The sequence below is a fragment of the Chlorocebus sabaeus genome, chromosome 24 (genome assembly GCF_047675955.1).
Source record: "Chlorocebus sabaeus isolate Y175 chromosome 24, mChlSab1.0.hap1, whole genome shotgun sequence".
Taxonomy (NCBI): domain Eukaryota; kingdom Metazoa; phylum Chordata; class Mammalia; order Primates; family Cercopithecidae; genus Chlorocebus; species Chlorocebus sabaeus.
Window position 1 is genome coordinate 58,564,053 of NC_132927.1, and position 72,089 is coordinate 58,636,141.

The window sequence follows — 72,089 nt, forward strand, 5'->3', positions numbered from 1 at the left end:
AAATTTTAAATAAAATATTTTAAAGTATCTATTAAAATTAAAGATAAAATTCTGTAACTTAGAATTTTAAGATATGACATAGCTACATAACCTTAATCAGCATAAGTTTTATTATGGCTATAGCTATAATTTCATTAAGAAACCCATTTGGTCTCTAATGAATCAAACTCAGTAAACTTCAATTTTCCAACTTCAACCAATCTGAGGGTGTATTATCTCCATTTTCTTAGGTAGTGACTTGATATTTTAACAGAGCTTTGAACTGTTTAAATGTTTTTGTCATATACCTCAGAGAGATCTAGTCCCTGACTGGTTGTCAGTACAGATTGTGATTCTTAAGTTGTCTTTATTATGGCCTGAATCAAACAAATCCTGAGTTCCCTTCCCCACCATGAAATAATTGCCCTTTCCAAACAGTCTCAATGTTTATACATGTGTCACCTAAATGCACTTTTCTTAAAACTTCTCCGGATAGCAGTTGTTTCCATTAAGATGTGGAAATAGCAAATTAGCGAGCATGCAGCTCTTGCCTATGATGCGGGGAGCACCACCAAATAAAGATGAAAGTGCAAACCTTTTCTTGCTCACTTGTCTAAATTCTACTGAGTCATTGTAAGGAGAAGACAGAAGACAGTAGTCTCTTTGAATGGAGAAGATATCTGGTTAAACGTAAAATATATGGATCGTGTAATAAAGAAAGAATTATAAACATATCAAGAATATACATTGAGAATTGCTGAATTTGCGGGGCAAAATTTGAAATTGACATCCTGGAGAACAGTGAATACACCTTGATTGGCTATCACTTTTATAGCGTTTCCTCTACTTTGTGGTGATTTACTAGGACAGTTTCCTAGTCCCCATATTTTTGTTCTCCTAAACTGCACATGGCACGCATTCCAACTTGCACCTCCACAGGCTGTTGTAAGCCTTCACCTTCTGGTCACAACATTCCTACAGATAACTCCTAAGAGTACTCCTAAGAGAGTGCTTGCATGTAATAAATGACATGTGATTTCTATTAAACAGTCTTAGAAGACTGTGGATCAGTGTGTGCGTAATCCTTCATTAGTCTTTTCCTTACATGATTGTAGTGGCTCTTGAGAAAAATGAAGACTTCTTTTTTTCTTTTCCTGTTTCAGAATATAAGGCAGGATAAAGCACAAAATTCCAGGACTAGGGAAAGAATGCTTTAGAATTTCGTTTTTTTGGTTTTCACGTGAAGACTTATCTTGGATTTAATAGTGTCCATGTACGGATTTAGTTCTTAATTTATAGCTGCATCATGAGTGGTTTCTCAAACCTTTAAAGGTCTGTCTTCATTTCCTGTGGGCAGAGTATTTCTTTTTCGTTCTCTCCATAAAGCATATCTGTGTCGTATTTGTTTGTCAGTCAGGCAGGATCCTAGCAGGAACAGATGCTTATACCTCAAATTGAGTCTTTGGAGGAAAGTGTATTAGAAAGACCATCCACAAAGGTGTGGACAGACTATAAAAAGGCAACACAGGATGAAGTGTGCTTACGGAAAAGTGACAGAGGCAGCATTTCCACCCCTGCAAACGGAGAGTCACTGGAGGTAGGGAGAGGACAGAGAGAGCACTCTGTATCACTATTCCAAATAGTACTGATGCAGAAAAGAGAGAGAAGCCAGGGCAATTAATGTATTCTCTGAATTTCCTCTCTTCCTTTCCTCTCTCAAAACTGCTGCAGTTGCCTCCCATCAGAAGAATTAATCAGATAAAAGAAAATGGGACCTGGGCCAGGAGCGGTGGCTCATGCCTGTAATCCTAGCACTTTGGGAGACCGAGGTAGGCGGATTGCCTGAGTTCAGGAGTCCGAGACTAGCCTGGGCAACATGGTGAAACCCCGTCTCTACTGAAATACAAAAAATTATACAGGCATGGCGGCATGCTCCTGTAGTTCCAGCTACTCGGGAGGCTGAGGCAGGAAAATTGCTTGAACCCAGGAGGAGGAGGTTGCAGTGAACCCAGATGGTGCCGCTGCACTCCAGCCTGGAAGACAAGGGACCTGTTGTTTCTGTTGATACAGTTTTTGTAGATCAGCTCTCTAGAGTAAAGCAGGATGGAAAAATGCAAAGAGTAAAGCTGAAGGAGCAAATGGAAGATAATCAATGCACAGGGTGAGTGTATTTTGGTCTCTGCTGCCACTACCAACAAGGCTGAGTGCACAGCAAATGTCTTGATTACTGGACTGAAAAGATCTGTAATTAGGAGCTCATTACACATCCACTGGAACTTCAAAAGTCCATAGTTTGATTTGGGTAAGTTATTCTCTGGAGCCCAAAAGAAAAGGCTTGAACAAGAGATCTTTAGTCATTGCCTGGTGAACATTTGTGGTAGTACACTGGTTATTCTTGGATACTCCAGATTCATTCTCAGCACTCCTCTGGCTTGCTTTGTCTCCTGGGAGGCTGACCACTTCTGATTACATCTCAATTCTCCTTAGACCTTTAGCTTCTGGTTGGGGTTTCAAAATGAGAAGCTCTGGCTAAGCAAATAGGTGTTTTTGTTTGTTTGTTTGTTTCTTTAAATAAACTAATAAAACCAAAGAGGTTAGGGATTGTGTTTCTTTTTCTTTATTTCTTTCACAAACCCAGAAGAATAAGCCTATATATATTACAATAAATATGTAGTACATTATTGATTGGCTGGAGGTTCATAAAACGTGTCTCAGCCTGCATCCCAAAACAAATTCCAACGTCCATTATGAATGCTGCTACAGGGAGAGATTTATTTCCCATCGTGATTTACTCATTCAGCAAATATTAATTGACACTCCCGTCCACTCTATGCCATGTTGAGCTCTAGGAATTACAGGTGCAGTGGAGGGTGATGCAGATGGAGCACTTGCCTTGATGGCACTTAGAGAATGACATGGTGAGAGGGGCTTGAGCTTCGGAGCCCAGAAGATGTGGGGCCCTGGTTCCAGGACTGGTTTTGTGAAATGCTGGCAAGTTTACATTATTTTTTACAAATCAGTTTTTCTCATTTGTAAAAATGGCGATGTTAATATTTTGTAAGTTTATTTTTGAGAATTAAATAAAATAAGCATAACAGATCACTTATCATAGTACTGGGTACAGAGCCAGAGGTCTACACATATTAGCTACTGTAATTAGTGAACTGCATGGGGACAGGAAAGAGCATGAAAGGGCATTGACGATGCCAAGGTAGGAGCACTGGCCTTAGAGGGGGACAATTCCAAGCATTGAACAAGCCATTTAAAAGAGGCCTATACCAAGAGAAGGGCCAAAAATTCCTTTCTTGGTGCAATGAGAAAATCTTGCTTCTCAGAGTGGCAAGGCAAGATTCAGTGTGTCAGGATGCTTGGTACTGGGATTTGCCTGTCAGCCCAACTTTCATGGCGCCATGTCTTGAATCCTCTGGTGTGTATGGTTGAATTGGGGAGGAGAATAGCAGAACACTTGCTACCTCTCTAACAGAATTAAACTCAGAGGAAGAAGAGGTGCTGTTTTCAACTCCCCTAGTCCCCAGTTTTGATACTTTAGAGCCTCCCTGGGGCTCAAAGAAAGAAGATGGGATGCAGCAAATTGTGGAGACAGCTGTGATTTCAGTGAAAATTTTAGTGAAGGCATTAGTCAGTAGTGGTTTGGAAGAGACAATAGGCATGCCCTGAGGACCTGACAACCAAAGGGTGTCGAGATTTAGGATAGATAAAGCAGGAGATGAGGAAATAAAAACCAGTCCTCATATAGTAGCTGTAGTGGACTAGCCCATAAATGCAGAACAGGGATGCACGGAGACATCCAGGGGGATAAATTACCCTAGGGTTGCATAGAAATACCCGTGGGGATGAAATTACCAAAGGATTGGGGTTAGGGCCTCTCTGAGAGACACATTTTACCTCTCTTTTGGTGATTCCTAGTCATCTACATATTTCTAATGATGAAACATAGTTTCAAAAGTTAGGAAATACAAATAATACTTTTAGAATATTAATAATAATGCAAGAAAATTCTACTATGAAATATACAAAAAGCAATAATGTATAGTGTACAATGATGATGGAGTCCAGTGCTAGGATAAAATTTTAAAGTACAGGTAGACAGACCTCTTTTTATTACACTTCACTTACTTGCACCTCACAGATACTACATTTTTTACAAAGTGAAGGTTTGTGGCAACTTTGCATCAAGCAAGTTTATTGGCACCATTTTTCCAACAGCTTGTGCTCACTTCATGTCTGTGCATCAATTTTGGTAATTTGTGCAATATTTCAACTTTTAATTATTATTATTATATTTGTTACAAGTGATCTATGATTAGTGATCTTTGATGTTATTGTTGTAATTGTTTTAGGACTCCACAAACTATGCCCATATAAAACAGGGAACTTAATCAATAAATGATGTGAGTTCTTACTGCTCCACCTGCTGTCCATTCCCCCATCTCTCTCCCTCTCCTTGCCCCACCCTATTCCCTGAGATACAGCCATATTGATATTAGGCCTATTAATAATCTTACAATGGCCTGTAAGTGGTCAAGTTAAAGGGAGAGTTGCACATCTCTCACTCTAAATTGAAAGTTAGAAATGATTAAGCTTCGTGAGAAAGGCATGTCAAAAGCTGACTTAGGCCAAAAGTTATGCTTCTTGAGCCAAACAATTAGCTAACTTCTGAATGTAAGAGAAAAGTTCTTGGAGGAAATTAAAGGTGCTACTTCAATTGAGACACAGATGATGGGAAACCAAATGAGCCTTATTGCTGATATGGAGAAAGTGTTAGAGGTCTAGATAGAAGATCAAACTAGCCACAACATTTCCTTAAGCTAACACCAAACCCAGAGCAAGGCCCTAATTATCTTCAATTTTGTAAAGCTTGAGAGAGGTGTGGAAGCTACAAGTGTCTTTGAAGCTAGCAGAGGTTAGTTCATGAGGTTTAAGTAAAGAAGCCATCTTCATAACCTAAAAGTTCAAGGTGAAGCAGCAAGTTCTGATGTAGAAGCTGCAGCAAGTTATCCAGAAGATCTAGGTAAGATAATTGATGAAGGTGGCTACACTAAATAGGTTTAGATGTAGATGGAACAGCCTTATATTGCAATAAGATGCCATCTTGGATTTTCGTAGTTACAGAGGGGAAGACAACCCCTGGCGTCAAAGTTTCAAAGGACAGTCCGGCTCTTGTGATGGAGACTATTGCAGTGCAGCTGGTGATTTTAATTTAAAGTCAATGCTCATTCACAGAAATCCTATGGCCTTTAAAATTTACGCTAAATCTACTCTGCCTGCACTCTATAAGTGGAACAACAAAACCTGAATGACAGTACATCTGTTTACAGCATGGTTTACTGAATATTATACGCCCTTTTTTTTTTTTTTGAGATGGAGTCTCGCTCTGTCATCCAGGCTGGAGTGCAGTGGCACAATCTCGGCTCACTGCAAGCTCTGCCTCCCGGGTTTACGCCATTCTCCTGCCTCAGCCTCCTGAGTAGCTAGGACTACAGGCGCTCGACACCACGCCAGGCTAATTTTTTTTTTTTTGCATTTTTAGTAGAGACGGGGTTTCACCATGTTAGCCAGGATGGTCTCAATCTCCTGATCTCGTGATGTACCTGCCTCAGCCTCCCAAAGTGCTGGGATTACAGGTGTGAGCCACTGTGCCCGGTCTAGAAGCCCACTTTTAAGACCTACCACTCAGAAAAAACATTCCTTTCAAAATATTGTTATTCATTCACAATGTACCTGGTCACCAAGAACTCTGAAGAAGATATACAAGAAAATGAATGTTCGCTTCACACTGATAACATAACATTCATTCTGCAACCCATGAACCAAGGAGTAATTTCACCTTTCTTTTATTTAAGAATACATTTAATAAGGCAATAGCTGCTGGAGATAGTGATTTTCTGACAGATCTGAGAAAAGCACATTGAAAACTTGCTGGAATGGATTTTCCATTCTGTATGCTATTAAGAACACTCGGGATTCATGGGAGGAGGTCGAAATAGCAACATTAATAGGAATTTGAAAGAAGTTGATTCCAACCTCACGGATGACTATGAAGAATTCAAGACTTCAGTGGACGAACTAACTGTATGTGGTGGAAATAACAGGATAATTGGAATGAGAAGTGGAGCCTGAAGATGAATTACTGCAATCTCATGATAAAACTTGAACAGATGAGGAGTTGCTTCTTAAAAATAAACACAGAAAGTGTTTTCTTTCTTTCTTTTATTTTTTGAAGAAATCCACTCCTAGAGAAGATGATATATGAACAGTGTTGAAATGACTACAAAGGTTTTAGAATATTATAAAAACTTAGCTGATAAAGCAACTGCAGCATTTGAGAAGTCTGAATCTAATTCTGTGTGTAAATGTTGTCGAACAGCATCACAGGCTACAGAGAATTCTTTCATGGAAAGAAGAGTCAGTCAATATGGCAGACTTTAATATTGCCTTATTTTAACTAATTCTCACAGCTACCTTAGCCTTTAGCATCCACCACCCTGATCAATCAGCAGCCATCAACATCTAGGCAAAGTCTTCCACCAGCAAAAAGATTACATCTCTCTGAAGGCTCAGATAATCCTTAGTATTTTTTACCAATAAAGTATTTGCTAATGAAGATATGTACATGACTTTTTATACATAATGTTATTGCACACTTAATATACTACAGTATGGTATAATCATAACTTTTATAGGCACTGGGAAACCAAAAATTTTGTGTGACTTGCTTCACTGAGATACTATTTTTATTGTTGTGACCTGGAACCAAACCCATAATATTTTCGAAGCATGCCTGTATTATTTTCTTTTAGTCCTGTCAGTGTGTCTCTGTGATTGCCCTGTAACTTTTGAGATAATTTGGAAATCTTTTGTGAAACTGAAATACACATGAAATAATCCTCCTTCTATTCTCTCTTCTCTTTATTCCCCATACCAAGAATGAGCCTGAATTGTGGTGCTATGATAGATGATGGGAGCAAGAACAGCCACAGACACAGTTGAGAACTTTTTTTTTTTAACCCACAGACTAGATCAGCCTGGGTTATCTCATGTCCCACTTGTGGTAGCCTGTAATATGGTAAGTGTTTGCTGTCTCTGCTCTCTTGATTCCAATTTACTTCTCAGCCTAGCCTTAGCTTCTTTTCCCATCACTCTAGTGGAATACTTTTCGTTAATGTCATAAGTGATCTATTAACTGACAAGCCAATGGTATATACTACTTGACCACTTTAGTCTACTCTCTGATCATCTTCTTTCCTTTGTCTTCCTGTGTGATCTTCTGTAATCATAACCACTGATCTTGCTATTTAATTTGCCCAACTTGCTGGGCACGGTGGCTCACGTCTGTAATCCCAGCACTTTGGGAGGCCGAGGCGGGCAGCTCACGAGGTAAGAGATCGAGACCATTCTGGTCAACACGGTGAAACCCCGTGTCTACTAAAACTACAAAAATTAGTCAGGGGTGTTGGCACGTGCCCTGGGAGGCTGAGGCGGGAGAATTACTTGAACCCAGGAGGCGGAGGTTGCAGTGAGCTGAGATCATGCCACTGCACTCAAGCCTGGGCAACAGAACCAGACTCTCTCTCTCAAAAAAAAAAAAATTGTCCAATTTCCTCCTCTGCCCTCTCCTTATAGTGCTGCATTCTAAAGAAGTCCCTCCTAGGTCCTATATTATTCCAAATCTCGGCTATTCCCCTAAGGCACATCATATAATCAGTGGTTACTACTTTTTTACATAAGACTCACAATTCTATATTACATCTCCAAACCCAAATTTCCTCCTGGGTCTCATATTCACATATCTAACTATTTTTGTCTATTGTGTGTGTGTGTGTGTGTGTGTGTGTTTTTACTGGAGTGTAGCATACTCAACAAATATTTGACATAAAAAAAGGAACTCTCTGTATTTTCGCTGTTTTACAACATGCAAAATGCTCTAGCTTTTTGTTTATTATAAGTTAATAGCGTCCTAGTCACACATGGAGCCACTTTTGAGTCTTCACGCTCATGCTCCACAGTAAGTTGCAATCACAGTAACTATTTCATAATACCTTTCAAATATGGCATTCTCATTGTTATTGTATAACTTTTGAAAATCGTACAGGCTTCTTTTTGGTTCCTCCTAACATGAACCATACTATCACCAGAATTATTTTCTAATAAATAAAGATGATCATGCAAATTTCCAGCTTCCAAAACCATGTGGACTCCCAGTTGCCTTCAAAATTACATCTTAACTCATTACACTAGACTGTAAGAATCTTGCTATATCATTTCCTATAATGCCCTTACTTTTTTTAATCTAAGAAAATACCCAATTATTCTGCAAGAGGCAGATCAACTGGCAAATTGATTGAAATTGGTTGAAAACTTTCAAGACTACCCAGCAAGTGTGATTTTCATTTCTTTTCTGTTCTCCCACACAGTTTGTTGTTGTTGTTGTTGTTTAGGTAGCATCACTTTAAAATTTCCCAGAATAACATTTGTTAGTTTTCATTTTTTAATCTCCTATTTCTCAGCCCGGTGCATGCATTACAGGGGCTCAGGGTACAGTTGAATCATGCATGCATGCATGAATGAAAAATACTGAAAAGCAGGGACTGATAGTAATATTTTGCTGCATCTATGCCAGTTTTGTGGGCTAACAGGCTTGGTATGTGACATCCATAGCTTCATTTTTTCCTGAAAGAAAATGTAGAAATCAAGGATTTATAAGAAAACAGAACCCTCCTTTGCAGAGGCAAGAGGCAGAAAGAGCAATGGCATTTATCAGAGAGTTAGCATGGGGTAGTAAATTCATGTGACAAAGTTGAAGTCTTCCAGCCAGGCAGTCAACAATGGTTTAGTTGATAACCTCAGAATTTAGGGTCAATTTCTACTGATACCCTCACTCCCCTTTGACCAGAGAACTACTCCTTATCTTTATCATATTTCTAATTTTGTTAAAATATTTTTAAAAAGCTATTGATTTAGCAGTCACTTTACTATTCCGTCTATTTATGGTAACAAACTCAATGGGTTGACCTGAACTATAATTTGTCATCTCTTTGCTATTTTCTGTTTTGTTTTCCAAAAACAATATGCTGTTAAGAATAAAGGCATCGCTATGTACATACAGGCTCTCTGGGCTAACTAGGTTTTTGTGGATGGAAGACAAATGATTGTAAACAAAGGGAGTTTCCTCTGTTGTAACCTTGACCCATGAAGGCCAAGGAATGTACTGTTCATTTAGATGAAATTCATTTCGCTGTCATATTAGTTATGCTTGAAAGTTTTATATCCAGCAGAGATTTTCAGGGACATGCTGTTCCTGGAACAGTGAACATGCTAATGCAGACGGATAGAACCGTAGAACACACTTCAACAAGCGTAGAAAATATAACGCAATAGGGGAAGAAGGAGGAAGGAAGGAAGGGAGAAAGGGTGGAAGAGAGAGAAAAACAGTGAGAGGAGAGAGCGAGAGAGCATGAGAACAAGTGAGCACATTTTCATCCTGATTTTTTTTTTTTTATAATAGTGTTATTGCATCAAGCTTTACAGCAAATTACATTATTTTCTTTATTTATTTTGGGAAAATATCCATTCCCTTTTCGAAAAATGATAATACATTCATGTGCTGTCAAGAACTGTGAAGGGTCTGATATCTTACCCTGCTTACAAGCCAACAATTTAGCCTGTACAGCTTCATGGATGCTGGCAGAAGATAGAAGATTCCTGGGTCGGAGATAGAGGACTTTATTACTCAGAGAACACCAGGCAGTGTAAACTTCATGTTTACAACAACTTTGCTTCCCGCCTCCTCTGAGTTCCACAGAGGAAACATGGAAAAGGGCCCAGGTCGACGCTGCACACACAGCGGGTTCATATGTTAGCTGAAAAATCCTGAGCTTAGTTAACCCTCAATTTTATAAGCGACTGTTAGCAAACATGCCTGATTTTTGCCCTGCAGGGAGACATTATCTATATTATCCTCAACAGCAAGCAAATCTGTTTCTTACCCTGAAGGGAGACACTCTGTTTTCTAAAGCTATTTGCTGTACAAACATCCTTAAAACCATAGTTCTTACCTACACCAACGGATCTTGAGAATTATTTTTCCAAAGTTTAAAAACTGAAAAATTATAAAACTCTGCTCAAGTAATAAAGTTTTAATGCACAGTAATTAAAGATAATAGTAGTGTATATCATGTAATGCTTGCCACTTTACATAATGCCATCCTATACATTTTTGCATTCAATCATATGTAAAATCAGTGATAAAAAAGCTAAATGCTTTCCTGGTTTGTAGCTAATGAGCCATGTTGGTAGGAAGGGGTTCTAGAATTATCATGACAGTCACATACATTAGGGTGGTACAGCTGGAAATGGAGGTTATGAGAGCTATAATAAATCATGTGTTTGTGTGTGCTAGTGTTTCTTACCAGGTTATTGTAAAACAAATGTTATAAATTATCTATATGCATGTACTATTGACTTTCTGGCATTTTCCTTAATCAGCATCATTAAAACTGCATCACAACAGAATGAGAATGTGAGTGTAACTTAGAAATTAAAAATAGAGATACTATGGCCAGATGCAGTGGCTCACGCCTGTAATCCTAGCACTTTGGGAGGCCGAGGTGGGTGGCTCACTTGAGATCAGGAGTTCAAGACCAGCCAGGTCAATATGGTGAAACCCTGTTTCTACCAAAAATACAAAAATTAGCTGGGCGTGATGGTGCGCGCCTGTAGTTCCAGCTACTTGGGAGGCTGAGGCAGGAGAATTGCTTGAATCCTGTGGGGAAGCGAAGGTTGCAGTGAGCTGAGATTGCACCAGTGCACTCCAGCCTGAGCATCACGGTGAGACTCCGTCTCAAAGAAAAAAAATACTAGAGGTGCTGGGTTTAGAAACAATTTTCTCAAGGAAATGTAAAATAAGATTTAAAAGATATCAAAATCCTATCTCCACAAATTGAGTACCAGAGAGACAAGCTGCGATTGCCTGCAAGCTGGAGAGATTTCACAGATATGCTACTGAGTAGCTCATGTTACCTTTGAGATTTTCTTTTCCTTTCCTTGTTAGAGAATTAAAATCAATCTTGAATCAAAGGCACATTGGCCATTAGTGTTGAAGGGCCCCAAAAGAAACCTGCAGCACAGAGAACTTTAAGCGTTAGTTTATGCCCATTGAAATTAATTGAGAATAACAGAATTAACAAAAATACAAGTTGTGGTAACTCATGCCTATAATCCCAGCATTTTGGGAGGCCTAGGTAGGAGGATCACTTGAGTCCAGGAGTTTGAGGCTGCAGTGAGCTCTGCTCGCACCACTGTTCTCCAACCTGAGGAAAACAGTGAGATCTTATCTCTATAAAATGAAACAAAACAAAACAAAACAAAACAAGTCCAGGGCCTCCTTGCTCAAGGAGCTGATTTTCTTAGCTATAGCAATTCTGATGGAAAGCAGTTCTGACATGATTTTACAGATGAAGCAAACCTTCACTTGTAAAATCTTATTTGTTCCTCTTCATTTCTATCACCACCACCCTAATTTCAATTCTTGTTACTTCTGTATCTAGAATAGTGCACAGCAGTACCAGAAGTTGAATGAATATTTGTTAATTTCATAAATGTTTATGTTTTGCTTTGAGATTATTTTGGATTCTGGTAATTATTCTACTTCCAACCAATCTATGCTTTCCTTCTGATCAATATTGCTTTAAAAAGAAGAGCAATCTTAAGTAAGGAGGGAATTATTTATCCATCCACTTAGCGATTGAGAAAACTGAAGCAAGGAGAGATGAGGGACCTTCTTTTCTTGCGCAAAGCATAATGAAAGAGATATCACTTGAATTAAGAAACAGCATAATTATGAAGACATGATTCATGGGTTCTTTGTGTAATTTAGATAAGTCACAACTATTATGCATCAAGAAATATGACAGAGCATGAATGGAAAATAAAGTGAATAAGAAGTAGTATATTGCAGTGGTTCAATAGAGACTGGAGATAGACTGAGGGGTCCAAATTCTACCACTATCATATCTAACCTCTAGCTGTGGAACTTCAGGATATTTCTTAATCTCTGAAAGTCACATTTAAAAAAATCTATACAATGATGATGATAGTATTTTATTACGGTGTTATAATTAGAATTAAAGATTAAGGGAAAAACTTAGTAAATCTGGCAAATAATAAAATAAATACATTTAACATATTTGTTAATCTTATCATATTATCACCATCATAGTTGTCATTAACATAGGAATACATTAGGAGATCAGACTTTGCCAAACTCAGAGTCACAGAGTGACACTGTTTTATAAAATAGGACAGGAAGTTCTTATCAAGAGTTGTAAGTATAAGCCAAAACTATGAAAAAACGTTGTATTCGGGTATATAAGAAAAGAACAGAGGAACAAGTTGCCTAAACACATTTAGACAAATACTTTCCTTTCTGCTATAGTAGAGACTAAGATGGCTACATCTGGTGCTTTTGTCCAGGAGTATCTCAAATGTATCATGAAATACCTGGCACTGTTCATAAATCCATGCATTTCAATATATGTCTATTTTTTGAAGTGCATAAGTATGATTATTTGTGTATACAGGCTCCAAGTTTCTTTGAGATGTAAATGAGAATACATCTCTTTTGCATATGAGCATAATTGCATGAAATATGGTATAGAATTTAAGAAAATGTTATATTCATAAGTTCTTTATTAGATTAGCCTTGTGGCAACCCAAATTGTTTCTTATGCTCTTTCTGTCATTGTGAGCCATTCCATTGACATAAACGCACAAAGTAAAAGGCATCAGTAGAATTGTATACTGGTTTAATGAGACTGTAAATAGGCATTGCCACTGTTCATAAAACTTCATTGGCATTAGAAAGATGTCTCCATTTATCTAATACATCGCATGGCTGCAAAAGTAAAGTTTTGGCAGGTACCTGGTCAGGGACTGTCAGAGAGATTCAGGGCTCAGGAAAAGAAACATCCCTATTTTGTCACATGACACATCTCAGTCAACCTCTATGGAGAACACTGTAAAGAACTGCAAAAGATTTTGGCCAACCACGTTAATAGCAGTTTAAAATTTAAAACATACCCCTTCAGAATTGTATAAATATTATGTCTAAATGTATAATAGCAGCAAATATTTCTCAATAGGGCTTACTATATGCTGGGACTGTACTGGGTTCTTTATGAGAATTACTTCATTTAGTCCTTATGGAAATAGTATTAACATTTCCATTTTATAGATAAAATAAATGAAGCACAGGAAAATTTGCTCAAATTCATTTGCCTCGTAAGACAAACTCAAGATTTGAATCCAGGCCATTTGTCCTCAGAGCTCTAATTCATAAATATTAATACTATGCAATATGTGATTCATATTAACTGTATGCTGCTGGGAAAGAACCAATAGTTTTTTATGTTAATTTTTCATTTCACTTAGGAGACAAAGCATTGATTGATCAAATAGTTTCTTATTGTGTTTGTCAGGATAAACTAATCTATGCTGTGATTACAAATAAATCTCCAAATCTCAGTGGCTTAACCTAAAAAATTGTTTATTTCTCACTCATATGTGGTACTAGGTGGTACTCCTTGGCTGTTCTCAAATTATGGTTCAAGGTCTGAGCCATTTCTGTCCACCGTGCTGAAGATCTTTGCTTTCAGTTGAATGGATGTGAGAGGGATACCAAGAGGAATGCGTACCAATTCTTAACTGCCTTTTGTGCTTATGATCTTATTGATGAAATTTGCAGTCATATGCTGTCAATTTAGATCCAGGAACACTGAGAAATGTAGTCCTCTTTTGTGAAGAGAAAGAGGAGACACTGGTGAATACATAGTATGTTTCTCCTTAAGCTTCAGATCACAGGTATTTCTTTCTACTTAATTCCTTTTCGTCAAGCATGTCTCATTGCACAGAAGGAAATCATAGAAGAATGTGAGATTGCTAAAGTTAATACTTAATAAAAATTTGAAACCAGTAGCTTTCTTGAATTCTGCTGAGATGACAAATGGATATGCCAGTTTACACACATAAATTATAGGATAACCAGGATTGTCAATAACATCATATACATTAAAACTTCTGGGTATATTTTAGATATGAAGATTGATGCTAAGGAGTGGTTTGGCTTTAATTACTAGTTTCTGGTTACTTTACCAGTACTATGTAATGCAGCCTAGCACTTAATTTGTATACTGTATGCTGTGAGAGTGTGTGTGTGTGTGTGTGTGTGTGTGTGTGTGTGTGTGTAATAGCCATATCTCCCTAGCATGGTAAATTAAAGCAGTCAACAGTATTCACAGTAATTTCATTTATCTAAAATAGATTTTTTTTACTTAAGGAAAACATGTTTTTTGGACATTGGGAGAGTAGAGCATAAGCTGTTTATAAAGAAATCTTTTCATAGCAACCATCCTTCCTCCAAGTCCACACTCCAAACACTAGAATTTACCATGCCCTTCTTTGCATCTCCGCTATACTCTGTACATTCTTCTATCAGAACACTTGCATTTATTTTCTGTGTTTGTTACTTGTAGAGGATAAACTTGTGCAATACTTAAACTCTAGAAGTATTCTTTTATACCTAGTGCTCAAATGCCTTATCATAGCATGGGTTCCTCTTACGTAGAAAGCAATAAACAAATAGTTTTTACAGGAAAGATGGAAAAATTAAAGCATGCGTGAAGAGCTCTATATTTAAGTACAGTGTAAGTGGCTATATATTTAAGTATGGATGACAGTGCTAGATTCACAGATCTAAAAGTCTTCAGTTTATCGGAGATGGTTGAATTCATTGCATAGGTGAAACTGAGCAAAGGGTGTGTGCATGGATGGCATATAAAAAGTTCAGGACAAAGTGAGAAGGACTAGTCTAGATTTCTACTGAAAATGAAGCAGTTTCAATGAAGTAGAGCTGTATAAAATGACAATTTGAAGGAAGAATAACTTTCTGAATGTAACATAGACTGAGAAAAACCAAGACAGCTGTTTAAATCAAGGAAATCTGTATCTGTATTGAGGAAAAGCAATCTCAGGAAATTAGTAAGATTTTTTTCATCAACAGTAGTGCTGAACTACTGAGACAGATTTTATGAATTTTATTCTCTTTGAGAATCTGTCTTCCATTAAAAAAGTAACAATTTGAGGAGTCTTTTCTTGCTTGAAATTCATCTTGTTGCTTTTCATTATAACTTTTTTCTTCTTCCATGTCGTGCCAGAAATGCAGACACTTGAATGTATCGCCTCTGCCTAGTAGAGCTAATTTTTCAATTTACATAAATAAATAACCTGCCAAAGCTAATTACTTCTCTTCAAAATCTAAATACATTATTTCTCCTCTTTTTCCAGTCTGTCTTGGTTTAATTATTTTCACATCAGTTGTCATTTTAGGAGCTAGTTTAAACTAAAAAGGGATAATCGGATGTATCTTACTGTTTTAATTTGGCTAATTAAGATTGCTGCTTTTGTCTGCGTGTCTGGAGGCATACATTTACAGCCTGTTCATAGTTTGGGGTGTTGGGGAAAAGTGCAGTCAAGAAAAAAATAGCAATATGTGTATATTTATATTTACATATTAAGTGACCATTATCTCAACTCTCCTTGCCTCCCCACACATGTTTTCAACTGCCAGCAAAAATTTTACATGCACATCAAGGAAAGCAGTTTAAAATCTTCTCAGTCATATTGCTTATTTTTTAAAAAACAAAGACTGTCTCAAATATTACACCTGAGATTTCTGCATCTTCCTTGTGGCTTGAATCAAGAAAATTGTGAACACAGTACATGATTGTTCTTAGAAAGCAGATGGTTAGCTGACTAACCACACAATTCACGTGGTGTAATTTCTTGGTTGAGAGAAAGATTATACAGCAGCATCTGGAATGTGTGTAGGTAGAATGAACAGGTGGGAAAGTAGAGCCATCTTTGCATCAGCAATCTAGTTACCACATCTGAATTGCTTAAATTTGTGTTTTTCAGAGCAGTACCAGCTTGGATTTGTAGAGCACACACTGTCTTCCAAATTGATCTTAGATTTTTTTCATACCTTGTCTCATTTGTCTTTACTACATGATTGTATAAAAGAAATTGACCATCTACAATTCTTACTGCTGTTGAGGTAATAGACTAAAATAGAGTGGGTTCATTACTGACTCCAAATCATACAGTTAGTTAGACTTTGGGTTTTTTCTGTGACAGTAAACTATTATTTACATTGTCTAATAATCTAAATAGGTAGATATTTTGTTTCCATTGGTGGTAATGTGTGTGTGTTTGTGCATATGTATATATATGTATGTACATTTGTGCACATGTACATGCATATATACACATATGTATGTACATATACACATATACACACATATATGCATATACGTACATGTGCACAAACACACAGGCATAAACTACATGTATATGTATAAATACACACACAGAAACACACATATATATATATTTTTATTATGCTTTAAGTTCTAGGGTACATGTGCACAACATGCAGGTTTGTTACATATGTATACTTGTGCCATGTTGGTGTGCCGCACGCATCAACTCGTCGGCACCCATCAACTCATCATTTACATCAGGTATAACTCCCAATGCTATCCCTCCCCCCTCCCCCCTCCCCATAATAGGCCCCGGTGAAAACACACATATATTTAAGTGCAATGGAGATTAAGTCCAGTGGAGACTATACATTATTTTACAATAAAAGATTTCGGAGGTGAAAGTTATATTTAGGCTGATCTCTGAATTAACGCATGTAAAGTCTACTGTTTAGGTAAGATCTCTTTAACTGCAAGAGTAGTTGATATAGAAGTTTACCAAAATGGTCGATTTATTTAATCAACTGATACTATGCTTGTCGAACATAGTATTTTAAGTAATTTTATATATGTCTTTGTCTTATATGCCTTATTTCTTGGTTTTGTGTTTATAAGACAGATCTTCCTTCTTGTAGGCACATCATGAGATGTTCTTTGCATTAGGTAATTCTTGAATCTAGTTGACAATGTTGGCATTTAGGTAAAAAGTAAAACAGCTCTTTGGCAACACATCAAATAAGGAATAGTGATCATAGTGTTTATTGACTCACTACCACACAACAGACCCAGTTCTTGGTGCTTCAGAAATATTTTCTTATTTAAAGCTCAGGCAAACCTGTAAAGCATATTATTATTATCAGTATCGTAGATTCATACATGAGCTACCTGAAGTTCAGAGGAGTTACGTGACTTGACCAAATTCACATGTTTAGTAAATCGTGGAGCCACAATCTAAACTCTCACTGTTCATGACTGGAGACCCTGTCCTCTGTCAACTCACCTTCCATATGCTGTGGTGCCCAGGATCCCAGGATGGAATCACTGTTCATTGCATTCAGCCTAGACACAGCAAGGAGAGAGAAGAATCAAATGTAAGACTCCATCTCGAAAAGCTACAGATTCTGTAAAATTCCTGTATCTAGAATTTCTCTCTCTCTCTCTCTCTCTCTCTCTCTCTCTCTCTCTCTCTCTCTCTCTCTTTCTTTCTTTCTTTTCTTTTTTTTGAGACGGAGTCTGGCTCTGTCGCCCAGGCTGGAGTGCAGTGGCCGGATCTCAGCTCACTGCAAGCTCCGCCTCCCGGGTTCCCGCCATTCTCCTGCCTCAGCCTCCCGAGTAGCTGGGACTACAGGCGCCACCACTGCGCCCGGCTAATTTTTTTGTATTTTTTTTAGTAGAGACGGCGTTTCACCGGGTTAGCCAGCATGGTCTCGATCTCCTGACCTCGTGGTCCGCCCGTCTCGGTCTCCCAAAGTGCAGGGATTACAGGCTTGAGCCACCGCGCCTGGCCTAGCATTTCTTTCTAAATACAGTCAGAAGAAAGTGTTCTTTTGGGCCATTTTCCTTAATCTTTTTTTTTTCCCTTAAATTCTTGCAGGTCAATAAACATAAAAAGAAAATGGGAGGCAATTAAATACTGCATTTTCATTGTTTTAATGTTTCAATCTTTTTTCCTTAATTTATGTAATTGACAGCATTTCTGAGAAATTTATAAATTACTTACAAATTTTAAAAAGGTTTTCTGTCATTTTCACATACATAGACCAAATGCATTCACTGTTAAATGGACATACTCCACATCTCTCCATTGTCTGTGGTGTCAAATTCTACAGTGTTGTTTGGACTGTGAAGCCTGGTGTTAAAAGAATATTAAAAAACAAAAAGGTAAATATCTCAATTCTCATACAGATATAAAATGGACACACATAGAGATTTTATTAACTAATTATTAATGAAGAAATCAGAAACAGTTACAATGAGTTCAAAAAAGTTAAAGAAGCAGACATGTATATGAAGTAAAACCATGCTGAAATACATTTAGAAATGGAAGAAAACTGGCTTTTTCCACAATGGAAAAAAACAGGAAAGTCAACTGAATTTCCACCAGATAGAATGTCTTCACATTTGCATAGACAAGTATTATTTTGCATGTTTATCAGTTATCTACAGTTTATAGAATTGTGAAATAGCTTCAAGGCTGTGAAAAACTACTATCAGACAACCAAGAAAGGAGTGCTCTAAATAATGCTTTGTTTTACTACACTGGATAACTGGAACACTTGAAGCTGTCCACATACAAATGGTGGAGATGAGATTACTGATACAAAAATTATCCAACAGAGACTCTATTATTATTATTATTACTTTAGAGACAGAATCTCACTCTGTGGCCCAGGCTGAAGTGTAGTGGTACAATCATAGCTCACTGCAGCCTCAAACTCCCGGGCTCAAGCGATTCTCCTGCCTCAGCCTCCAGGGTAGCTGGGACTACAGGCACACACCACTACACCTAGCCCAACAGAGACTTTTGTGATGTAAATTTTTTGTTTTATTATGTTACAAACCCACAGTTTCAAATGAATGGCAAAATTTATCAGTTGTGACATCATTTGAATTTGGAAATAATCATAATAAAGGAAATAGTTCAGAATTTGAGGATTTGTAAGGAGTACTTCCTCAGGAGAAACAAAAGTAGAAAGCAAGTACGAAAAGATTGCTGGAAAATAAGGGAGCTCTCACTGCAGAAAATTTAAGATAAGTATAAAAACTGCCAGAGAAAGAAAATGTCAAAACGCAATTTGGATGCAGAAGAAAATCAAAGTATTTCACCCTAAAAGATATTTCTTCATCATATTTTCAGATGACTCTTCATGGGACCTGTAAATACAAATAGCCCTGCAACACTTATCTTTTGTGTGGGAATATTTGCATCTGTAGAGAAAATCTGCACTGAGGCAGCCAGGTTTTCTCTGAGGCCTTCCCTTCAAAAGATCTAGGAAAGGTTAATTGAGAGTCTGATATGGTTTGGCTCTGTGTCTCCACCCAAATCTCCTGCTGAATTGTAATTCTCAGTGTTGGAAGAGGAGCGTGGTGGGATGTGATTGAATCACGGGTGCAGATTTCCCTTTTGCTGTTCTTGTGATAGAATTCTCCCAAGATATGCTTGTTTAAAAGTGTGTAGCATCTCCCTCCTCCACCTCCTTCCAGTCATATGAAAACCATGCCTGCTTCCCCTTTACCTTCTGCCATGATTGTAAGTTTCCTGAAGCCTTCTGAGAAACCTGGCAGATGACAGTATCATGCTTCCTGTACCGCCCACAGAACTGTGAGCTGACTGAACATCTTTCCTTTATAAATTACCCAGTCTAAGGTATGTCTTTATAGCAGTCTGATTATGGACTAATGCAGAGTCTGATACCTTTTAAGAGTCGTAAGAAATGCTAACCATCTAAACTCTCTGAAAGATGTTACCTGTAAAATTTCATCTACATAATACGACTGTCACCTTTGTCAGCCAGGCCTTCCTTTCCAATAACATGTTTTGTTTTGCCACAAACCAAATTCCCATTTATTCAGTGACCTAAAGATGGGGTATAATCTTCTGAATCCCATTGGAGCACTGGGGATAATTACACTGTGGTTCTCCCCTACATACACGTTAATAAATTGTATTCCATTTATCCTGTTAATCTCCTTGTATCAGCTGAGTTTTTCATTCAATCTTCACAAGGGGAAGGAAACATTTTCCTTTGGCTTCTACAGTGCCAATGTCAGAAAAGTCAAAGCTTAAACAATATTGGTTTCATGGCTTTTTTTAGTGTATTTATTCAAGACAGAAGGAGGTTGATGATGAATACAAAGTTTATCTTTAGGCTTTTTTGATGCACAGTTACTTGTTGGAAACTCATCAGGTATAAAGGTCACTAGCAAATGTCTGAAGAAGAAGAGGAACGAGAGGGTAATTTATGAGGCAGAATATGGGACCTTGCTTTGCTGATGCCTATGAAATATGACATTAATTGATGACATCCTAGTGGTACCTACACGATGTGAGTAAATACAAAAACCACGATTTCTGTGCTGTCTTTTTCTGAATATATTATGTAAGGCAGAACAGTGGCAAAGCTTGAAATCCTTGTACTTTCTACAGGCAGCTTAAACCCAAAGACTAAGATTTAATGTGCAAAAGGGTCAGCATGAGGTCTGCTCTGTCTGAGAAAATGACACAAACCAAATTTGATTTTCTGAGCCTGTCACTCTACAGACAGAGTTGCTTTGTCTCACTCATGGACACAGAATCAATTTTCTAGAAAATAAGACAGAATTCTGGCTTCCTAACTTCTTTTTATTAAGTAAGAAGGAAATTTGATATCTTTCCTTTAAGAATATGGTTATAAAAGTAAAATAAATTATATCAATAAATATAATTCACACCCTTAATAATATTGATAGAAAATAAATATTTATTAGTAACTGTACTTAAAACAACTACTAATAAAAATATTGGCCACATTGATTCATGAACAATGAGATCATCATCTTAAGCTCATTTTTAAGAAGCAATATACATTTGCTATTTAATTTGAGCCTAACATAATCAAATAATTTTTCAGTACCAAAGCATGGTAAATCAGCTTTATTTATGAGATACTGCTGTCTGGTGACACTGATGGAATAAACAGTAGCAAAGAAATCTTTCTGGCTCAGGGGCCACATAAAATCTCTTTCATGCAGTTCAGGCAAAGGAGGGATGACTTTTGATTATCTCGCCCCATCTCACTCTTCTTCAGAAGTTGTCTCCATGGGTTGCTTTGGAAATTAAAATCAACTATATTAGTGATGCTTTCAGCATATTCTTGTCTTCTCTGGGGATAATGTCAAAAGGAGAGAATCTATACACAAGCACTTAAAGATGTAAATATTTTAACAATTCTTTAGTTTGCAACCATCACCTTAGTTAAAAGTTGAAAGCTCTTAAAACATCTTACTTCTCCCGGTGGTTTTCAGTGAAAAGCAGCATTATTTTTTAATTACCTCCATCTCCAGATTGCTTCTTTCCTTCACAGTCTCCCACTTCAGAGTGTCCTAGTCTATAATGGTCTCACAGATGCATCTCATCCACTCCACTCGACAGTACACTTCTGCATCCATCCTGCCACCGTCAAAGAGTGGGGTGAGCTAGACCTGGCTACTAAAAGACAAGGCATGGCTTTGTATGTCGTTGTACAGCCTGTCTCAGATTTTTGCATTGAATAAGCTTTTTCACCTTCCACAAGAGAGATAGAAGTTACCTTTGAATCACATCTGAAACAAGTTTTACTTACTCTTGCTTTTTTTTTTTTTTTTTTTAAATTTAATGGATTTTGTTGTCCTTGTCATGTTTGAAAATGTGTTGTTACCATTCAGCACTTTGAGACTACTGGCAACAAGGGTTTGCCAAATGAAGTTGTAGCTGTTTTGGAGGTATTCAATCTTTGGGATTTTATACTGGCTTTTAGAAATCTAGCTATTGACTACTTAGATAAAATAGTCAACTCATTTACAAAACAAAATTTTCACAGCATAAGGATGGCTATTGAGGCTTGAGAACATTTCTTAAGGTTTCACAAAATCCCTAGCAATATCAGAATATTCTTCAATGTTCTAATTATCATCTTTGGTTTATGTGATATAAATTCTATAGATAATAATACCAGTCTTGGTAAGTAAGTGTTGATAGTTACAAGCGTTAACATAATTTTTCCGTTTTTTCCTTAAGAGTCATTTTAACCACTTTGCAGGCAGTTAACTTTAGGTAAAATGGCATTTTGGTAAATAGAAAGCTTTTGGGGGTATTTAAGAGAATATTAAGGTAAGAAGCATAGAATATGAAACTATATATTGTGCTTATATTCTTCCTTGTATGACTGCGTAGTGGTGAGACGGCTCTCATGACTGCCAGGGTCCTTAGTCTTGCCTGGAATTGGATAAAACAACACAGACGAATGTGGAGTGGTTTTAAGGAGGGAGAGTTTAATAGGCAAGAAAGAAGGAAGAAGCTCCCCCATACAGAGACAGAGGAGGGGTCTCTAAAGCCAAGAGAGGAAACCCTGCGTGCCACGGACGTCAGCCGGTTATGAGGACGCGGTGTCTGATTTGTATAGGGCTCAGGGGATTGGTTTGACCAGGCATGTCATTCATGTAGCCCGTGAAAAAACTGGCCCTCGCACCCTAGCCTTTTAATATGAAAATACAGGAAGCCATGATGTTCTACACACGTGGGGATATATGGGGGGAGACCATGTTTCCAGGCACATGGGCAAGGAAGAAGACAACTGGAATCTCCATGTTTGGGTAGACCCAGTTTTCTAATGGCCTGTATGTGCATATCAAAGCTTGCTGGCCCAACTCTAAGAGTTAGGTCTTTCTGCTACACAAGAAATGTTTCTGGAGCTGCTTTAAAAGAAACAAAAATTTCCCAAGGACCCCTTTTCCTCTCTATCTTCCCCAAATAATTTCTTAATAACTTCGTAAACAGTGGCAAGGAAATAACGTTTGGATTCAGGAAGGTGTCGGTAGGAATTCTTGGCTTTATAACTTTTAATAATAAAATTATTTGAATTTTAACTGAATTTACTATATGACTTTACTTTTTGAAGTCTTTTCCTTCCTAATAAAATTGGAATAATTGTGCATTTTTCCATGTTCTTGAGGTTGTGAAAGACAAAATGGTAGCGTGATTGGCTCAATATCTAGATTGGAATAAGTGCTCAAAAACATGATGTGGCCCATCTGAGCCATATTAAGTTATGAAAGTGGGTGGAGGTAGGATGTAGGGAAGGCCTTAAGGCCCCTTGTAGCACCTGTAAAGCTTTCTATGTTCCTAAATAGAATACCGTTTACATTAATGTTATCCTGAGAAATAATTTTTCAGAAATGTTACAGGATGGCAACAGTATTTATGGTTGTCATAATTTTTACATTATGGATTGTATTCTACATCTCACCCCTATATTACATTAGAACCTCTTCCCTCGAAAAGATCCAGGGAGTGCATTTAGCTATAAAGTAGTAAATTTGGTACTTGAAGACCAGTTGATTACAAATTTGAAGATCCTAAATAATATTCAGGTTTAGCAAATGGTCCTAATGAAAGGGGGTGAGCTGAAAAGAGTTGTCTGGGCTGAAGCTAGATATTTATCCTAGTTATTGTTATTATTATTATTTATGAATGGGGTGGTTTTGTTGTGAGAGTGGGTGAGGGCCTGAAGAGAGAGATATTGCCTCACCGTAAGTCTTGTGATAGACACAGTTGCTTCCCCAATTCCCACTTCCCCTTCAGCTTGCTAATAGAATCTCGATTTGAATTTCAATTAGAATGGAGCAGGCACTGGATGGTGTTTGAATTGCTCAGTTTCTCAGCAGATGCATCTAGAGAAGGGCATGTGCCTCTGTTGTGATCAGTGAGTCCTAATCCAGTATCTGCAGAGAAGTCATTAGGAAGGCTTCTGCATTTCTGATAGAAGGGTTAAAGATGGCCTTTTCCCTTGTTCTCCTGCCTTGAACAATGATGTGATTTTTTGGAGCTGTAATAATTGTTTGCAGCTTTCCTTCACAAACATAAAACTGCAAGCCAGCCTGTGGACAGTAGCAGGGCACAGAGAAATACTTTGAGACACACATGGCATCACACAGCTGCTGAAGCAACACTAACAACTGCCTACTCATTGGCTAATGGCATGTGAGGATGAGAAAATCTATTCTTTTAAAGCCCTTGTTGTTGAGTTTTCTGTTGTACATATACATAAAGATAATCTTAACTGACATAGATTCTGTAAGATCTTTCTCATTTTTAAATCAAAATGAAATAAAAATCATAATGATATTTTATAATTGCACAATTTTTTTTTTTTTTACTTTTTTTGAAATGGAGTCTTGCTCTGTTGCCCAAGCTGGAGTGCGGTGGCATGATCTCGCTACACTGCAACCTCTGCCTCCCAGGTTCAAGGGATTCTCCTGCCTCAGCCTCCCGAGTAGCTGGGATTACAGGCACCCACCACCATGCCTGTCTAATTTTTGTATTTTTAGTAGAGATGGGGTTTTACCATGTCAGCCAGGCTGACCTTGAACTCCTGACCTCAGGTGATCTGCCCACCTCGGCCTCCCAAAGTGCTGGGATTATAGACATGAGCCACTGCACCTGGCCTACACAAAAATTTATGAGGCACATTTATACAAAAGAACTCATTCGATTCCCACAACCGATCTGGGGGATAAGCTATTCTGTCAATTTTTTAAAATAGTGAACATGAAATGCATGATATTTGGAAAATTGTTGGAAAGATTCCACAATAGCTGGAATAGTTTGGAAATATCCAAAACTAATAATGGCAGAGATGGGCTGCAACCTGGATTTTCTAATGCCAGGACCAGTACTCTTTCTCTAATGCTCTATTGATTGCCATGATGTATTATTAGCATTATTGGGATGTCATGGTAATAAAGAAAACAATCTTAAGTCAAGTTCTCTCTGTTTTCTATTCATTCATGTATATGTTTATTTATATATGTGGAGAAAGAAAGACTCCCTCCATCTTACTGAATACCTTCCTTTTTAATATATTAAAAGAAATATAATTCTATTTTTCTTTTTTAGCTTAAAAGCAACACTTTCAGGAGTATGTCTATCTTCTACATTGGAAAGTCAAGGGAACATAAATAGAAAATGAAGTGTAACTGAGCAATCAAAACAATTGGAGAGGAACCTCATGATGTATTTGAGACTATCATGATGGACAGGCCATGTGAAAGACAATAGCCAACAGTCCCAACTAAGTTTAATCTTCTTGCCATCCCTCCAGACATCCTTTTTGAAACCTGTTGCCTGGCCTATCTGCTGACTGAGTATCACTGAGTGACCTCACTTGATGTTACAAGAAGCAAAGAAATTTTGTTGCTCTGCCAAGTTCTTCCCAGACCTTTAGCACACAGAATTCATGAGGAAAAAGAAATGATTGTTGTTTTTTTGCATAACGTTTTACTCAGCAGTAAGAATTGTAATAGGTGGGTTTAACTTAGGAAAGAAAGGCTGGGTTAATCATAGCAGACTAAATAAGAAAATCCAGATGATTAACTTAATGGGTGTAGGAAAAGTATTATAGGAAATACAATATATGCTACTGATTTAAAAAAAAAAACAAGTGAGCAAAAAAAAGGAAATATCTTTAACTTAAGCTATGACAGAATGAATACAATAATTGAAACAAATAAACAAATATTTCATATCCATGATATACTAAGATTCTCTCAATTAATAAATTAATATGAATAATTTAGTATAAAAATCTGTGACATATAGAGCAGTCAATTTTTCAGAAAATAAAATGCTAATTGCCACTGAACATTTGAAAAGATACTAAACTTCATTAATAAGTATGTAACTACAAATTTAAATTCCAATAATATACCAATTTTGACTCATGATCCTTGAAAATTTAAATCACTGATGATATTTAATGTGCAAAAGTACTTGGGGGGACAGGTTCTTTCAGTCAACTGCTACTATGATTTCAGAGAGAAATTTGAGAAATTCTTATTTTTTAAAGAAAATGAAATGTGCATACTCTTCGACTTAGATACTCCTAGCAGTTTGCCCTGCAAGGAAAAAAATGTGTACATATATAAAGATAAATATAAAGGATACTTCATAGAATTTTTTGTATAATGGAAAATATCAAAAGTATCTAAAAAATGTCTATCAATAGAGGAATGACTTAGTGGAATTACTATATAAAAGTTTTAAGACAAAAAGAGAGATGGAAAGGTATGCAGTATATAATTTTAAAGATAAAGTAATAGAAAAATATGCATAATTCCATTAAAATCCTCCTAAATATTTGTGTATACATTTTATATTTGTAAATATGCCAACAATTGTCTGAAAGAAAACACTCTAGGCTCATCAATGTGTTTACCTTTGGGGAGAATACTAGGGAGTAGGTGGAGAGGGATGTTTTAAGGATTTTTCTATTCCTTGGATTTCTATCTCAACAAACATGCTTTGGAATATTTATTGTATAATTAAAAGTAAGCAATCCAACAAACCAAAAACACAAAACAATGTAAGACTGAGAAAGTTTGAGATGGAGCCTAAACACAGAGATTGTTACAGTGACAATTTAGAAAGACAACAGTAAACATCTTCCCAGCACTCCTCTTCCAGAATATTTTTTACTGTTCCATACTGCTATGAATTCTAATTTGGATAAATACACTCTCTCTTCAACTGGCTTTTGTGGAATTAAAGACTGAGTACATTTACATTATTATATTAACATAGCTTCTCAGACAAAATCATGTTCAAGTTGCTTCTCAATTTTACAGAAAATAGAAAAACATTTTTTTTTTCTGTTATTCTACTTTTCCCTGCTGTTCATGGGCCTTTTGAATAAGACCAAAGGTTTTACGTCAGATAATGTGTCTGTTATCTCACATTTTTTATTCTGCCTTTGGTCTAGCTTTCGCAGCCAACTCTGATCCTGTATAATCATCTACAATGAGTGTTTAACTGAGCATACTTCAAAAACAGAGCCTTCTGTGTAAGATCTGAGCTTTCACTGTTAGGTAGCCTCTTGAAACATTGAGTCCCCTTTAATTTCTCTTATAATACATTAACAACAACGTGCTTTTCATGTTGTAATTGTGTTTCTTTTATGCTGGTTTTGTTATCTCAGTTCCTACATTACCATAATGGATGTTGCCCTCCCTTCTGAATTCCTTTAAACCCTTTATACGCCCATGTACTTCATGTTCTATCGTAAGTGACCCACTCATAAGTTCATCTCTTCTGTTTTAATGTTACCCACTTTCTCCCTCCCTCCCAACTAGGCATCTATCTGCCATCCTATTACTCTGTTTCTTATTGGATACATGCCGCTATTGTCTACGCACCCTGCCAAGTTTAATTATTGCACTTAGATCTTCTCTCCATGTTGGTGATGCTTCTGTGATCTCACTGGTGTTCTCTATCCTTTCAACAATGCAGATGGCTTCATCTTCTCTTATTGTAGTTCTGCATCTCTGAGACTTTCCCCCCAACTCTTTTTTTTGTTTTTCCATGAAGAATGAGGATAGTAAAAAAACATACCAAGTGAAATGTTGCCCTTTCCACTATATACCTCTCGTTGTACATTTTTATGTGAAATATGTTTCATGGATATAATAAGGCCTTAGTCGTGGAGACTTTTCAATAGCCTTGAGATCTATAAAAGAACTATAATGCCTTCTTTCTTGCCTTCTGAGTAAATAAAAATATCACCACCTAAATACTAATAGCCAGGTTTATTACTGCTGATGAGACACAAAGCAGAAGGAACACAGACACACTTTAAAATGATCATTCATACCTGGGAAGTCTCACCATGCTCAACTGCTTATGAATCTGTTTACTATGGAACATACACATTTCAATACAAATCAAAAAGATATTGTCTGTCTGTAGTAGGCGTGATAATGGCAACCACAGATGTCTATATCCTAATCCACAGAACCGATGGATATGTTACCTTCCAAAGCACATACATGCACAAAAAAGGACTTTACAGATATGATTAAGTTCAGGATATTGAGGTGGGGGAGATATTCCTGTATTATCTAGGTTAGCCCAATGTAATCTCAAGGATCCTTATAAGTGAAAAAGGGAGGCAGGAGCTCGGTGTCTATGTGATTTGATGCAAGATAACACTGGTCTTTGTTGACTCTGGAGACGGCAGAAGGAGCATGAGGCAAGAAATGCCAGCAGTCTTTAGTTTAAAAAGACAAGGGTACAGATTCTCCCCTAGACCCTCCAGAGGGAACACAGCATAGCCACACCTGAATTTTATTCCCAGGAAAATGATTCATGTACTCTGACATCCAGGACTATTAGATAACACATTTGTGTTGTTTTAAGTCACTATAACTCGTGGTAATTTGTTTCAGCAGCAATAGGAAACTAATACATTGTCCAAAGAGGCAGTTTCCATAAGTGATTTACTGGAGCAGTAGAAATGTCCAGCCAAGATCCTGAAGAGTAAAATAGACAAATTACTTCTCACTTGCACCTTCTCGAATGAGGTTCATTTTTATTTCAACAATCCAAATGTTCATCCCCTGTTTTTCTCCTTAGGCTAAACTATTTCCTTTAGTATCTTCAGCTATTCACTACATCCACCCACCTTTGTTACTATGACCTAGTCATACAGTACAGAAAACCCCCTAAGCATTACTTTCCCTTTCTTCAGTAGAGTCCAGTCAGTGAATCTTGGGGTTCTTTCTTTTATTGGAGCCATAAATTCCTCCACTGAGATGAAGACTTAGTTTTACAACCAGTTCCTTTTTTAATGATAGTACAACCTACCATGAAGCCAATTGAGGCTGAGTGGTCAGAAGTACAACATCTGCATTTTCTAGTAAGAAAAGCATTCCATTAAATACATTGATTACTGTAAGAAATGCCTTTATTGTCCATTAAAACACAAGTATATTTAGGAAATAAAGCAGTACTAAGCACTCTTTATATATCATTATTTTTCCAGCTTGACAGTTTTATAATTTCCCCATGTCCTTTCAGACCCGGTGTCCATTCTAATATCCTGTGTCATTGTTTTTTAAGCTATTTAAGTTACTTCATACTGTATTAATAGAAGATATATATTAACCTCCCCTCTCCTCATGGTTTTTGTTTTAATAGTGAAATAAAACTACTTGCTGCTATGTCGTTTCCATCTTTGAGCCTAACTCTTAAATTATTGCACACTGTTGGGATAGGCACATTTTCATTTCAAATCATGTCTTAAGAACACAAACACCTTTTTTTCTCATTTAATTCCAAAATATTAATCCAATCATTCTCTTGAATAGGGTTAACTGATAGTTAGTTAATTGAATAGCCTCTCTGTGTATATTACTATGGTAGGGCTTATGGTGATTAAATTTTTTAAAAGATATAATATGTATAGTCTCTGCCTTCAAAGAGCTTATTGGTACCTTGTACATACATTGAACAGTTAATTAATATTCTATAATGATCATACACACAAAATGTGGTGGAAATATATAAAGAAATACCTCTTTTTCATCTGATTTGCTTGCTTGTTTTTCTTCCCTAATTGAAATAGATATGTTCCCTACATTGCATTCTTTTGATACCTTTTCCTTTATTACTTTCTTAACTACAGTATTTAAGCAGATATTTATATCTGCCTATTTTCAATATAGTCTATGTGATACCTTCACCCAAAGACTTCATCCCAAGGTGTCTACAACCGGATTCATAATGTTCAACTAAGCTAGTACTTTCTGGTAGCTTCTTCCTTTTCTTAGTTGCTAAAGCCATTTTGTCCTAAGCATTTAAGCTTAAAAAACTAGCTTTATTGCAATGTCATCTTATCTTTTACTTTAGGATTGACAGGTAAAGTACAAGATGTCCAATTAAATGTAAATTTCAGATAAGCAGCAAAAACTGTTTTAGCATAAGTATGTCCCATAAAATATATCGTATTTTTCTTTCTGTTTTCTTTTTTTTCCCCCGTTGAATGGGACAACCTTAGGCCAGTGGTTCTCAAACTTCAGTGCAACAGAATCACCTGCAGGGTTTGTGAAAAAACATATTGCTGCTCCCCCCTCTCCCATTTCAGTAGGTCTGAGTAGGTTTTAATTTTAACAAATTAGAAATTGATTTAAACTTCTAACAAATTCCCAGTTAATGCTGAAGAGACCAGCGCTTTAAGGATCACTTATCCAATTTAATTTCCCTGATTATTGGTTGTAGGTCTCAACCCTGGAATACCCGAATCTACTGGAGACTTTTAAAAACATGCTGATACATGAGTCTTATACCACATACTTTCCTTTAATTGATCTGGGGTGTGACCCAGGCTTGGGGTTGTTAAAAAGCTTCCGAGGTGACTTTAACTTGCAGGCAGGGTTAATTATGATTAATACTTCTGTTGAGCCTGTCTGTGGACAGCATAAAGGTACAGGTAATTCAAACCCTTATGACTGCCTTAGTTTTGTGATCCGTTCTCTGATTCTCATGGTTTTACTAATTCATCTTTTCTACAACTATGTATTACTTTTTCTGAAGCATGTCTCTGATTGTATAATTGTCTTTTTAAAACCTTCAACATAAACCCTTGACAATTGAGCAAATACATATTTCTTATCTTGGCATATAAGATGTAGCACAACCTTTTTCTAATCTACTTTTAAGGTCTTTTGAGCAATGTTTCTTTATACAAACTTGAGACCCAAGAAACCAACCTACATTCATTTCCTTATCCCCTTGTCTTCTATGTATATCGATTGCTGATTTACTCGGTGACCTTGTGTTTGTCTTCACCTCTCCCTTATAGGTCAAACTATATGCAATTCTTCCTTCCCTTTCCCTGTCTTTGTAAATCTAGAAATGCCCTCTTTCCTCAGAGCCCACCTTTTTAATAACTTTAAATACTTTAACTCAAATTATTCATTTATTTTCTCAATCGATTCATATGCAACCAGTAATAATAGTGTCCTTTATGTGCACTGGGCTACATCAGTGAACCAGGAGTCCTTATTCTCTTGTAGCTTACATTGTTTTGGTAGAGACAGATAATTAAGAACTAAAACAGGTGTTAGGTGGTAATAAGTAAGAATAAGAAAAAATAATGAGAAGGAAAGAGGCTGAAAGACGAGAATAGTACAGAGCTATTTTGAAGAGGGTAGTTTCATCTGGAGATGCTTCTTTCCTAAATGACATTTTACATAAGGACCAAGTGAGTGAATAAATGAGCTCCAGACATGTTAGGGGGCTTCCTGAAGTGCAAATGCTTGACAAGTGCCCAACAGTATCAGCAATCAGGCCACATGAAAACTCTTGTATTCTAAGTGAAAGGTGAAGCCATTGAAGAGTTTTGGAAATAAGTGACACAACATGATCTATATTCTAGAAGATCACCTGTGTTGCTCTGTACCAAATAGAAATGGAAAGCAAGGATGAAAACACGAAGAGTGGTTAGCAAGCCTGATCATCATCATCATCATCACCATCCTCATCCAGGTGCTCTGGAGAAGTAGTGGGAACAGTCAAATGGAGGAACTGGGTTTGTTGGAAAGATCATGAATGGTGATAAAACTGTTGAGTTTAAGATGTTGAGTCTTCAATGGAAAAAAAAAAATCATTATACCAAAAAGACATCTGCACGTGTATGTTTATTGCAGTACAATTCACAATTGCAAAGACTCAAAACAAGCTTAAGTACCCATCAACCAATGAGTGGATAAATAAAATATGGTATATTTACACTATGGAATATTACTCAGCCATAAAAAAGAATGAAATAATGTCTTTCACAGCAACTTGGAGGGAGCTGAAGGCTATTATTCTAAGTGAAGCAACTCAGAAATAGAAAATCAAATAGCATATGTTCTTACTTATAAGTGGGAGCTAAGCTATGGGTACACAAATGCAAATGGATCAGTATAATAAATGTACTAAAATCCTAGACCTCACCACTATACAATTTATCCATGTAACCAAAAACCACTTGTACTTCTAAAGCTATTGAAAAAAAAAATGTTGGATCTGTAATGAAAGAAATGTGTAATTCCATTGTTTGGATGTTTTAAATTTATTTGTTTATTAATTTATTTTAAAGGAAGAAAGTGTTACAGCTGCAATAAACATTCATGTGTTTACACTTTTACATGTACAAGATAAGATGGTGGGTTTTTCTTGAAGCTAATAAAGGAAAGTGCCAGAGTCCCCTACCCCATACTTGGCTTTCTGTGTGTCCTGGAGAATGATCAATATCACAGGAAAGCCAGGATGCGATTAAGTAGCATTCCTGAAATATTGCCCCGTAGGAATCTCAGAAAAAAAAAAAAAAGGCTTGAGTAATTAGTTGTGATTTCTTTTTACAATCTAAATAAATATTTATTTGTGTATCTACGTTTTCAGTTTTCATTTGTAATTTCGTATTATTTTCCTTGAAAGGCCCCATGAATTGTATAGCAAACTATACTCGTATGCACTTAAGCAGTTGTATAAATCATGTTAATATTCTGCATGTTTTACTAATGTATATTAAGTTTATGACATGTATCCATGTTGATATGTGCATGGAATCTGTCTTATACATTTTAATCACTATATAACATTTTTCTATATGATTATAGCACAATTTACCCATTCTCTTCTGGTTGAAAATTTAGCTTGTTTTAAATCTTGTTACTATGAAAAATAATGAACACAATAATAGACACCTTTTACCCACCTGCTTGAGTTTTTTTAGATTCTCTATCCAGAAATATTAATGTATCTTCAAATTGCAGTCACCAGAACCTGGGAATATGTTGCATTGCATAACAATTGGAGAAATCTGACACTATCTTGGCCTCATGATTAAAGTTAACATCAACAGTGATAAGTCATTTTTACAATATGTGTGATGAAAATAGCACCTTACCTCTGTGCTGTTTTTCCCCAAAATCCATACTATGATCTAATCATGAGAAAAACATCTGCTAAACTCCAATTAAGGGACACTATAAAATTCCCAACCAGTACTGCTCAAAACTTCCAGTATCATCAAAAATAAATTGTTACAGGTGCTAACAGAGACATGATGATTAAATGTAATCTGTTGATGAGACCCTGGAACACAAAAAGTATGTTAGGTACAAACTAGTGAAATTTGGACTGAAATGATGGATTTTAGTTAATAATAATGTATTAATACCAATTCATTCATTTTGACAAATGTGTCATATTGTGCAAGTTGTCAGAATTAAAATAGAGTCACTTTTATAAAAATCCTGACAAATATAGAGCTGGGGAAGTTCATGAAGGGAGAGTTCATATCCACAAAGCCCAGTAACAAGAATTATCACAAAAGACTGCAAAAGCCACACCCTTGCTCAAGGGCCATTGCAACCTTACATTAAAAAAGTACTTCTGTGAGGACATCTGCCCAGCAACTGCCTATCTACCTTGAGCTGGTAACACCCTTGTTACTAATCTTTGTAGCCAAGGAAAATTATCTCAAAACACGTATGTAATCTTCCTTTTTTTTTTTTTTTTAAATCCTTCCTGTTCCTTTACCTTCCTGAATATGCACATAGTTTACTATGGCACCTGTATTCCCACTGGAATGCCTACTCCCAAATAAACATTTTCTTTAAGAGTCACTCTGTCTCACTATTTTCCCCTTCTCTCTCTTTCTCTTGCTCATTTCTTGTTGACAATAATAATGTAAGAAGTTAACAATAGGGAAAACTTGATGTGGTTCATGTGATAATTCTCTGTACTACCCTTACAGTTTTCTGTAAATCTATAACTATATAAAACAAAACACTTTAAAAAAAACAACAAACTTATGTGCATAGAGTAGATTAAATGTATAATATGATGAAAATTTGTTCCAAAAAGTGTATAAACTTAGTAGACTATCAACTTAATGTCCTAAGTCTAAATCAATTCAGCTATGTACTTATCTATCAAAGCTTTTGAAATTTTTTTGAAAATGAAATAAGGCATGTATAAAATCTATCACACTGGTTGTGATATAAAGTCACTTGTGGAATATTAATTTTATTTCTCCTTGGGAGAGGTGCTTAGGAACTGATGCTTATGTATTTGTTAGTCCAAGGTCAGTTTTGGGGAAATGAGGTACATTTACTCTGTTCTAGGGAGAAGGACATGGGTTATGGAGGTATTCACCATACAATCTGGGTTACAATCTGGGATTCACCACCTTGTGTGGCAAGATATGTTACCTGTCTGAAGCTCAGTTTTATCTTTATGCAGTGGTGGTCATAATACCAACCTTTCAATGTTATTATAAAAATTAAAGACAACAGATCAGGCGCAATGACTCGTACCTGTAATCCCAGCACTTTGGGAGGCTGACGCGGGTGGATCATGAGGTCAGGATATTGAGACCATCCTGGCTAACATGGTGAAACCCTGCCTCTACTAAAAATACTGTCTCTACTAAAAATTAGCCAGGCATGGTGACGGGTGCCTGTAGTACCAGCTACTAGGGAGGCTGAGGCAGGAGAATGGCGTGAACCTGGGAGGCAGAGCTAGCAGTGAGCTGAGATTGTGCCACTGCACTCCAGCCTGGGCAACAGAGGAAAACTCTGTTTAAAAAAATAATAATAATGAAGACAACATTATTTGTAAAGTGATTACTCTCTGGTAGGAAATTTAGTAATATTTTATTTTCTTTCTATTCTGTTTGAAGAACTAAGACTTAATCATATTAAGATTGCTCAATTACCTGACAATCCTATTTACATATAGTGGATGCTCAACACATTTTTGATTAATGATTACTTATGAAATAAATAAGGAAAACACACCTAAAGGAAGATGAAAAGAAAAACATATGATGATAATTGGTTTGAGTTTCTGTGTTGTTTTTCCTAACATTGACATTTTGTTGCCTGTGTAGAATTTATTTTAAGACTATTTTGGTATTAACAGTGTGATACATGTTTGTGTATACAAGTTAACTCGAATTTACATCCTCGTGTAAGTTTCCATGTAGCACCCTATTCAGGAATACACACTTCAGAAGTGGTTAAGCAGCATATCATTGGAAGCACTCCAATTAGAAATCAACACCTTTAGAAGTGGTAACTTAGCACTCTGATATGGAAATTTACACAAGCTAAGTTGTTTATTAGTAGCATAAGGGGTGCTAGAATTAATTTTCCCATTGGAGAAATAAAAGTGTTACACATGGGTAGTTGCTTAGTAAGTTTCTACACCCCCATGGCAATTGCATGAATGAATTATAAAATTCAGAAAACTTGATAGTAGAATAACATCACTGCAGTTTTGGGGATCCTGTGACCCTCTGCTTTACTGGCCCTTGCTATAAACTGGTATGGTCTGCCTCCTGAGAATCTCACATGAGCCTGCTATTGGGAAGATCTTAACTACTGAACACATGACTTATTCTCCTTTGTTTACATTTGCTGGCAAGTACTTGTATGGTACATAGAAGAATTTAGTTTTAGACTTGCTTTGATTTAACATACTAACAAGTAGCAAAGTTGTAAGAGAGGTGGATATTTGTTTGTGTTTATTTATCTGTATTGTTAGACTCAAAATATATTTTTTAAAATACTTTAGCATGCTACAACATAATTTTTTTAAAGGTAAAAATGATTTACAGATCTAAAACACATACATGTTAGATTTTCTTTAACTCACTGATTCATGAGAGATCAGGAAAATGCTTTAACTGTTTCAAAAAATATCCAAAACCAAACACATTTATAGACACAGACTATTGAAAATAATGTGCAAATAGATGTGTGTTGGAGATTCCCAAGACCACCCTTAGGCTCTGTTTGCTAGAAGGACTCACAGGACACAAAGCTATTATTTGTGTGGTTATAGATTATTACAAGAAGATATAGATTAAAATTGGTGAAGGTAGAGGAAAAAAAGGCATAATGGGCAAAGTCTAGGAGAAATCAGACACAAGCTCCCAGGTAACCACTTCCCACCAAGGGGATTTGCACAGGGATGCACTTAGGTCTGCTAGCAATGATATGTGACAACACATGTGATGGAAAGTTCACCTGAGGACTTTAGGAGGAGATGGTCAATCATGTAGGCATGCAGTGGCCATGTGACTGACCTCAGCTACTCAGACTCCAGCCCCCAGAGTAAACATAGACTTTCACCATAAATCACATTGTTAGGATAAGCTTATCTGGGCAAACCAGTTTAGAGTGGCCCAAGGCACAAAAAAAGTAAATAATTTTTTTTTTTTTTTTTTTTTTTTTTTTTTTGAGATGGAGTCTTGCTATGTCACCAGGCTGGAGTGCAGTAGTACAATCTCGGCTCACTGCAATCTCTACCTCCCAGGTTCTAGTGATTCTCCTGCCTCAGCCTCCAGAGTAGCTGGGATTACAGACCTGTGCCACCACACCCAGCTAATTTGTTTGTATTTGTAGTAGAGACGGGTTTCACCATGTTGGCCAGTATGGTCTCGATCTCCTGACCTTGTGATCCACCCGCCTCAGCCTCCCAAAGTGCTGGGATTATACGCGTGAGTCACCGCTCCCACCTATAAAACATTCTTATCAGGCAGACTATTCTAAGGGCTCGGAGGTATCTCCCAGAAACTGACCAAGATCCAAACCTGAATAAGGGCTGTTGTTTGAAATGTACAGGATAGAAGCAACCTAGGCCTGCTGACTTAACCCTTTGCTGTGTTAGAATCAAAACTAGCTTTACCATGGAGGGAGAACAGGTTGTCCTTCTACCAAACAGAATTCTTTTTTATGTCTATACACAATAGTTATTTTGCATTGCTATCAGTTGTCTACAATGTACACAGTTCAGAATCAGACAATACGGAAGAGTGTGTTACAGACAACGCATAGTTTTCTATTGAAGCACAAGTCTCTTCCACAGCTTTAATGAAATTGGTGAAATTGGTTTAGTTCAATTCACCTACATCTGATATCTCTTTCACGGTGTGTGTGTGTGTGTGCGCGCATATGAGCATTTGTGTATCAGCCCATGCTTCTGCATTCAGGATTAGTAGAGGGCATCACTTTCATATAGGAGAGACAATAGCCCAGAGAAGTTCATGGCCCTATTCACATCAGAAAGTAACACATCATTCACAAACCAATGCTTATTCCACGTGACTGAACTTCTCTGGATCTATTATAGGCAATTGAGGAAATAGATGTCAGTACATTTCAAAATAAAAAAAAACCAAAATGATTCCATAATGACTAAATCTTTAGCAACAGTGTGTAGAGTCAAGCTTCAATAAGCTCGATTATCTCCTTTCTTGACTGAGACAACATATTCAGATAAACTGCTAGTAGGAGCAGACTCAACTCCTTTCTTCTTACTATATGAACACATAGATGGGGTTGACTCAGTAGTGCAGGCCAGAGAAGGCAAACCTAGCATCTCCTTGGGTGTGGTGCTACAGCAGGCCAGTTGAAATTCTTTAGGGCAAATGCTCCTTGGTAAGCTCATGTAAAATATTTTGGAATATAAAATCAATTTGAAAAATTACAGATTCCCAACCTTATGATTTTCTTTTCTTTAAAAAGCAATTTCAGTTTGGTAAGTACCAATTATATCCCTAACCTTCTGTTTCTCCAGGCAGGACAGCTCCTTTTCCTAAGCTGTCTTTTTTCAAACAACTTTCAATTTATTATTTAAATTAATAGCAAACCGGGAGGTTCTTTCCCTACTAGGAGTTTTGATTATATATTTTAAGGTATGTATTCTCATAGGCCTCAATGGAAAATATTAAATATATAAAACATTAAATATATTTATATCTAAAATGCAATGTGTGTGTATGTATGTGCATATATATATGTATGTAAGTATGTACGTATTTGCGTGTGCTTGTCAGTGTTTGAGGGAAATAGATGGAGGCTGTGATTTCTACAACAGTAGAGAATGCTTCGAGCAATACAGGAACAATGGCCTTCCTTGCTAATGTGTAAGGAAAATTCCCCATGTTTTTGGAGTGTCTAATCATCCTTAAAGCAGAAAGTGAATCTGTGTGAAACTCTTTGTCATTTAAAAATATAACAAATTATTTTTCCCTTTTAAAAGGGAGGTCTGGGCTTTTGGAAAGATAGATTGACAGTTATTGTTAAAAGTGGGGTATATTTCTAAGTAGGGAAAAAAAGTTCTGGTTGTAAAGAATAAGAGATTGGTCTCATGTATATACCAATATAATATATGTCCATAGAACAAAGATCTGAACACATATATTTTGTGGAGTTAATAGTTTTTCTGGGTCTGTTGGGATTATAGATGGTAGTAATTTTCTTCTTTTTGCTCAATAATAATGATTTTTGTAATGATTCTGTGATGAACATCTTTTATTTTTTAATAAGAAAATGAACAAAAAGTATTTTTAAGTCTTAACAAAGTGCAAGGAGGATAATTGAATATGTGTTATACCACCTCCCACGGTGGCAAATGTTTTTAGCTTTAGAAAGAAAACAATGAAGTGTGTGCAGTTGGGTTATATCTGCTATTTCATCTAGTTGTTCTAAAATTAAACTCCCACTTTGCTCTGCTGTCTGTCAGTAAAATCTCTCAAAAAAGTAAAAAAAACAAAAAAAAAAAAAAAGAAAGAAAAAGTCAGGAGAACATGTACTTTATGACATTAGAAAGTTACTGCTATCTTCCTGCTACTCTGGGGGGAAAATAACACAATCAGGCTAAAATCTAAAGGGTAAACCAACAAAGCAGATTTATCTGAAGAATCATTTGGGCAACTTCTTGTATAGAAGAATCAGTTGATATGGGGACAGTGCAGAGGGGTAGGGTGGGGGATTACAGTGGTATGGAATAGCTTAATGCAGGATTTCTCAACTTTGGCTCTGTGGATATTTGGACCAGATAATTCCTTGTTGAGAGGGCTGTCGTGTGCGTGTAGCATAGTTAACATCATCTCTGACCTCTACCTGTTTGATGCCAGTAGTAACGGAGGAGACCACTCCTCATATCGTCTTATGCCCAATTTCTGCCTCCAAAGAAAGAAGCAGCAAAAACTAAAAGACAGAAATGAAATCCGCAGGCAGACAGCCCGGCGCCACACCCAGGGCCTGGTAGTTTAAGATCGACCCCTGACCTGATCGGTTCTGTTATCTATAGATTACATTGTATAGAAATGCACTGTGAAAATCCCTATCTTGTTTTGTTCCCATCTAATTACTGGTGCATGCAGCCCGCAGTCACGTACCCCCTGCTTGCTCAATCAATCACGACCCTCTCACACGCACCCCCTTAGAGTTGTGAGCCCTTAAAAGGGACAGAAATTGCTCACTCGGGGGGCTTGGCTCTTGAGACAGGAGTCTTGCCCATGCCCCCGGCCGAATAAACCCCTTCCTTCTTTAACTCGGTGTCTGAGAACTTTTGTCTGCGGCTCCCTCCTGCTACAGTAGTAACTCTTTCTGATTCAAGTTGTAACCACCAAAAATGTGCTTGAATGTTTTCAAACATTCCTGGAAACAACATCACCCCTGGTGAGAACCACTACCTTAACACTTGCTTGCAATTTCTACATGTGGAATTTTAATATTATGATTGTTTTTTAATGGATGTGACTGATAAAATGACTCAAAATGATAGACTACTTCTACTTAAGTAACAGATGTTTAGAGGTGAGACACTCACATCTCGCATGGTGATTCTGTGATTATGAGGGACCCTGAGTTCAAGTTTCTGCTCTTCTATTTCCCATTCTCAGCTTCCTTTCTGAAAGTCACCTTATTGCTCAAATTACTGCTGGCCATCCAGTCATCAGAACCATTTTCAAGGTAGGCATCTAGAAGAAGGGAAAAGGCATCTGAGAAGACAGTATTTGCTTCCTTCTTAAGAGAACTTCTGGGAGTTCCATATTTTACTATTTCATGTCTTTGCCAGAGCTTAGCCACACAGCCCTTCTTAGCTGCGTGGAAGAAGGATAAATATAGTCTTGTAGCTGAGCACATTTTCTCTCCACATCTCTACATGGGGTTCAATTGGAAAAGACAAGGAGCAAATAAATACTTCAATTATATGCTTTTAACAACATGCTACATTAACATTAGGAAAGTACTTTTTCTAGAAAAAAACTTTGATTCCAAATAAAATATTTTAAAATCACTATAGAATATCTGCTGCAAAATAGGTTTTCAAATAGTGACAATAGTCTATAATTGAATTATCTGCTTAATAGAAGAGACTCAAAAATAGCAGTTTTATCTCATAATATTTAAACTGCTCTGAGGTATCTATATCTCTACCTGAATAAAAGCAATACGGTGAATATCATTAGGTCTTTCTTCATTTGACACCCTTGTGAAGGGCTTAATTCTTAGCCTGTGTTTTCCTGAGAACAGTGCCTGAGACAAAGGCTTCATGTAGGTTGTTCATTCAGAGAGTCGTCTTAAAGAATGGGAGTTGGGAAGGAGAGAAGACAGGGAAGGAGGTGCCACGCAATAGGGTGCCAAGAATGTGTGCCAAGTGCTTGGCAGTTTCCCACTTCCTGGAGTCAAAGAAGTCACCAGTCAAAAAGTGGGAGCTACTTCCAGATTGCCTATGGGAAGCTGGTCCTCGTGTGGTGGCTGGAGCATCAGTTGAGACACACAGAACCAAGGCAGAACACAACTGGAATAGGAAACATTTACTCTTCTCATCAGAAATGTCATTGTTTAGGAGAAGAGATGAAGGAGTTTGGTGTTAGGACATACCTTGTTTGTCACTGTCCTGGAACATAGTTACAGGATATAGAATGTTAATTTTTGAAATAGTATATGGGAGATGTAAGTACATACACATTTGCACATATACACATGTATATACATATGTACACATATGTTCACAGACATGTGTGTGCAGATATACATGCACATACACACAAAATGTATACACATATACATGTTTATGTTATTTTCCATTGTGAAAGGAAAATAAATATCAGAACCCCAAACTCACTAAAAAGGGAAAGAGTCAAGCTCGGAACTGGGTCACACAAACCTGCCTCTCACTGTGTTCCTAAATAAGATAGCAACAAAGATTAAAAAGCTCCATACCTCCCTCACAATTGACTCAAAAGGACATATCTTCTAGGCCCCAAGGTCTTTACCCTAAAATAGTTCTGTGGAATTTCATCCTAACAATGTAAATTGATATCTTATCTTCACAGGTACGGGACAAAAGACAGAACTCAATGTCATCTCTCTGCTCACCTGAGACAAATGTATATCTGATTGTTTCCTCTGTCCTGTGTTTATGTTATCTTATGTAAAATTTCAGATTCACAGAGCTAGATGTGTTGGAACCTAGTTTTTAGATTCCTTCCTGGGCAGGGGTCGCCGTGAGAGACCACTCGACACGGAAGTCACAGCGGAGAGATTTATTGCTAGCGTGCTAGGGTCCTATGTCCTAAGTTGGCCACAGGACCCCGAATGCTTGTTACAGACAGTTTATAAAGGCAAAAACCACAAAAATTCACAAAGCTTGAGGCGCAAGATGATTGGAGCAGGTTATGGCCTGAGCAAGGTGTCTTACTCTGATTGGTTGGTTTGAACCTGGTTTGAACCCGCGCGGGGTATTTCCCAGACTTGTTCTTCTGTTTGAGTTCCAGGAATTTGGGTGGGTGTTTTAGATAGCCACACGGACATCGGGCGGATGCTTTAGATGGCCATCTGGTCATTGGGTGGATGCTTTAGATGGCCACCTGGTCATTGGGCGGGGGCTTTTAGATGGCCACCTGGTGTGGCTTTTCTAAGCTTCTAAGTTTTTAAGTCTCTAAGTCTCTAAGTCTAAAAGTCTAAAGGTTTCTAAGTTTCTAAGTCTATAGGTCTCTAAGTCTCTAAAGGTTTCTAAGTTTCTAAATCTATAGGTCTCTAAGTCTCTAAAGGTTTCTAAGTTTCTAAATCTATAGGTCTCTAAGTCTCTAAAGGTTTCTAAGTTTCTAAATCTATTTTCATTCCCTCCTCTTTTTGTGACCAAGAGGCTCAATCTTGAGCCTCCTCTTCTGTCCTGAGGGCTTGGTACTGTTGGGTCAGGACCATAGCCTGCACAATGTTTAACTTATCTTTAATAAAGGTGAGCAAGCGGTTAAGTATACACGGCCCGAAAGTCAGGATGAGCATGAGTAGGATAAGGGGGCCTAAGATGGTGGAGACTAAGGTGCTGAACCAAGGGGACTGGTTGTACCAGCTTTCAAACCAATTTTGTTGAGACTCTCTTTCCTTTTTTCGTTTGTCTAATCTTTCTCTTAGTTTTGCCATAGAATCTTTAACCACTCCTGAATGGTCTGCGTAAAAGCAACATTGTTCTTTGAGGGCTGCACAGAGCCCGCCTTCCTTTAAGAAGACAATTTCTAGTCCTCGCCGGTTTTGCAATACAACTTCAGACAGAGAGGTTAGAGATTCTTCAAGCTTTGAAATAGAGTGCTCTATGGCTCTAAGGTCCTCATCCATGGCTGCCCTAAGTTGTTGCAGGTGGTAGCTACCACGTACTAAAGCTGCTGTTCCGGTCCCAACCCCAGCTGCTACCCCCACTCCTAGCATTACAGCGAGGGTGAGTGAGACAGGTTCCCTTTTGGGTCTACTATAAGCTTTCTGTTCATACCGGAGGTCAAAGGAGTCTCCAGAGTGATAGTATACCCGGGGAACAACCTGTACTAACACGCAGTAGTCTGTGCTATGGTTAAACGCTGCTGTGGATACACAGGGAGTGAGTCCAGTGTTGCAAGCCCACCAGTCTGTCCCGGAAGGGACCAAGTAGTGATTGGAGCTAGGCACTGTCAGAGTCTTGTCACAGAGATGCTGATGGCTAGTGGGCACCTTTCCTATACAGATTCCTGACCCGGAAACTTCAGCCAGGGTCAGCTTTTTATGCTGATCCCATGCACATCCAGTAGGATTAGTGGAGTTGGTAAAATTATTAGTGGAGGCAATGCCCTCATAATAAGGGGGGGCTGTCGCTAGGCACAGCCAACAAGAGGAGGTGGATTCTGGCCTGGTCTGGTTCAAGGCAAAGTAAGAGCCCTTTATGAGATGAAGGAGCCTGTCACCTAAGCCCAGAGAACTCAAGGGCGGGGTAGTGCCTTGAGGGGCCTTTGGCTGAGGGCCCTGAGGGGCCTCCGGCTGAGGAGGCTTTGCTTCTGGTAAAACTGGGTTTTGCCCTATTGAGACAGGAGCTGAGGCAGGGCTGACTGCTAGCCTAATTTGGATGGGGATCCCAAACAGTGGCTTTTGGTGTAAATATAGGCCCCATATTAACCCTGACATCCAGCGGCCATCAGATTTTGCCGCTTTTTTGAGTTTGATGCAGACCAGATTACAATCGGCCGAATACCGGGTTCTGGTGCAGGGCTTAACAAAGGACATGGATATGTACCATGGTGTTGTGGCCCATTTCCATTCTCCATCATTAGTAGTTACACAAGTCCAGCTAGCGCAATACAGGGAAGTTATATCCCCGCAAGTTTGTTTCATTTTTCCTGTCCAGAATCCGGGGCAGGCATAGAACCCGTTCCGGCTTATGGACACCCTTCTAGCCTGTTTTCTCCATGCTCCCCCTTCCATGTTATCCACCCCTGCTACTTTATCTAGGTTGAGATAGAGGTCAGGGAACCAAGTTCCCATAGGGGCAATTTGTGAAGTCTCATATAGGACTTCATGGGTATTAAAATTAGTTATTCTCCAGGTTAGGTTAAAAGGTTGGTGGGGGTTTTTGGTGTCAGCGACGCGGGGAAGGAGGGCTAGTAGTAAGCAAAGGGTTAGGTACGAGAGAGTCTTATCTTGAGGGGGTCCTCGGAGCGACGGAGTCTCCATGTCTCAGGTGGTCCGGGCGTCTCTGGAGCAGCCTTGGCGTGGGATGCGTGGATCCAAGTGGCGATTCCGTCAACCTTTATAGCTGTGGGTGTGGTCAGGAGAACAATGTAGGGTCCTTTCCACCGAGGCTCCAGTCCTTGAGAACGGTGTCATCTAACGTAGACAGAGTCCCCCACCTGGAAGGGGTGGCTTGTCTGCGAATGTCCTGGCTGGTACAGTTCTGCCAAGGGGGCCCAGATTTGGGCCTGTACTGCTTGTAGTCCTTTTAGCCGGGCCTGCAGGTCAGTCTTAGAGTTGGAGGGAGAAAAGGAGTCAAGCAGGGTTGACAAAGGGGGAGGTCCTCCATAGAGGATTTCATATGGAGTGAGCCCAAAGCGGTTAGGCGTATTTCGGGCTCTTAAAAGAGCTAGAGATAGGAGGCGTCTCCAATCTTTTAAGCCAGTCTCTAAGGTCAATTTAGTAAGGGTCTCTTTTATTGTTCTATTCATTCTTTCTACCTGTCCTGAGCTCTGGGGTCTATAAGCACAATGCAATTTCCAATTAATCCCCAGTATCCTGGCTAGCCCCTGACTTACCTGGGAAACGAAGGCCGGCCCGTTGTCTGACCCAATTACCTTGGGAAGTCCAAATCTAGGAAAGATTTCTTCCAGAATCTTCTTGGCTACTATGTGTGCCGTTTCTTGCCGGGTGGGGTAGGCTTCTACCCATCCTGAAAAGGTATCTACAAACACTAGTAAGTACTTATACCCAGCATAGTGAGGTTTTACTTCAGTGAAGTCTACCTCCCAATAAGCCCCCGGGCGGCTGCCACGGGTTCGTATTCCTGCTGGCACTCGAGTAGCCCCAGCGTTCACCTGCTGACAGACCTTGCAGGCAGAAGTCACCTGTTCTATTAGAGTACTTGCCTTAGGAATTAGAAAGTCAGTTTTTTCAATCAACATTTTTAACTTCCGGCTACCTAAATGTGTACAGGCGTGCATCTGCTGGATCATAGCCACGGCTTCTTTTTGTGGAAGGACTGTCTTCCCTTCTTTTTCCCAGTTCTTGGTGTCCTTGTTTTCTATAGCTCCTATGGCTCTTGCCTCTTCCTGGTCTTCTGGGGTGTAGGTGTGTCCATCCTGGTCAGTTTTGTTGGGTTCTGAGGCTAAGGTTAGTACTTTTGCCATGGCTGCCTGCTTGGCCACGTGGTCCGCCTGTCTGTTTCCCACTGCAACTGGATCCTGTCCTTTCTGATGTCCGGGACAGTGGATTATGGCTACTTCTCGTGGGAGGAAGAGGGCTTTTAATAAGGCAATTATTTCAGCTTTGTTCTTGATTTCTTTCCCCTCTGATGTTAGGAGACCTCTTCTTTCATAAATACTTCCATGGGTATGAGCCGTTGCAAAAGCATATCGGCTATCTGTATAAATATTAGCCTTTTTCCCCTTGGACAGCTCTAGGGCCTTTGTTAGTGCTATTAGCTCAGCCTTTTGTGCAGACGTGCCAGGGGGCAGCGACTGTGCCCAAATGGTGGTGTGGCCATCTACCACTGCCGCTCCCGCCCTCCGGGTACCTGAGTCAAGATAGCTGCTGCCATCTGTATACCATGTGTGGTCCGCGTCTGGGAGTTCTGTGTCCTTGAGGTCCTCCCGCGTTCCGTGGGTTTCTGCCAACACCTGCCGACAGTCGTGAGGGCTCAGTTGGTCTTCTGGTAGCGGCAGCAGCGTTGCAGGGTTCAGGGTGACCGGAGGGCCAAACCGGACACGGTCTGTGTCCAATAGGAGGGCCTGGTAGTGGGTCAAGCGTGCGTTGGTAATCCACCGGTCCGGGGGCTGTCGCACTATGGCCTCTAGAGCATGTGGAGTAATAACAGTCAATGGCTGCCCAAGGGTTAACTTAGCAGAGTCTTTGACTAACATGGCGGTGGCTGCCATGATGCGGAGACACGGGGGCCAACCGGCTGCTACAGGATCTAACTTTTTAGACAGATACGCTACCGGTCTCTTCCAGGGCCCTAATTTCTGGGTTAAGACTCCTTTTGCAATTCCTTGCCTCTCATCTAAGAAGAGGGTGAAAGGTTTTGAGGTATCCGGTAACCCAAGGGCTGGGGCAGAGAGGAGTGCTTTCTTTAGAGTCTCAAAAGCCAATTGATGTTCCTCCTGCCAGGTAAAAGGGGTGCTTCCCTTGGTGAGGGTATAAAGGGGGGCAGCCAGTTCAGCGAAACCGGGTATCCACAAGCGACAGAACTCAGCAGTTCCCAGGAATTCACGCACCTCTCTGGGATTCCGGGGTGGTGGAATGCGAGCTACAGTCACTATGCGCCCAGGGGTGAGCCACCTTTTCCCCTCACTCAGTATGTACCCCAGGTAGGTTACCTTGGTCTGACAAATTTGTGCCTTCTTGGCGGATGCCCGGTATCCTTTCTCACCCAGTTCCTGGAGTAGATGCCTAGTACCTTGCATGCAGGTTTCCTTTGTGGGGGCCACCAGGAGGAGGTCATCTACATACTGGAGCAAAGTCACTTCTGGATGCTGGGTCCGGAAGTCGGTTAGGTCCCGGTGGAGAGCCTCATCAAAGAGAGTGGGAGAGTTCTTGAACCCTTGGGGAAGTTGGGTCCAGGTCAATTGGCCTGAGATTCCTCTCTCAGGGTCTTTCCACTCAAAGGCAAAGAGTTCCTGGCTTTGGGGGGCCAGGGGTAAACAAAAGAAGGCATCTTTTAAGTCCAGTACTGTATACCAGCTGTAGTCTGGTTTTAAGGTACTGAGCAAGTTGTAAGGATTGGGGACCGTGGGATGGATATCCACAGTTCTTTTGTTAATTTCTCTCAAATCTTGGATGGGCCTGTAATCCTGGGTACCAGGCTTTTTTACTGCCAGAAGAGGAGTATTCCAGGGTGAGCGACAAGGTCGCAAAACTCCAAGTTCTAGAAATTTGATAATGTGCTGCCGAATACCCATATGAGCCTCTCGGCTCATGGGATATTGTTTGATAGACACAGGCACCGCCGTGGGCTTTAGATCAATAATAATTGGGGCTTGACACTTGGCCCGCCCAAGTCCTCCCATTTCCGCCCAAGCTTGGGGAAAATCTTGTAACCAAACATCAGGGAGGCTGGTGGTGACCGGGGTGTCAAAAAGCCGGTGTTCATCTTGCAGAGACACAGTCAAAATTTGGATGGGCTGGCCGTCCTGGTTTAACACTTGGGCCCCTTCCTCGGAGAAGTGAATTTGATCTCTGAGCTTGGTCAAAAGATCTCGCCCTAGAAGGGGGTATGGGCATTCGGGCACCACCAAGAAGGAATGTGTTACCATCCCTTGTCCAAGATTAACTGTCCGGTGGTTGGTCCACTTGTGTAGCTTTCCCCCTGTTGCCCCTTGAACCCAAGAAGTACGAGAAGACAGGGGCCCGTTTGCCTGTGTCAACACTGAATGCTGGGCCCCTGTATCCACCAGGAAGGTGGTGGGGTGCCCCCCTACAGAGAGAGTTAGCCGGGGCTCGGGGGGGGCTCCAGAGCCTTGACACCCCTATTCGCTGTCCTCACCTAAGGTGAGGACAGGGGCAGGTTTCTTCTGGTCTCTAGGACGCTTGGGGCAGTCCTTGATCCAATGCCCTCGTTCTTTGCAGTAGGCGCACTGGTCCTTGTCTACTTTTGGCTGCCTCCGCTTCTCCCCCTGTCTCCCTGGCCCTTTCTCTGTTACTACTGCCGCCAGGATTTTTGTCAAGTGCTTATCTCTCTTTTGATCTCTTCGATCCTCCCGTTCCTCTCGTTCTTTCGCTAGCCTGGCCTCCCTTTCCTCAGGGGTTTCTCTCTTATTATACACTTTTTCTGCCTCTCTGACTAATTCCTGTAATCCATAGGTCTGGATCCCATCTAATCTTTGGAGTTTCCCTTTAATATCTGGTGCTGCTTGGTCTATGAACGACATGACCATGGTAGCCTTATGTTCTAGAGCCTCTGGATCAAATGGGGTATACATTCGGAACCCTTCCAGAAGTCTTTCCATAAAGGCTGCCGGGTTTTCGTCCTTTCCCTGAATTATGGTCCTTACCTTGGCCAAATTGGTGGGGCGTTTCCCTGCCCCCTTGAGACCCGCCAACAGAGCCTGGCGATAGATTCGGAGACTCTCCCTACCTGGTGCTGTCTCATAATCCCAGTCCGGGCGGGTGAGGGGAAATTCCTCGTCTATTTCGTTGGGGAGCTGGGTTGGAAGGCCTCCTGGCCCTGGCACATTTTTCCGGGCCTCCAGGAGGACTCGTTGCCTTTCTTCGGTGGTCAGAAGGACCTGCAAAAGCTGTTGACAATCATCCCAGGTAGGCTGGTGGGTGAGGAGAATGGATTCTATCAATGAGGTTAAGGCCTGAGGGTCTTGGGAAAAGGGGGGGTTGTGAGTTTTCCAATTGTAGAGGTCGGAGGCAGAAAAGGGCCAATACTGGATCACGCGATTGACCGTGCGAAGGGGGAAAAGGGAGGACTGCCAGGTGGGAGTGCCATCCGGGTCTTCAGTCCGCCGCAAGCGGAGACGAGGTGTTGGTGGCGGCGTTCTAGGGGTTAATTCGGGCGGGGTTGGAGAGGGAGGCGAGGTCGAGGAAGGGACCGATGAGGGGGCTGGAGAAAGAGTAGGGGCCGAGGGAGTAGTGGGAGGGATTGGGGATAGGGTAAGGGACGAGGGTGAAGCGTAAGGTGGAGGCCTCAGGAGGGGGTTGTGAGGAGGAGGAGGAGGCGGAGGGTCGAAAAGGAGGAGGTCTTGCTGAGTTCCATCAGGGAGGACTGGCTTAGGAGGATCCAGAGTCTGATTCTTTGGGGCTTCCATGGCAAGGAGGGTAGATTGGGACGGGGAGGGGGAATGGAAGAAGGGTTTCACCCAGGAAGGGGGGTTTCGGACCAAATCTTCCCAGGTGATTATGTAGGCCACTTGGTCCTGGTGTCCTTGTGGCCCAGGATTCATCACTTTTGCTTTAACCTGTAAGATAATGGAGAGGTCAAATGTTCCGTCTTGGGGCCACCCTACATGGAGGGTTGGCCATTCAGACGAACAGAAAGTTTGCCATCGTCCTTTATGGACTTCCACAGAGAGATCGCGGGCTCACGCCCGGACGTCAGGGAAGTGGGTCAAAGTCAAGGCTAAAGGAGTTGTTAGTGTCTGTCCCATAGTTTCGTCCAGAAAGTCACGCACACACAAGGACGAAATGACAACAATATACACAGTGACCAAACAAACACAGAGGAGCCGCGCGGCCAGAGAGTGGCGCCACAAGTTTACAAAAGATTCAGACGGCAGGGGCGACCTGCCTACCAATTTGAGGAGGCCAACAGAGTCGTCAGCTTTTCCTCCCAACAACCGCCAGGGCGTCCCCCGGGGCACAAGGGGGAAGGTACCGGACACGTCTGTCCCCCTTCCCCACTTGATCATTCAGACGGAGTACTCCTCAGAGCTAGCCGGCAAGACAGACAGAGCGAAACGAAAGTACCTGACAGAGTCCGTTCATCCGATCAGCAGTCGGTGGCCCGGGCCAATGTGATCTCCGCCGGAGGGGTCGGGGGTCCTCGGGCGACCCCCTTTCCCGGCCAACACACCAAATGTTGGAACCTAGTTTTTAGATTCCTTCCTGGGCAGGGGTCGCTGTGAGAGACCACTCGACACGGAAGTCACAGCGGAGAGATTTATTGCTAGCGTGCTAGGGTCCTATGTCCTAAGTTGGCCACAGGACCCCGAATGCTTGTTACAGACAGTTTATAAAGGCAAAAACCACAAAAATTCACAAAGCTTGAGGCGCAAGATGATTGGAGCAGGTTATGGCCTGAGCAAGGTGTCTTACTCTGATTGGTTGGTTTGAACCTGGTTTGAACCCGCGCGGGGTATTTCCCGGACTTGTTCTTCTGTTTGAGTTCCAGGAATTTGGGTGGGTGTTTTAGATAGCCACAAGGACATCAGGCGGATGCTTTAGATGGCCATCTGGTCATTGGGTGGATGCTTTAGATGGCCACCTGGTCATTGGGCGGGGGCTTTTAGATGGCCACCTGGTGTGGCTTTTCTAAGCTTCTAAGTTTTTAAGTCTCTAAGTCTCTAAGTCTAAAAGTCTAAAGGTTTCTAAGTTTCTAAGTCTATAGGTCTCTAAGTCTCTAAAGGTTTCTAAGTTTCTAAATCTATAGGTCTCTAAGTCTCTAAAGGTTTCTAAGTTTCTAAATCTATAGGTCTCTAAGTCTCTAAAGGTTTCTAAGTTTCTAAATCTATTTTCAGATGAATGCATAAGTGACTTTTCCTGTACCCCACCCCACATGTGAATGGCTGATCAAAGACTCAAAAGAATGTAACCACTTGTGTCTTACCTACTCACACCCTTTAAAAAAAAGTCTTGCTCTTTCTCCAATACCTACCATTTTCCTTTTAAATACTGAGCTCCCCAGACCCTCTTCAGAAACAGCATGAACCGCATAGTTTCCTGTGAATCTCTGTTCTTTCCCAGATGCATCCTTAACCTTGGCAAATGAACCTCCTAAAATGATTGAGACTTGCCTTGGTCCTTTTTCTTTGACTTACACTATTTTAGTAATAAATAGTCTAATATGCTATGTGTTATTTTCAAAGTCTATAAGCCAAGAGAGTAGATGCCATTACATACACATGCTTGTACCTTGTGAGTTTCTGCATCTACTTCAGTTGATATATACTACACTAGTTTGTTCCATTTAGATTCTCTTTGGGCATTAATCTCACAAACATATTTGATTCATACTGTATGAGAAGTGTGGTCAGGTATACAGTGCTAATTTGGCATAAAAGTTTAAAAGAAAGAGAATAATGTTTGATGTTGAAATTTTTATGTTGATTGCAGAGATGCCAGCATCTTGAATGAACTAGTGGTAGAAATAAATAGTAAAGACCATCAGTTCTTTAACATTTTGAAGGGCATACTTCTCATCAATGAACCCTGGAAGAAAGTTACGAATAATTGTCTGTATTGTAGCTGGAAGAAATTGTTGGAAACATAACCAGCTTCTGGATATTTGAAAAAAACCTGCCAATTATAGTTGTGAATTTTATCACGATGTTTTGGTCAATAAAAGACCACCTATATAATGGCGGTTCCATAAGTTATAATGAAGCTAAAAGAATTCCTATCTTCTGGTGATGTAGCATTCATAAAGTGGTAGCACAATGCAGTACTCATGTTTTTGATGATACTGCTATAAGCAAACCTACTGTGCTGCCATTCAGAAAAGTAAAGCACATTCAATGGTGTACAGTATGTAATAATAATAAATAACTTACTGGTTCATTTTCCATACTATACTTTTTAATACTTATTTTAGAGTTTAATCCTTCTACTTGTTAAGAAAAAAGTTAATTGTAAAAGAGCCTCAGGCAGGACCTTCAAGGGGTGCTCCAGAAGGAGACATTGTTATCATGGGAGATGACAGCTTCATGTGTGTTATTGTCCCTGAAGACCTTCTAGTGCCCCAAGATGTGGAGGTGAAAGACAGAGATACCAATGACTGTGGCCTTGTGTAGGCCTAGGCTAATGTGTGTGTGTCTTATTTTTTTAACAAAAATGTTTAATTAGTAAAAAGATTTAAAATTTTTAGAAACAGAAAAAAGCTTATCGAATAAGAATATAAAAATGTCTTTGTTCAGGTGTACAATGTGTTTTAAGCTAAGTGTTACTGTAAGAGTCAAAATGTTAACATGGTTATAAAGTTACAGAAATCTAAGGTTAATTTATTAAAGAAAAAACTTTTAAATAAATGTAGTGTAGCCAAAGTGTACAGTGTTTATAAAGCCTACAAAAGTGTATAGTTATATCCTAGGTCTTCACATTGACTCACTACTCACTCACTGACTCACCCAGAGCAACTTCCAGTCCTGTAACCCCCATTCATGGTGCCAATGAAAAGAGTCAAACTCTAAAATAGTCAAACTTTAAAATATTTAAAGGGATTTATTCTGAGCCAAATATGAGTGTCAATGAACTGCGACACAGCCCCAGGAGATCCTGAGAACATATTCCCAAGGTGGTTGGGCTACAGTTTGGTTTTATACATTCTAGGGAGGCATAAGACATCAATCAATACATGTAAGATGTACACTGGTTTTGTCTGGAAAGGCAGGACAACTCAAAGTGGAGACTTCCAGGTTATAGGTGGATTCAATAATTTTCTAACTGGCAATTGGTCAAAAGAGTTAAGTTATTATCTGAAGACCTAGAATCAATAGAAGGGAATACCTGGATTAAGATAAGGGGCTGTGCAGACCAAGGTGCCCATTATGCAGATAGTATCAGTAGAAGGGGATGTCTCTTATCAGTCTTAAAGAGTCTTTTCTATTGGTCTTAAGGTCTCTGTTTTAGTGTTAAGGCTCATCAGCTGTGCCTGAATTCCAAAGGGAGGAGGATACAATGAGGCATGTCTGACTCCTACTTCCCATCATGGCCTGAACTAGTTTTTCAGATTAACTTTGGAATGCTTTGGCCAAGGGAAGGGTCCATCAGTCTGTTGTGGGGCTTAGAATTTATTTTTGGTTTTCAATGGTAAGGACTCTTATATAGGTGTACCATTTTAAAATCTTTACATTTCACTGTACCTTTTCTATGTTTAGATACACAAATACCTATCATTGTGTTACAACTGCCTATAATAGTCAGTATAATAACATGCTGTATAAATTTGCAGTCTAGGAGCAATAGCCTAGCGTATATAGCCTAGGTGTGTAGTAGGCTATGCCACCTACATTTGTGTAAGTATACCCTGTGATGTTGCCACAAAGACAAAATCAGAGAATAATGCATTTCTCACAATGAATCTTCATCATTAAGTGAGGCATGACTCTATATATTATTAGGAATGCAGTGGTATAGGGACTGTACCTTAACAGCATTGTACAGAGCTGAATCAAATAAGCTCATAGATCCCTGGAGCTAACTAGAATATAATTAAAATCTATTCTGACCCTAAGGCTTGCTCTGCAATTGGACATTTCGAAAAAATTTTGAGACGAGTCTTATCACTTGGATACATTGTTGAGATATAAGTTGAGTCAGAATTTTAGTTAACCAAGGTTTGGATAGTTTGAGTTCTTGTAACTAAAGACTTCACTGCAATTAGAGTTAGTGTGGCTCAGCATTATTCTTATAGTTTAAAAGAAAACTTAAGATTGAAGCTACAACTTAATAGAACTTTTTGGGGTGAAAGTCCTTCAGCTTCTATTAGATGCTCATGAATTTTACAGCACAAAAAGACACAATTCTTTGGATGCTTAGAAATGGTTGCTTAGTTTTTGGTGGAAGCTTCTGTCTTTTAAGAAATAAACAGTTTGATTTGAGCTAAAGGGAAGATCAGGCACAGAAACACAGTTGGGGTGTCAACTCCAAGCGCATCAGTAAATGAACAGAAAAGAGATTGCATTTGCTGGAATTCTCACAGCAAATAAATGAGGTAACAGGAGAGATTCGCTGAAAACGGTGGGCTGCAGAGAACCAGTAGCCAAGCACTTTGCTTTCAATTCAAGCATTGAGTATGTAAATCTGAAGATCTAGTTTCTGTTTACTGAGACACTACAAAGAAGTTTACCTATGTTATGCCAACAATTGCCTTCCAGCTTCCTTAAGTTACTTCATTAGCATTTGTGAGAAAAGACGAAGCAGCAGTAAAGAATGTAAATCTAAAGCAGGCTGTTGGAGTTTAGGAGATGTGGGTGGTTAATTCTTTCAGCAGCAGTATCAGTGTTGTTGTCCTGTATCACCCAGGCCTCAGACACTGAAGGCATAAACAATGCCTCTGTCTTCCTTGGTCTCTCAAGAGAAAGAATTTTGAAGTCTTTCACTTCTGTGATGATCAAACGCCTAAACCCTCAACGATCTAATTTTTCTATGGATCAGGTAATTTATCCATGTACTGTGGGATGTGAGATGAAAATATTGGAACTCAGCATCAAAATCTGAGAGACCTCAGCAAAGCTTTTCATAAACTTGAAAGTATCTCTTTGAAGAAAATATAGAGATACAAGTAGGGTCCTTCATTAGTTCTGTCTTCCTGACCTCTGTGGTCATTTTCCCTCCCCATTCATAGGCTCCTGTTGGCCACGTGACTTATTCGGTGGGATGTTAGCAAATGAGAGTTGATCCTGTTGATGAAAAGAGTAAAATTCTGTAAAATATTTGGAGATTTATTCTGAGCCAAATATAAGTGACCAATGGCCTATGACACAACCCCAGGAGATCCTGAGAACATGTGCGCAACATGGTTGGGCTATAGTGTGGTTTTACACGTTTTAGGTAGACACAGTGTTACCAGTGGTGAATCTGTACAGGTCCTCAGCAACCTCAGTTCTTGCCTTCTCAGAAGAAAGAATTCAACTGATGGGCATGAAGCAGAAGGAGAGACTGGGCAAGTTTTAGAGCAGGAGTGAAAGTTTATTAAAAAGCTTCAGAACGAAAACAGAAGGAAGGAAACTACACTTGGAAGAGGGCAATCTGAGAGATCAATTGCATGTTTGACCTTTGACTTAGGGTTTTGTAGGTTGGTATACCTCCAGAGTCATGCATTCCTTCTTTCATGATTCTTCCCTTGGGGTGGGCTATCTGCATGTGCAGTGACCTGCTAGCACTTGGGAGGTGAGCATGTGCAGTGTGTTTGCTGGAGTTGTATGCATGCTTACTTGAGGCGTTCTTCCCTTACCAGTGAATGGCCTTAGAAGGTCATATACCAGTTAAACTCCACCATGTTGTCTCTTAGTGTGCATGCTTGAGCCCACTCGCCCAACTCCTGCAATCTTATCAGGAAGCTTCTGATCACCAGTTTCAGGTTTTTTTCTATTTATTGGGAAACTGCCTTTCCCTGGCACTGGCTACAACCAATTATTATTTTAGAGAGACAGTTAACAACCACCTGACCATCACCTGATGGTCACCTGATATTCCTGGTGGGTGGTGAGAGGAGCCCTCTCCTGCACTGCTCATGCCCGTGTAGCTACCAACTGTAACAATAAGACAACAATCAATACATGTAAGATGTACATTTGGTTTGGTTCAGAAAAGTGAGACAAACAGACGTGGGGGCTTCAAGGTCATAGGTGGATTCTAAGATTTTCTGATTAGCAATTGGTTGTAAAAGTTATTACCTAAAGACATGGAATCAATAGAAAGAAATGTGTGGGCTAAGATAAGGGGTTGTAGCTATAATAAGGTTTTATCATGCAGATGAAGTTGAAGACTCCAGGTAGCAGGCTTTAGAAGTCTTAACAGACCTAAAAAGGTACCAGATTGTTAGTTAATTCTCTCCTGGATCAGGAAAAAGTCCTGGAAAGGATAGGGAATCAGTTCTTTACAGAACATATATTTTCCCCACAAGAGACAACTTTGCAGGACCATTTCAAAGTATGTCATTAAGATATATTTTGGGGTAAAAGTACTTCGATTTCTTTCAGGGTCTGCTATCTCTTATGTGATACTATACTAGAGTCAGGCTGGAATTTGGTGCCTTATTGCTATAAAAGGTCTACTTCATCAGTCTTAACATCTCTATATTAATGGTAAAGCTGCTCAGCTGCACCTAAATTCCAGAGGAAGGAGGATATAGTAAGTCATGCTCAACCCTCACTTTCCATCATGGCCTGAGCTAGTTTTTCAAGTTAACTTTGGAATGACCTTGGCTGAGGGAAAGGTCTATCATTCAGCTGGGGGTTTAGAATTGTATTTTTGGTTTACATTCTGAGGTCTGACATGCACTGCATGTTAGGGCTTTCCTCTTGTGTTCCTGCCTTTCTCCATGAAAAGATATGCTCCTTGGCTAAAGGCTAACTAAGACATGAGAGACTTGTGGAGTTGACTTGATTTGACCCTGTGTTCTAGAATCAAGTTCAAATGAAGTCAACAGAACTCCAGCCAATACACAAAGGCAAGATCAACATCAATGTCGGTATGGAAGCCACAGATATTCTTCTATTCTTAAACATATTTTAATGGATCACTTTAGCTGGATTGTATTCAGGGGTTTGTAATCACCCAGTGGGTTCTCTGTGCCTGCTTCTCAGACAGAACTGTTTTTGCAAGATGGGAATTGCAATAGAGAAAGAATTTAATTCATATGGAGCCACCTATACTAATAAAACTAAAAAGATTAGTTTTATTATTATGTGAAATGGTCTCCCTGAAAATTTGGAGACGGGAGTTTTTAATGATAATTTGATGGGTAGCGGTTTGGGAAGTGGGGAGTGCTGATTGGTTAGGTCAGAGATGAAGTCATAGGGGGTTGAAGTGGATTTTTCTTGTTGTCGTTGGTTCCTGGGTGGGATCACTGAACTGGTTGAACCAGATTACCCATCTTGGTGGTGCCAGCTGGTGCATCAGAATGTGGGGTCTCTGAAATATCTTGAACACTGAGCTTAGTTTTTGTGAATAATGTTAACCCTAGGAGCAATTTGAGGACATTCAGAATCTTGTGGACTCCAGCTGCATGACTCCTAAACTGTAATATCTAATCTTGTGGCTAATTTACTGGTCTACAAAGGCAGACTGGTCCTCAGACAAGAAGGGGGTTTGTTTCAGGAAAGGGCTGTTATTTTTGTTCAAAGTTAAACTATAAACTAAGTAATATAGTTTGAATCGGTGTCCCCAACCAAGTCTCAAGTTCAATTGTAATCTCCAATATTGAAAGTGGGGACTGGTGGGAGGTATTTGGATCATATCTCAGCATGGATACTACTGATGTGGATCCTCTCTAGGCTCAACATTCATAATTCCTCTGCAAACTTTCTGTAGTTTCTTAAATGAACCAGTTTTTTTTCCCTCCTTGCCATAGTTTCTTGTATACGCTATTTTTCACTTTCAGTAATATATTTCTCTCCGTGATTTGCTTGGGAACTCATACTCATCCTTTAAGAGTTAATTGATGCTTAGCCTCCTCTGAGAGGAAGAAAGAAGAACCAAGTGTTAATATCCAAGACAATAAGAAAATTGTCTCCAAGGCATTTGAGAGACCTTTGCAGTATCCCCCTTCTGTCACAGGCCCAGAGGCCCAGGAGTGAAGAATGAGTCCACGGGCCAGGCCCAGGTCCCTACGGCCCTGTGCAGCCTCAGAATTCTGCTCCTTGTATCCTGGCTGTTTCCAGCACCAGCTGTGACTCAAAGGAGCTCAGGTAGAGCTCAGGTTGATTCTTCAGAGGGTGTAAGCCATATGCCTTGGCAGCTCCTACATGGTGTTAATCCTGCAGGCATGCAGAGTACAAGAGTTTAGGGTTGGAAACCTCCACCTAGATTTCAGAAGATGTATGAAAAAGCCTGGATGTCCAGGCAGAAGCCTTCTTCAGGGGAGGAGCCCTCTTAGAAAACCCCTTCTAGAGCAGCAAGGACAGTAAATGTGGGTTCGAAGCCCCCTCACCGAGTCCCCACTGGGGCACCACCTAGTGGAGCTGAGAGAAGAGTGCCTCCATCCTCCAGATCCCCAAAATTGCAGATCCACTAAGAATTTGCACCTTGCACCTGGAAAGCTGCAGGCACTCAACACCAGCCTGTAAGAGCAGCCATGGGGTCTGAATTCTGCAAAGAAACAGAGGCAGAAATGCCTAAGTCCTTAGGAGTCTACTCCTCACACTAGTGGACCCTGGTTATAGGACATGGAGTCAAAGGTGATTATTTTGGAGCTTTAGGATTTAATTACTTCCCTGTAGCATTTTGGAATTTCATGGGGCCTGTAGCCCCCTTTGATGGCCTATTTCTTTCTTTTGGAATGGGAATATTTGCCCAATGCATATATTCCCATTGTATTTTGGAATGTAACTTGTTGTGTTTGGAGGTAATTAAGTTGTTTTTTATTTTACAGGCTCATAGGCAGAAGGAACTAGCCTTAGCTCAGATTAGACTCTGGAATTTTTTTTTTTTAATGCTGGAATTAGTTTAGACTCTGGGGGACTATTAGGAAGGCATGATTATATTTTGAAATGTGAGAAGAACAAGAAATATGGAGGGGCCAGGGGCAGAATGCTATGGTTTAGATCTGTGTCCCCACCCAAATCTCATGGTCAATTGTAATCCCAAATGTTGGAGGTGGGGCCCAGTGTGAGGTGATTGGATCATGGGGGCAGTTTTTCATGAATGGTTTCATGAATGAGCACCATGCCCTCAGTACTATTCTGTTGATATTAAGTGAGTGAGTTACCATGATATCTCGTTGTTTACAAGTATTAGCACCTCCACCCCATCCTTGTTCCTGCTTTGGCTATGTAAGATATGCCTGGTTACCCTTCATCTTCTGCCACGATTGAAGGTTTTCTGAGGTCTTCCTAGAAGTTGAGGAGATGCCAGAATCATGCTTCCTGTACAGCCTGCAGAACGTAGAGCCAATTAAACTTATTTTCTTTATAAATTACCCAGTCTTAGGTATTTCTTTATAGCAATGCTAGAACTGACTAGTACACTAAGTTCTTCCCCAAATTAGTTTGGCCTATGCCCAGGAATGAACAAGGACAGCTTAGAGGTTAGAAGCAAGCTGGATGGCATTGGTTAGATTAGATTTATTTCACTGTCATAATTTTCTCACTGTTATAATTTTTGCAAAGGCAATTTCAGGTTGAGAGCAGTGTAGAGGGTAAGGAGAATCTTTTTTCCCATCTACAAATATATAGTTTTTAAATTGAATTATTCTAGTCTTTGATTTGCCAGCCATCTGGGCTTTGCCCATTTCCCCCTCATCCCTTCAATTTAATGTAATCTCTGTTTAAAGTGTCAGTGTCAGTCAGCACATGATAAAAGCATACAACCCTAAAAGTACAGCATCTAAGAAAAACAAAGATTTGCCAACAAACTCTTATCACAGTAGTCTTTAAGGGATGTGGGCTCGTATAGTTCCCTTTTAACACATGTTTCTAAGACCATTATATCAAAAGAAGGGGAATATACCAAACCTCTGACCCATTTTATGATATTGTCATTAAATATGTGAATCTATTCACATTTTATTCACTTAAGCAAGTCATTGTGTCTGACACTTAAGTTCACAAAGAATGGAAAAGTGCAGTCCTACTATATGCATCTAAGGTGAACAACTCTAATGACTATTATACCATGTGTAACAGTGGGTTTAAATGATAAGGCAATTTTCTTAATTTGATCTCTACAAGTGAAATGACTTACATTGTTGAGCAAGCAATTCTTAACAGAAGATGCTTGAAAGTCTCGCCTGGGGACACAGCATCTTATTTTCTGTTCAATATATTTTTTCATGGTATTCTATATAAACTTTAATTTCGGGTAACAAAGAAATTGACCTTTACAGTGAGGTAAGGATTCAAATAATTGGATTCTCAGTTAACTCGAATCTTAGGCCAGATCCAGAGACTTTATAAAATTCTCTCTCTCTTTGCAGGCCATCTAGCTTGAGCCAGAATTTGTATCTTATATGCAGGGTTTTATTAAAAGTGGCAAGAAGTAGTAAACTCACATATACATGCTGGATTTTTCCTATAATTTACTCTAATGTCACAGCTGACTAGCTCATGGTCTCCTTTCCAAGGACAAGTAACAATTTAATCAAATGCTTTGCTATTGTATAACAAAGATCATCAGTTTCTCAGTCTGCAATATCTGAGTCCTTGCCATCCACCACTCTGTCCCTCTCAGTCAGCCAATTTTGTGTATTTTGGGTTCCATTATAGGAGTACTCTGCTTACTGGAACTACGTTTTACATATTTAAAAATTAATATTGCTGGCAATTGATGGAAAACAAAACTGCTGTGATGCAAACAAAATAGTTATTTCTCTCTCAGATAGATGGAAAACAAATGTATATAATTTTTAGGGCTAGTGTGATATTTCTGTTTCACAAAGTCCTTAGGCACCCAAATTTTTCCAAGTTAGTACTTTATCTTCCCTTAGTAGTGGTCCTCACATTCAGAGTTTAAGAACATAGCATCTATAAGAAAAGCAGCAATATGGAGGAAGGGATGCATAAGTCAATGAAAAACAGTATGTATTGCTTTCTTATAAGAAAGGTTCCCGGAAGTTGCACATGACATTCCACTTACATATTATCGTACAGAAATTTGCACAAGAAAGGCAAGGAAAGGTCTTTCTTCTGGTTATAAATATGTCTAGCTAATTCTTTTAAGATGTAGGCAGCTGGTGGGCTCTACCACAGATGCTTTCATGCTCCTCTGTGCCGGATGTTTATCACCATTGTACAGCTGAGGAGACCAAGATCCATCCATACACAGTTAACTTGCTTAAGATCACATAGCTATTGCAAAATTAAGAATATGACTCAAGTCCTCCTGAGCCACAAACTACCTAACACTATATTGCACTCAAGTGCAGGCCTCAGTGAAGGATGAGCACTGTTCAAAGAAAAATTCAAGACAAATAGCAATCAGATTCCCAGGGGTAGTTTCAAGGTCCAGGCTGAAACCTCTTAAAATTTCCAAATGGCTAGACTTCTTGACTGCTGGTAGTTTCCAGAATGAATTTACGATATGAGATTTTTGTGTCTAGAAAGTTTTTTGATGACCATGTTCACACATTTCAAATAAGTATATACTAGATTAAAAAAATGAATAGTCCTTGCCTGGTGGGCTAATTAGACTCACATTGAAAGAGGAATCAAATATCACGACTGGGGACAGAAAGGCTGCTGAGAGGATTAGCTTTTATTCTCTACTTTCTTGTGTAACTTGAATTTTTTCAATGTCCATTTAAAACTTAATTTTTAAAAGTTTCATCTAAATCAAGTTTGACAATTTAGATCATTCAATTAACTTTCTAGAATGTTAATTTCTGGCTTACTCTCCTGTGTACTTCAAGATCTCACTTAGAAATATTCACTATTTGAGAATTCAGAGTGTCAATACTATTTGAGAATTCAGAGTGTCAATAATTATATTATTGGCTTTTGTGGTATGGGGAAGAGGGAGCACATACTGACATTTACACATAACACCCCGTCTCTGCCACTCAAGGGGATCCGAGCCTTGAGTAAAGGAAAAAACAAAAAACCATCACCCCCACACAAAGGCTGTAATCAGCATTTTCACTGGCTTATTCTAGGGAGCAAAAGGCCCAAATCCCCAGCTTCAAGTGTGTTGCAAAAGCATGGTGCTACATAGTCAAGTTTCTCTAAATGGTACAGAGAGCATTTCCAGGCCCCTTTCTTTTTATTAACCCTTTTTCATAGTTTGAAACAACTTGACAAGCTTGTATTTCCCCTTTGGAATTCTCTCGCCTTCACATTCCCCAGAAGGAGATATGCACATGCATACACACACACACAAAACCTTAAGAAAGATGTATAATCTTGGCTGGGCGCAGTGGCTCACGACTATAGTCCCAGCAATTTGAGAGGCCAAGGCAGGCAGATCATTTGAGGTCAGGAGCTTGAGACCAGCCTGGCCAACATGGTGAAACTCTATCTCTACTAAAAATACAAAAATTAACCTGGCGTGGTGGCACACTCTTGTTGTCCCAGCTACTCAGGAGGCTGAGGCAGGAGAATTGCTTGAACCCTGGAGGCAGAGGTTGCAGTGAGCGAAGATCACACCACTGCACTCCAGCCTGGGTTACAGTGTGAGACTTCATCTCACAAAAACAAATAAATAAAATAAAATAAAAAACAAAGATGCATAATCATAATCTTTATTGATGATTAAGGCTTCCCATTCTATTTGCAACAACTAAGTTGAAATAAGCTAGAAGGAAGCGTGAAATTCAGGCTCCCAATAATTTCTTAGTATTACATTTTCATCTTGCCTCTCCCCAAAGTACCCACTTTCCCATGTTTATGATGTATTTATCTGAAGTTGGTAAGAAAAGAAGAAAAGGTATATCTTCTCTTTTTTTCTCTTCTAGAGAAGAATATTATTTCTCCTCTTTTGCAAGATTCTTCTTCTATTTTACCCTGAACATTCTTTATTTAGCTGACTATAATTTTCTCTTCATGGTTAAATCCATTTTAAATGTTAACATTTAGTCTATGAACTTTTTTTCCCTCCAATTATGTCTTGGCTTTCTCCAGGTCACTTTCCTGAGAATTGTGAACTACAAATGGATGAATATTAGAACCATCACCTGAGAGAATTGTCCTTTCAGTAGGAAGCTCATGAAGCTGGATTCAGACACCAAATTGAATTCATAACTCTGCTACACTCCAGCTGTGTGACTTGGAGCAAGCGGTTTATTATCTGTTAGTGATTTCCATCATCTTTAAATGATAGTACCTGTACCAAACATTTCATACTATTTTTGAGACAATAAAATAAAACAGTGCACACCCAAAAACTCAATCTCTAAAATAACATTCACACAGACACACACACGGGTGCTATATCTGTGACAAATACATTAACATATGAGGTTAATAGTTTCCTAAACCTATCCTTTACATAGCGCTCAACACTACTTAATACATCGTTCATTCATTTATCCCCTTTTGTTATTTGTTTGACTGTTTATTTGTTTCATCTTCCTTCTCTAGAAAGTAAGCTGTATTATTGCTGGGACTCAGCCTATTTTGTTTTGTTCCCAACTGTATTCTCAGAGTCTATAATATTTTCTGGTATACTGGATGTTCAATACATATTTATTGAATGCATAAAGAAAAGGATGACAACTTTTTATGTGAACAATGTTATTATAGATGGAAAAACACTCACTTTATTTTATTTATTTATTTATTTATTTATTTATTTATTTATTTATTTTGAGATGGACTTTTGCTCTGTCACCAGGCTGGAGTGTGGTGGCACCATCTCAGCCCCTCACTGCAACCTCTGCCTCCCCGGGTCAAGCAATTCTCCTGCCTCAGCCTCCTGGGCAGCTGAGACTACAGACACACACCACCACGCCTGGCAATTTTTTTTTTTTAATTTTAGAAGAGACAGGGTTTCACCATGTTGCCCAGGCTGGTCTTGAACTCCTGAGCTCAGGTAATCTGCCCACCTCAGCTTCCCAAAGTGCCACAATTACAGGCTCCAGCCACTGTACCCAGCAATACTCACTTTAAAAAACAATTTCCAATTTCTTTCTAGAGGTTGCCCACCTTTCTCTTTACTATCAGAATTTGAAATCTGAGCATGCACAAGATTGTCTGGCAAGAAGTCATGTCACAAAGAGAATAAAGTATCTTTGCCTCTGCCAGCTCCTTTCCACCACAATTTTAAGCCAAGTCTTCATAATTTATAATTTCATTTTGTGCTTCTGGAATTATATGTGTGTGTGTTCGTGTGTGTGTATGGAACAACCTTTATAATACTGAAGATTTGAATCTGAAAAATGTTATTGAGTTATTTGGATGAAGGCACTATAATATTGACGTACCTGGAATAATAAATGTCTGCTTTGGCAGTTCCTATATCTCATCAGTTTTATGCAAACAAAACATGAAGGAGAAAATATATATAGACATCCTAGTGCTTAATAACCATGAAGAAAGATGTCTGTGTCTTACTAGAAGAAATGGCACTGTTGAATATTCATGAGAGAGATCCATTTTACCCCCCTGCAGGCACAAAATATTTATATGAATATGAAGTCTATGCATAATTATATGAAAACAGACATTCCCCAGAGGTTAAATATGTTAACAAGAAAGGTCTCTCCCTCCTGTAGATTTTATTAAACGAATTTAAATTGTCGAAAGGATGTAAACATGAAAGAAGAGCACAATACTTTAGGGTGGTCCAAAGGAATATAACTGAAATAATGAGACTACGCCAAGTAAGGACAAGTAACTTGGGAACATTTTTTACTACGTTGTGTTTTACTCCATAGCAATGCATTTAGAAATGCTTTCAACCTAAAATGCAGAGTCTAATGAAATCTATTAGACTGAAATGACCTTTCTGAGGACATGATGAAAGTCTTATTCCCTGAAATGCCGACTGCAACTTGACTCAATGTTTCAATCCATCTTAAAATTGGATCAAATGTAGAGAGGCCAAAAGAACATATATTTGGTTGTCTTTGCTTTTTTAGTGACTGGTATGTGACCTTGGACTGTAACTGCAATAGCTGACATTCTTTTATTATTATTTTTTAAAGTCACTTTATATTCTTTATCATGGTTCTAAATATCAAGTTGACTCTTACTTTCAGGTAAACTGTTCTCTCATTTTAAGATGAAAGAAACATTTTTTCTTTTGCCTGGGACAAAGCCTTTTTGGAACAGGATCTTTCCACACCTCTCCATGTTCTCAAATTGGTCACGTTCCAATGCATAAGTATATTTGAATTTAATTTTTCATATCCTTCACCATTCCTGTTTTCTATTTTCAAAGCCTGAATCTCATGATCTTCCCCAACCCTTAAAGATTAGATTTTAAGGTTTTAAATGCTGAGATACCTTGGGTTCTAATTCAGTAGTTAGACCAAATATGTGATGATATAAAATACTATACATATATCATATTATATAAAACGGCCATATATTTTGGCCGTATCTTTTGTTCAGAGCAAAAATATCCTTCATATTGTGATTTTAAAAGACAGGCTTCCCTTTCAAAGGGCACTTTTTGATATAGTCCTCTATAAAATATTGATGATTTCATTATGTTAAGGCACTGTAAAGTATGTGAAATACTAAGCTGATCAGTTACTGCCTGTCTTGTAAATTTCTGCTGATTCCTCATTTCCTATAGGATGAAGTCAAATCCCAATGAGCAGCCTATGGAACCTTTCAGAATATGGGTTACTAACTACCACTGCTCAGTTTACCCTGTCCTTTTTCACATCAACTCAGCTACACTCTAGTCCAGTTTTTAATGAACATTTTGTATCTCTCCATCCATCACCTGTAATGTTATGTCTACCTTTTCTGAGTAGGTATAAAGACTTGACATTTAGCTACCTAAAATTTGTAAAATCATGTTCAGCAGCAACCCCAAATCTCCTCTATTTCTTACACCAGGGCTACTCTTTAGGGATTTATGCCTAGACTCTTCCTTTTCTTTAATTTATGTCTTCAGCCACCTTATTTGTTTCTTTCCTTTTTGTCTTTATGCTCTACTTTCATCAAATTTACCCATAGTCACTTTGTCTCAGCTTCTTTGTAACTTCTGTCTTCTAGTAATTTCACTTTTATCTTTGCTCTGAAGTACTAGGCATCAGTAAGAGGATAATTTGGCAGCATCAGTCCCAATATGTCCTTAAGATAGTTTGACCATTCTAATTTATTTTTCATCAATTCTATTGAAGTGTAATTAACAAAGAATAAAATTTACATTTTAAAAATATACAGTTCGTATTTTGATAAATGTATGTACTCCCATAATTGATTCATTAATAAAGATAGACCCAGAAAGTTTTCTTGTGTACCTTGGAGTTATTCCCCTTACTATCCTTAATATTTGGCACCTAATGACCTAATTTTTTATCACTATTGATTACTTTTGAAATTCTAAGAATTTATATAAGTTGAAGTGTGCAATATGTACATTTTTGTACCTGGCTTCTTTGCTCAAGTGAATTTTTTGGCAATGTTTTATGTTGTTGCTTGTTTGATTATGCTTTTGCTGTAGTTGTTGTTACTGTGTAGAATTACATTGTATGGATATATCACATTTTAGTTTTGTATTCACTTGTTTATGTATTCACTTTGTTTGCTTCTAGTTTGGGCCTGCTATAAATAGAGCTACTATGCTGATTCAAGTACAATAATTTATGTGTGTGTCTCTTTTCCTTTTTCTTGAATAAATGCTTAGGAGTCAGACTGATGGGTAAAATAGTAGGCCTATGTTTAACATATGACTATGTCAAAATGTTCTCTAAATTAGTTGTGACATTGTACACTCTCAAGGTTCCAGGAGTTCCAGAACCTAGCCAACCCTTGGTGTTATTGTAGATATTTTAAATTTAGCTATTTTAGTGGTTCTGGTGGGAGTGAAGTGGTATCTCATTGTAATTTTAATTTGCATATCCCCAGTGACTTATGATATTGAACAGATTTTCACGTGGATATGTCAATTGTATATCTTATTTTGTGAAATGTCATTTGAGACATTGTACTATTTTTATAGGGTTCTTTGTCTTCTGATTGTTGAGTTGAAAGAATTTTGGCTATTTTATAGGACATTTTCTTATACATTTTAGAATCAGCTTGTTAATTCTTATGAAAGCCTAGTAGAATTGTAATTGGAAGGGCATAGACTTTATAGATCAATTTGAGGAAAATGGACATTTCAGCAATATGAGTGAGTCAATCAATAAACATGACAAGTCTCTCCATTTATTTGGGTCTTATTTAACTGCTCTTAGCCATGTTTATAGTTTTTTAGTCTAGAAGTCTTGTATATATTCTGTTAATTTTCATTATTTTGTTAATAATATTTAAAATAGTATTTTTGTTTTTTTCTCCAATTATTTGTTACTACTATGTATAGAAATAAATTTGTTTTATTTTGTACTAGCTATGTCTCCTTCAGCCTTGTTAAGTTCACTTGTCAATCCTAGTAGGGTTTTTTTTTCTTAAAATATTTTATGTAGACATCTCTGTGTATATGCAAACAGACACATGTGTGTGTGTGTGTATATATATATACACACACACACTTTTGTATATGCCTTTGACTTATTTTTCTTGCACAAATGCACTAGCTGAGACCTCCAGTACAATATTTAAAAGATATGCTGGGAATATACATTCTTGCCTTGTTCTCAATTGTATGAAAAAGCATTTAGTTTTTCACCATTGTATGTGGTACGTAAGTTTTCAGAGATATCTTTATCGGATGGAGAAAATTTTATTCTATTCCTAGTTTGCTGAGAGTTCTTATCATAAATGAGTGCTGACTTTTATCAAATAGTTTCATCAATTGAGATTATATGATTTTTCACCTTCATATATACTTTCCTTGTGTAAAGCCCACATAATCTTAAAGTAAGATCATTTTTCATATTTTGCTGAATTGGATTTGCTTATGTTTTATTGAGGATTCATTCATTTGTTGGTCTCTAACAGTATCTTTGCCAGATTTCAATAAGAGGGTCTCACAAAATGAATTAGGAAGCCATCTCTATACCTCCAGGCATTTTAAAGGTGTGTGTAAAGGATAGTGTACTATTTTTCTTTAGTGTTTCATGAAATTCACACAAAATCCCAAATGGATCAATAAATTGCTTCAAGGGAAACTTTTGATTATAAATATAATTTCTTTAATATATTTTGTATATTATTAATTGTATTCATCTAAATATTAAATTTTCTATGTTTTTCAATTCATTTTTGACAGATTACATTTTCCAGGAATTATTTAATATATTATAAATGTATTGACGTATGTTTTTTCATAAAATTCCATATTATCCTCTTAACATTTCTAGTTTCTGGAGTAAACAACTGTTATCCCTAATACTTTAAAGTTTTTTTATATTTTTTACTTGATTAGTATTGTATAATAAGTTGACTACTGTCTGCCAACATTCATGTCCACCTTAAACTCCATTACTGATTAATTATTCAATTTATCATTATACAATGACTCTTTTAATCCTTAGTAGTAGCTTCTGTTCTACAGTCTACTTTTAAAAATATTAATATAGCCACACAGCTTCCATATGCTTACCATTAATATGATCTATCTTTTTTCATGTTTGCAACTTTCAACCTATTTGTATTTTTAATTTTAAAGTGCATCTCTTGTAGACAGCATGTGGTTGAGTTTGGGTTATTGGTTCAGTCTGTATTTGTTCTTTAGTTTGTGGTATTCAGGCCATTTACATTTAGTGTAATTTTTTTTTGAGATGGAGTTTTGTTCTTGTTGCCCTGATTGGAATGCAATAGCATCATCTCGGCTCATTGCAACTTCTGACTCCTGGATTCAAGCAATTCTCCTGCCTCAGCCTCCTGATTAGCTGGGATTACATACACCTGTCACCATGCCTAGCTAATTTTTGTATTTTTAGCAGAGACAGGGTTTCACCATATTGACCAAGCTAGTCTCGAACTGCTGACTTCAGGTGATCCCCCCACCTTGGCCTACTAAAGTGCTGGGATTACAGGCATGAGCCACTGCACCTGGCCCATTTAATTTTTCATATGGTAAGATTACCTGGCCTTGGTAAATTTTTATGTTTGAATTTAAGGGCATTCTTTGTTACTTGTTTCCTATTGGTTCCTCTTGTTTTGTTTATTTGTTGCTTCTTTTCTGCGCTCTTTTAAGTTAAATTTGTTTAATTCATTCTTCAATTTTATTTTCTTTCTTGGATGCTTACTTATACTTTTTATGCCATTATTTAGTGGTTTCCCTAGGGACAACACTGTGCATCCTTAACTATAAAGTCAATTTAGATTCAAATAGACTATACAATGTCTAAGTATAGATTTTCTGGGATAATTAGTCTGGACAAAAATGGTCAGACGGTGCCAGTTTATGGTTTTTAATCATGAAAATCTGTCAGTAAGTATATCTATAATTAAGGATTCAAGCAAACCTGATGATTTAAACAGAGTGCGAGTCATTACTAATCCCGATATTCCTATTGACACTTGTTTGACCACCTTAAATAGAGATAATAAGGGGCAAAGGCTTAAAGTTAATGAAAATTAGATCAAGTCTAAATGAAATGAAAAGGCAATAGATGCATAGAAAACTCTTTTATTTTGACTAAATTTAATCAGTTGAAATTATTTTTATAGCACTATTTTCTTCACATTTTTGAAATGAAGACTTTACTTTTCAATAGAAAATCTGCATTTTATCCTATGGAAAACAGGGTCTTCTACTTAGTTACTTTCCAAAGATGTGTGTTCATTTTATTTTGTGGGTCGATTAGAGAGTCAAGAGATAATTCATCATAAATCTACCAAAAAATAATGGATGTCACTTCTTATTGTTTATGTTTACAATATTATCCTATACCACTGCTTGGAGTTAAGAGTTTCGCTATTTCCTAATTGTCTTAAAAACAGAAACGGCTGAGCACGGGAGCTCACGCCTGTAATCCCAGCACTTTGGGAGGCCGAGGCAGGCAGATCACGAGGTCAGGAGATCGAGACCATCCTGGTTAACACAGTGAAACCCTGTCTCTACTAAAAATATAAAAAATTAGCCGGGCGTGGTGGTGGGTGCCTGTAGTCCCAGCTACTCGGGAGACTGAGACAGGAGAATGGCGTGGACGAGGGAGGCAGAGCTTGCAGTCACCTGCAGTTAGCCGAGATCGCGCCACTGCACTCCAGCCTGAGTGACAGTGCAAGACTCCGTCTAAAACAAACAAACAAACACACCCCCAGAAACAGAAACTACATTGAAAATGAGCCAATGTTAGAATCGTATGTCTGGCTTCATTCTGGGATGAACAGGGCAATGTTATTTTACACTTATTCAATAAAAATGCATTGGTGTTTACAATATGCTATATGTTGGTAACATAGAAATCACAGATAGAATTTTTGTCCTTGACATATTTAGTCTAATGATGGCAGAGGTGAGGAGCAAATCAATCAACAATTATACTGTAATTGTATATTCTGTTAAATAATACGTTAGGAATATGTACAGAGAAGGCAATGAAAATACAGAGGAGAGATGTCTAGCTTCAGAGTTTTCCCAGAAGAGGCTAAGCATCAGTTAACTCTTAAAGGATGAATATGAGCTCTCAAGTAAATCACGGAGAGAAACATATTACTGGAAATGAAAAGCAGCATATACAAGAAACTATGGCAAGGAGTTAAAAAAAAAAAAAGACCTGGTTCATTTAAGAAGCTACAGAAAGTTTACAGTGATTCCATGATGGAGAATATTTTTGAGGAATTATGTATGTTGAGCCTAGAGAGAATCCACATCAGCAGGGTCTATGCTGAGATAATCTGGATCTCAGCTTTGTAATGATGGAGAGAACTGGATGAAGCTAAGCATGAGAGTAATCATATTTACTTTTGGAAATAACACTCTGGTAATAGTAAGAAGGACATATTAAAAGGGGATAAAACTGGAATTGGACGACCAGCTGAGAAATTTCTGCAGTCATTGAGGAGATACACAATGAGTGCTTAACCGAAAGCAGTTTCCAAGAGTATGGAGAGAGAAAAGATGAGAGAGAGACTAAGCAGGTAGAATCACTGTGAAGTATTTAGTTTCTTGTTTTTATTTCTGCCTATTATGGGAGAAAAATTGACTGCAAATTTTAGCTGGTTTGTTCTGCCTTTTGTTTTTCTGAAGAGGGTCTTTAAAATAAGAATTTCACAAATCTGTAAGTGAGAATGTCTGGGCCTATATTATGGATTCAATTTTGTATACTTCCACTAAAAAATTACATTGCATGTATGAGACTATAATGTGAAAAATTATTTAAATTCTTCCTGATGATGGTAACAGGAGCTTGCTCTTCAGACAGAAGTAGGCATTTTTATTTCATTATACAATTTTTTTCTCTTGTCCTATATGATTTCAAAAATTTTATATAGTTATTTTCTTTTAACAAGGGTGGTGTGATAGAGAGAATTGTCTTTTTCTGCAACTATTCAAAGATCAGACTTTAATGAATCTACAACCACATCTTTTTATAAAATAGATCTAATAATTATTGCAAAGAATATAAAAGCACCTAAGCATGGCTACACTCTCTTGCACATAAACTCATGCACCAAGAGTTTGTGTGGAAGAAATTTGAGTAGAGTGGGGATTTTTGTTTGTTTTTACTAGATCACTTAGAGGTAGGGTGGAAGGAAGGAAAACTATGAAACTAAATGTGATTTCAAAGTCTTTCTCCACTACTTTTCATTTGCTTTTTCATCAGGCCTAGCCACTTCGGTTTTTTAATTTTTGGTCCATGTTGTGCCTATGTATGCCTGATTCATTCCAGAATTTAGAATTTATGGAACTCAATCTTGGTTATTCATAAATGTATTGTTTCATATTGTACCATGTCACGATATATTCAGAGTTTACTTTCATTATATAGAAAACAAGATACATCCTTTCAAAATAATGTCAATAATAGTCTCATTTAAATGAGATTCCCTTGTGAAATTCTAGTTTCTTGCTAACAGTTAAAAAAAAGGTATTGTGGAATACACAGGATTCACAGTCTAAGAGACTGTGTTCCAAATATACCCAAGGCTACTTAAAAACTATGTATCAAAGAAATGTTGTTTGCCCCCCTTGAGACTTGGTTTATGTATCTATTAATGGGGATAACCTCATCTATTTTGCATGATTGTTCGAAAAATGAAATAAAAGTTTTATATGAAGTTCATAACATACTAGTTGCTATAAGTTTTCAATTAGTGTTTTTCTTGTTTATTCTTTTCTGCAAGAAATTCCGTGGTTAATCCTTTCCTTCAATGTTGGGATAGTACTTCTCAACTGGGAAGGCACTTCTCCCTAAGTTAAATCTGGATGTCTGTGGGTCATTGTGATTATTGTAAGGTCTGGAGGCCACTACTGGCTCTGTGGTTGGGGGATAGAAATACTTGATATCTTAAGGCCGGGCGCGGTGGCTCACGCCTGTAATCCCAGCACTTTGGGAGGCCGAGATGGGCGGATCATGAGGTCAGGAGATCAAGACCATCCTGGCTAACACGGTGAAACCCTGTCTGTACTAAAAAAATACGAAAAAATTAGCTGGGCGCGGTGGCGGGCGCCTATAGTCCCAGCTACTCGGGAAGCTGAGGCAGGAGAATGACTTGAACCTGGGAGGCGGAGCTTGCAGTGAGTGGAGATCGCGCCACTGCACTCCAGCCTGGGCGACAAGGCAAGACTCCCTCTCAAAAAAAAAAAAAAAAAAAAAGAAAAGAAATACTTGATATCTTGAAAGTGAACGTTCTGCTGGACCTATTTATAATATCTGAAGCTATTACCTAACCCCAGTTTACATACAAACATAAAATATATTTTGTGTGGAATTACTATTCACTGAATTTTCAATACATGCAATTCCTATGCAATGGACGAAAGATGTGATATGTATGGATAGAACCTTCTTAAGATTTCTCAACAATTTTGGAAAACAGTGTCACTAATGACTGTTCTGAATTTAAGTTAGAAAAAGACACAGCCATGTTGGCCTGCTTTTGTAGTTTTTATATTTATAGTAATTCTGTTTGTTTGTTTGGTATATAAGTTTGATTATTTCATCATTTCTTTTAAGGAATTTGTGCTTCTGCCAGGATGACTAATGTATTTAAAATATATTTTTAGTATAAATTCTTCTTTATATGACTTTTAGTTCACTGAATGGATTAAAAATATTTTTGCAAGTATACTATATATCTATAGGTTGTACTTCCGGATTTTGGATGACTGATTATGTTATACTTTTACTTAATTTGGTCTGATGGCTTAAGAACTCACTAAGGACCTGATAGTATAAGGCCCCAGTCACTTTCCTTATACTATCCTGTCCTTAGTGAATTGGGGGCCAGGTCTAGGAGCTTCTCATGAAGTAATTAAAAGCTGTGTGTCAGTGACATCCTGATGAATATTGTCCGCTCTGACTGGTTAGTGCCTACTATTCTCTTAGCCTCAGGACCTGACCCATCAGGTTTG